Genomic DNA, 72089 nt, shown 5'->3' on the forward strand with positions numbered 1-72089 from the left:
CTTGTCTCCCCAATTTGCATAATATCACCTACCTACGGTGTGAGTCAACTTGTTACTCACCTCAAATTAGTATAACATCACCTATTATGTCACTCTCCCCAATTTGCATAATATCACCTACCTACGATGTGAGTCAACTTGTCTCCACAATTTGCATAATATCACCTACCTACGGTGTGAGTCAACTTGTTACTCACCTCAAATTAGTATAACATCACCTATGATGTCACTCCCCAATTCGCATAATATCACCTACCTACGATGTGAGTGAACTTGTCTCCACAATTTGCATAATATCACCTACCTACAGTGTGAGTCAACTTGTTACTCACCTCAAATTAGTATAACATCACCTATGATGTCACTCTCCCCAATTTGCATAATATCACCTACCTACGATGTGAGTCAACTTGTCTCCCCAATTTGCATAATATCACCTACCTACGGTGTGAGTCAACTTGTTACTCACCTCAAATTAGTATAACATCACCTATTATGTCACTCTCCCCAATTTGCATAATATCACCTACCTACGATGTGAGTCAACTTGTCTCCACAATTTGCATAATATCACCTACCTACAGTGTGAGTCAACTTGTTACTCACCTCAAATTAGTATAACATCACCTATGATGTCACTCTCCCCAATTTGCATAATATCACCTACCTCCGATGTGAGTCAACTTGTCTCCCCAATTTGCATAATATCACCTACCTACTGTGTAAGTCAACTTGTTACTCACCTCAAATTAGTATAATGTGTGAGTCAACTTGTTACTCACCTCAAATTAGTATAACATCACCTAGATGTCACTCGGCAATTTGCCTAATATCACATATGATGTGAGTTTCCCCACATCAGCTTGGTATTAACGAGTGCTCCATGCCTTTGGGTATCAATGCCTTTGATATATAATTGGCATTATAGCAATTTCATTACATATCAATCGTTCAATAGAGATATGGCATTGAGCATGGAGTATGTAGCAGCAACTCTAACACTCGCTCTCTTAGTAATTATGTTTTTCAAAATGAACCGCAGGGATGGATTATGTCCACCTCTACCTGCAACGATGGTTGGTATGATGATCAATTTTGAACGCCTACCTGACTTTATTCTTCATCATCACAGACGCCACAAAACATACAGAATAGCTTTCCCTACCTTCAGCAACGTGGAGCACATCCTCACTTCTAATTTTGCAAACTACGTCAAGGTCGGCTTTCTGCTTTACGTATTGTTGTTCTCACATTCTTTATCGGTGTACGTATTGTTGTTCTCACATTCTTTATCTTATCTTTGTTTTGAAATTTTTTACAGGGAAAGGCGATGCATGACCATTTCAAAGACTTTCTCGGCGATGGTATTTTCAACGTTGATGGGGAGCTGTGGAGACAACAGAGGAAATTAGCTAGTCACGGATTCTCCACCAAAGTGTTGAAAGATTTCAGCAGTGTTGTTTTTCGGGCGACTGCAATGAAACTTTCCAGAACTCTACTGGAAGCTTGTAGAACAAACCAAACAGTAGAGATGCAGGCATATTGCATCCTTCACATAGTTCATACGCTGCAAAAGTTTTATAATTCCAAGTGCATTTGCTGTTCTCTCTTAGGTAAATACCGGCAATTGACAGTAACCATACTTTGTTATTTATAAATGTGAATAGGGTCTCTTTCTGAGAGCAACAATGGATGGCATCTGCAAACTGAGCTTTGGGGTGGATATCAACAGCTCATCAAATACCAATTACATCGGAGAAGAGCCATCTCTTGCAATTGCTTTTGATAACACAATTACTGCTCTTCCGGTTCGTTTCTTTGGTGTTACTTGGAAGCTAAAAAGATACTTCAATATTCTGTCAGAGGCCACCCTGAAGACTAGCATTAAAACGCTGGACGACTTTATATTGAAGGTCATTCAACGAAGAAAACAAGAAATTTCTCTACAGAATAACTATGTAAGGGAAGATACACAACAACCTTGTTCTTCATTTGGAACTTGTCTTTTAACATTTTTACTGTAATTTTAACATTATAACTCAAAACCTCGTTTCTCTGTAATTGCCCTTCAAATATATTTGCAGGTGAAACCAGATCTATTGTCTCGTTTTATCGCTTTAACTGAGGAACAACCAGAAAAATACTCTGACATGTATCTACGAGATATTTTGCTGAGTTTGATGGTAGCTGGCCGGGACTCGACTTCAGTTGCCCTTTGTTAGTTCTTTCATTTGCTTTGCAAGAATCCGGGCGTTGAAAAAAAACTGCTTCAAGAAATTCATGATGTGGTCAAGGAGAATGAATGCGTCACCACTGAAGAATCTATTACTATGTTTTCTCAAAGTCTGACACACACAGAATTGAACAAGATGCACTATCTTCATGCAGCTTTATCGGAGACCTTACGATTATATCCACCTCTTCCCATGGTAAGACACTTTTGTTTCTTTCTTCAGGCAACAATCTTTTGACTGAATATCGTCCATGTATCTGGTTAGCCTTGTTTCTCCTCTAGTTAGCACGTAGTGGAATTATGGTAAAATACTATATCATATTTCTTCACATTTGTAAGCTTCGCTAACCACTATTTCTCTATGACTTGTCTTGTGGAAAAGCTTGATTTGAATATGGATAATTATCCCGAGATTAGAGGTTGCAGAATTCAGTATACCTGTTTTCCATTTTGTGTTAATGTAGGATGCAAAGGAAGCAGCTTCGGACGATATCCTTCCCGATGGATTCAAAGTCAAGAAAGGTGATCGGATCGTCTATGTCCCTTACTCTATGGGAAGGATGACATACCTTTGGGAAGGATGACATACCTTTGGGTAGTGATGCTGAGGTGTTTAGGCCTGAGAGATGGCTTCACAACGGGATTTTCCAGCCTCAATCACCATTCAAATTTACTGCATTTCAGGTAAGTAAATCTAATTAATTATCTTGACATGTCAGAAAAGGGCGTCTCACAATGCATTGAAATCGTTAACCTGTATGCTTTGCTTGCAGGCTGGACCTCGTATTTGTCTCGGGAAGGATTTTGCATATATGCAGATGAAGATTGTTGCTGCTGTGCTTTTACGTTTCTTCAAATTTGAAGCTGTTGAAGGAATGGAAGTGAGATATCATCTCTCAACGACACTCCGTATCGCTGAGAGTGGTTTAAATCTGCATGTTAAGCCTAGATGAGATTGCCGAGAAGAGTTTCTCATCACAGTAAGGCACACTGCACACTGAAGGCTTTCATCAAGTGTACACATTTGTGATTTTCACAAGAAAAAACCCTTTCCTTTCATTAATTAAAATAAAGAGAGTACTCTAATCTCTGGTGACTGATATATATATATATATATATGTCTTATATGTCCCAAAGTTCAGATTTGTCAATTTACGTAGAAATATAACCTTACAAAAGAATTTCTCCCTATCTAGATGCAAGTGCTTTATAACCAAAAAAAAAAAAAAAAAAAAACATAGACTGATAGCAAAAGTATACAAAAACTGATTTTGTCCATATTATCATGTGGTCCCTTCCTTCCAGTGAATCCTTCTGAGTGGATGATTTATCCAATATCAATCTGAGTACCCTATTCATACGCAGCAAATTGTATCTTGCCGGGATTCTTTGCGATTCCCCTTTTTGAGAGGAGGTCCGTAATTTGATTGTATATGTGACCAAAAGCAATGTGTTGGAAGAAGCTTACGAGACTAATTCTTCTCACCCAGTTAGCAAGGATAGGAGGATAAAAAAAGTGTAGTCATTTACCGAGTCCATGATGCCCTTCGTGTCCCTATATATCATGATATAATTGAGTCTTAACCATTTTGTGCCTGTGAGAACTCCCCAAAGAGCAATGATTTCAGCCCTGTTGTTGGTCTCGTGTCCCCTCTCCCACCAGAAATAGAAATATTTTCCTAGCTCTGGGATGATGACAGCCCCACAACCACATTTCCAGTGTTGACAGGCTCCATCAAAATATCCCACAGGATAGGTCAATCCAGTGTCTTAGAGAGTGATCTTTCACAGTGACTTCTTTTTTACGGTCAACCATGTTTCCAAAAAGAGGGCCACTGAATTGATGACTACCTCCCATACCACTGCAATTTTATGGTCAAAGGTGAGATCGTTCCGACATCGCCAAATGAACCAAATGATATATAATGGTAAGGATCAATGTTGTATCCTAGAATTTGTTGGGTCTCAGGACACCACATATCTCCACAATGGTATGATATTGTCCAATTTGGGCCTAAGCCCTTATGGGTTTGTTTTTGGGCTTTACCCCAAAAGGCCTCATTCCAATGGAGATATTTGTTCATCCTTATATACCCATGATCCTTCCCACTTCTACCACTTCTAATAAATGTGGGACATTGTTCGTATACCCAACAATCCTCCCCTCGAACAAAGGACCATCGAGCCTCCCCTCAAACCATACGCAGGATTCTCCCCTCTCTACCAACCAAGATTCTCCGCTCCAATGCGTTGGAAGCACACGCCTTACATGGTAGCACCACCTGTCTCGAGAGCTTGCTCCATCCCAGGTCAACTCCTCTTCACCGTGTTGGTAGGCAAGACACGTCCATGAAGAATCCGGAGCACACCGCCTGTTTAACCGAGCTCATCCTCAGGGTTACGGGGGCTCACCATCTTTGTTTCGACATTCCGAGGATTCATCCACTTGGGTAACCTCGAACTTGGCTCCGATACCACTTGTTGGGTCTCAGGACACCACATATCTCCACAATGGTATGATATTGTCCAATTTGGGCCTAAGCCCTTATGGGTTTGTTTTTGGGCTTTACCCCAAAAGGCCTCATTCCAATGGAGATATTTGTTCATCCTTATATACCATTAAATCAATAAGTGGTATCAGAGCCTGTACAAAAACCCCTGCAGTACGAACCTGTGAGCATAGCAAAAATTGTGGACAGCGTGAGAGTCCTGTGAACGGTGGCTCGAGTGTCCGGTTTCCTGAGACGGCGTGGACGGTGGTCGGCAAGAAGGTTTCCTGAGACGGATTGACGGCAAGAATAGCTGTGCGTTCCTGCAACAAAACTCCCTGTGGACGGATTGTTTTGTGGACGGATCGAGAATAGCTGTGCGTTCCTGCAACAAAACTCCCTGTGGACGGATTGTTTTGTGGACGGATCGTTTTCCTGAGCTGTGCGTTGAATCCCTGCTCCTGAGGACGGCAAGGAAGTGCTCCTGAGGACGGCGTTGAGAGCTTGAAGAATCGTGGGTGAGCTGAATCCCTGAGGACGGCCTGTGGACGGCGTGGGTGGCAAGAATCCCGGGCGTTGAGGCTTGAAACGGTGTGGACGGCATTTGCAATCCGGGTATTTTTTTAAGAAGAATTTTTTTTTAAAGAAAAGGGGTTTGCAGAATTTTGGGTTTGCAGAATTTTTTAGCAGAATTTCTGTGGACGGGTATTTTTTTTTGGCAGAATTTTTAAAAAAAAAAAAAAAGGAGAAGGGTCTGCAGAAATTAAACAAAAATAGATAGCAGCCAGCAAAGTTTGTTCAGAAATTTATTTTTTTTTAGACAGCAGAGAAAGAAAAGGTGGTTGTTTTTTTTTCACATATTGTAGAACAGCAGAAGGGTTTGAATTTTTTTTTAAAAAACAACAGAGGTTGCAAAGGATTGTTGTTTTTTTTTAACTATTGGAAGAACAGCAGATTGAAAAGGTTGTTTGCACGAATGTTGTGAAACTAGAAAAACAAAAGGGTTTGCAAGAAATCAAAGTTGAAACCTGACTTTCTGTTTTTGAATTGGGAAAGTTATTTGTTTTTTTTAAAGACTGAAACCCTAGGAAGGAGGAAAAATGGCCAAGATGTCGAATGCAAGATTCGAGGTGGAGAAATTCACCGGAAAGAGTAATTTTGCTCTTTGGAAACTGAAGGTCAAGGATCTGCTTGTGCAACAAGGGTTGCACAAGGCATTGGATGGGGTTACTAAGAAACCCACAACCATGACTACTACAGAATGGGAGGACTTGGATGCCCGAGCTCTCAGTACCATCCGGCTATGTCTAGCGGATGAAGTTCTCTTCAACATCGTTGAAGAAACCACGGCGTCAGGTTTGTGGGGAAAACTTGAAACCCTTTATATGACAAAATCATTAACTAACAGAATTTATCTGAAACGACAATTATACAGTCTTCGAATGAAAGAAGGTTCAAGCGTTGCAGAACATTTGAATGTCTTTAATACACTAATTTGTCAATTAACAGATATGGAAGTAAAAATACAGGAAGAAGATAAGGCCATAACCTTGTTGTGTTCTCTGCCTGAATCATGGGATCACTTCGTAACTTCAATCAGTTTCAGCTCTGCTGATTCTTTGAAGTTTGAATCAGTCGTGGGAGCTCTTCTGTCTGAAGAGGTACGAAGGAAATCCAGCACTGATACAGCTGCATCAGAAGCCATGGTCGCTAGAGGACACTCAAAGGAAAGAGGAGACAAACCAAGGGGGTCTTCCAGGTCGAAATCGAAGGGCAAAAAGTGTAAGGCAAAATGTTGGAGCTGCGGTAAAGTTGGACACTTGAGGAAGGACTGTTGGAAGGAATCCGAAAACCTGAAGAACGAAGCGAATCAAGCTGATTCAGGTATTGTAGACGAAGTTTTATCTGCTGAAGATTTGTGTACGATAGATGAAACTTCACCTGAATGTAATGTCTCTCATAGTTTTGATAGTTGGCTGTTAGACTCTGGTGCTTCGCATCATATGTGCCCACATAGAAACTGGTTTACTTCGTATGAAAATGTAAACGGTAGTTCTGTATTTATGGGTAACAATATGTCATGTCAGACTGTTGGGATGGGAGATATCAGGATTAAGATGTATGATAACACAGTTAGGACATTAACTAGTGTTAGACATGTGCCTGATTTGAAGAAAAATTTAATCTCTTTGGGAGTGTTGGATTCAGATGGTTATAAGTTCACAGGTCAGAATGGCGTTTTGAAAGTCTTCAAAGGTGCCCTTGTGGTTATGAAGGCAGAGAAGGTCAGGAATCTTTACAGGTTAAAAGGAAGTACTCAGGTCGGTGAAGCAGCGGTTGCGTCGGAAAAGGAAGAAGCAGGTACTCGTCTGTGGCATCAGCGTTTGGGTCATATGAGCGAGAAAGGTCTTCATATACTGATGAAACGTAAATCTCTTCCCTGTCTGAAATCCTTGAATTTAGATTTCTGTAAACATTGTGTGTATGGGAAACAGTGTAAACAGAGATTTAAAGTTGGCAATCATAATAGTAAAGATGTTTTAGACTACATTCATTCTGATGTGTGGGGGCCTTCCCCTGTTATGTCATATGGAGGTGCTTTGTATTTTGTAACGTTCATTGATGATTATTCTTGTAAAGTTTGGGTCTATCTGCTAAAAAGGAAAGCTGATGTATTCAATGTGTTTAAACAATTTAAAGTAATGGTAGAGAAAAGAACAGGCAAATCTATTAAATGTCTAAGAACTGACAATGGTGGTGAGTTCACTTCTGTTGAATTTGAACAATACTGTAAGGATGAGGGCATTGTTAGACACAAAACTGCTGTTTATACTCCTCAGCAAAATGGTGTTGCTGAGCGTATGAATCGGACTCTTATGGAAAGAGCCAGAAGCATGATCAGCAATGCTAACTTGCAAAAGGAGTTGTGGGCGGAAGCAGTATCTACTGCTTGTTATTTAGTTAACAGATCACCCTCAGTAGCAATTGATTGTAAAATTCCTGAAGAAGTCTGGACAGGTCAGTCTTGTGACTATTCTCATTTGAGGATATTTGGTTTTGATGCTTATTCTCTGATTCCGAAAAATCAGCGTTCAAAGTTAGATCCAAAGTCGAAATGTTATGTCTTTGTTGGGTATGACTATGCAGTGAAAGGATATAGGTTGTGGGATCCTACATTGCGGAAGATAGTTATTAGTAGAGATGTAACATTTGATGAATCATCTTTGTTAAAATCAAATGTTGAAAGAATTGAACAGGAACAGGTATCATCGAGTCAACGAGTTCAGTTGGAGGCTAGATCTTTCGGTGACAGTCGAAAGGAAGGAGAGACTTCTGGAGACAAAGGTGTTGAAGACACAAAGGAAGCTGTTGAAGCTTCTGAACCAGAGCAAGTTTCTGAACCAGTTCAACAACCAGTCGCTCTGAGAAGGTCTACAAGGGCGAAGAAAACTCCCAAAAGGTATGAAGATTTTGTTGCTTCATCTTTTGCTTTGGTTACTGAAGATGGGGAACCGTCTTGTTATCAGGAAGCGATAGATGATACAGATAGCGAGAAATGGAAAAAGGCTATGGAAGAAGAAATGGAGATATTTGTTCATCCTTATATACCCATGATCCTTCCCACTTCTACCACTTCTAATAAATGTGGGACATTGTTCGTATACCCAACAGAATTGATCCAGAAAGCGAGGTAAGTTTTGAGAGAGTGAGAAGCCGAATAATGGATCATGCCCAATTTGTCCAAAACACCGGATCAATGTTGTATCCTAGAATTGATCCAGAAAGCGAGGTAAGTTTTGAGAGAGTGAGAAGCCGGATAATGGATCATGCCCAATTTGTCCAAAACACCGTCCCAAACTGCCGCAATGAATGGGCAATTTAGTAAGACGTGATCCCCGATTGCATATCATGCAGATTCCATCTCATGCAGATTCCAGGACAATTAAAGCCCCTTTTTAGAACGTTATTCCATGCAATCATGGATCACAACCATCCAAAGCATATGAGTTTTAGGGGAATCGTCCATTTCCAGGTTTCCTGATACCACGGAGTAATCAAAATCGTTCATGGTCCATGAAATGGTGTGATAAATCTCTTTTACTATCAGTTGTCCCTTCTTTTGTTTTCCTGCTCAAATCATTTCGCCGGGTTAATCATAGAGAAAGATGTCTGATGCACATAATTGGGAATCCCCATTCAATGACGGAATCCCCTTGTAGTCCTAGTTCCTCTGCCTTCTTCCAAGTCTGTCCCAGATTATGTAGAGAATTGATCAAGGGGGCAGACAGTGTGTGGCTCCCATTAAATCATGTCTGTTTTTGTTTTGTTTATTTTAATTATTTTATGATATTTTTTATTTTTTATTTTATTTTTTTTATATTTACAAGTTAAATTTATTTTATATTTTGCATTTTTATAATTTTTTTTTTGTCTTTTTTAGTTGTCTTTTTTGTTTTTTATGCTTTATTAATTGTTATTATTTAAAAAATGTTGTTTTGTTTTTTTTTTTTTTTTTAATATATTTGAATTTTTGGTGTCCCTTGTATTATTTTTTGTGTCTTTTTTATTGCTTTTAATTTTTTATAATATTTGAATTTTTTTTTTTTTTTGTATTATTTTTCAATATTTAAATTTTTGTTTTTTTGCATAACTTTTTGTGCTTGTTTTATTGTATTTTCAATATTTAAATTTTGTTTTATTATTATTATTATTATTATTTTAAAGGGTTCGTGTCAATGCTCGTCTAGCAATCCAATCCCATTATGGGCAATTTGATAGTTGATTTTAAAATTTTCGTTATAATGAATCAAGTTTGCCCCCACAATGTATCAATTTCATGGTTGGTCTTTAAGTTTTCATTACAACGGATCAAGTTCACCTACACCGCATGTCAATTTGATGGTGGATTTTTAAATTTTTGTTCCAATGTATCGAGTTGCCGTACACTAAGATTTTAAAATTGCTATATATTTAGCATTTAAAGAATAAATTACTCTTGTGCGTTCATTTTTAAAGTTTTTTGTCATAATTGTTTTCCATAATGTCATGCTTGAAATATTTTGAAAACTTGAGATTTTTTGTAGTCATAATCTTTGGTTTTAATTGCATTGTTGAAAAATTGTCAAGATTTTAATGTTTTTCTAAGTCAGTATATTTGATTTTTAATGTTTTGGTTGAAAACAACTATAATTTCAGGGTTTTTTAGAGTCAAGATATTTTATCTTTAACAACATGGATGGAAATTGTTGGGATTATCAGGATTTGAGATATGATATTTTATCTTTAACATCATGTCCGAGAATTGTTGGAATTTTACAATTTTTTCAATGTCTGAATATTTATCTTTAATTCGATTGTTAAAAAATGTCAAAATTGTAATTTGATATTTTTTTGTAATTATAGAATCAACACTTATTTTTTTAAAGGTGTTTTTTCATCCATTTTGCAAAAAAAAATGGTTTTTACTTCCATTTAAAAATAATATTGTAAATTTACCCTTAAAAAAACATCGTTCTAGGTTACACAATTTTCATTTTTGGATTGTTTTTTCATGTTTTTTTTGGGGTTTTTGGGCTAGATTACCCATTTTGAGATAATAGTTCTCATTTGATCGGTAACTATGTTGGAAGCAATTTTTTCAACTGATTGGCTATAATTTTTATTAGAATTTTATATGCCGCATTGCATAGAGAGATAGTTCGGAAGAAAGAGAAATTGGTTGGATTTGATTCCTTCGGAATGAGGGAAAGAAAGGAGGATTTTTTTCCTCCTCCCAATTTCTTTTTCACTCAGGAGTTATTCAACATCTAAAGCATGTCTCTTTTGATCATAACCCAAAAGGATCGAAAGATGCTGATGGTGAACCCATCGGGGCCTGGTGCCTTTATCTGGATCAAGGGTTTAGATTGCCTCAAAAACTTCTTCCTCATCAATATTCTTTACACGAGATCCAGATTAGAGGAGGGCAAGAAAACATTGGAAACAACTCAAAGGAACTCGTGCTTGTTCCAAAGAGATTTGATTAGCCCTGTACAAGGATTGAAAATGGATGAATGCCTCATGTTTTATTTCCTCAAAGGAGGTAACTATGTGCTTTCCTTCGAGATTTATTTCCTTGACTCTATTTCTTGATTCTCTAGCCTTTGCCTGCTTGTGGAAGAATGTGGTGTTCAAATTCCCTGCTTTTAGCCACCAACTTCTCGATTTAAGATGCCATAGCTCTTCCTCTTATCTACTTATTAAAAATATGTTTCGTTTCAACTCCTTCTCCTTTCTTCAATGCTAGTCTTCATTAGGTATCTCCTTAGTTAATCTGTGATGATCGTCTAGTTGTTTTTACTAGGTCTTTCCTCTTACGACAAGGAGGTTGATATGACTCCTTTAACCATTTCCTAAGAGCTTTCTTGATGTTTTGAACTTTGGTTTCCCAAACAAATGTCAACGATCCATGCACTAGAGAGTTCCAAGTTTGCACAATTAGATCCACAACCCTATCCTCTTGGATCCAAGCAGGATTATAGCGAAAGGGAATTAGGCCAAAGTTCTCAAACTTCTCCAATTGCAACATAATCGGGCGATGATCCGATTCACCATGGGTTTTTTATTGAGGAGAGGCAATCCAACCCTTTTAGAAGAAAATTAATGTGGATTAAATACTTGTCCAAATGAGAAACTATGTGATTGTCCCTCGATCTAAGGTTATTCCATGTATTCCAATTTTTGGAATTGCATCAAACATGTCCCATTTTGCAATCAAATCCTCCATTCGATCCTTGAAGGGGTCTTGATCCGAATTTAAACAGGAACACAACAAATTACAGATATAACCAGAAACATAGAGATGTAACAGAAATAAAACTTCATTTCCTTATCACCAAAGAACTGAAATATCCTTACATACAGAATGGAAATAAACTAGCTCGAGCGATGGTAGCTTATCTCTAAGAAGAGATATGGTGGTTACATGCCTCCAAAATGTCTTACAATGAGGCTTGGAGGTCTATTTATTATTGAGAAACAATGAAAAACCATAAACATCCAAAAACATAACCCTAGGAGATGAAGCGCCAAAACTATGGGCCCTGTTTGGGTGAATTGGTACATCAACTTCTCAGGGACATAACTTTGGCATATGATCTTCGTTTGACATGCACAATAACTCATTATAAATATCTATCCAGGGAATACAAATTTCGAGTGGCCAACATTGGTTGGCCTCAGTTTTCCCAAAAAAATGTCATTTAGGGCCTCAAAAATGGTTTCGGAAGTTCAAGGCCGAAGAACTGCAAAAAATAGTAAACTTTGCTACAATTAAGGAAACTGAAAAATTGAAAGAAATAATGTTGGGGGTCCAAGTGGAATAGGTGGGTGGCCACCAATACCCACCTGGATCATTCCTCCCCCCTTAGGAAGCAATGATCCCCATTGCTTTGAGTTCCTCCATGAGATGAGGAAACTTCTGTTGAACTTGGTCCCTGGTGAGCCACTTGCCCTGGTGAAGGAGTTGGCCTACTTTGACAACTCGATATAGTTGGATCCTTTGTTGTCAGGTATCCTTGATCCGTGTGTCCATGATCCGATCAGTTGTGGCTTGTTCGATACAATATAGATTTAACTCTGTACATGTGACCTGTTCTACAATGTCCGATGTGTCTAACAATGGTGGGAAGTATGGTCAAAGGCAGTCCACATTGAACACTAGGCACAGGCCAAGGAATGGGGGATTGTTGAGCTCAATTGCATTATCTCCCACAACCTTGATAATGGTGTAAGGACAATATCGTAGTGCTTCGAGTTTCTGATAGGCTCTGGTGAGGCCTTCCTTTTGCAAATGCAACCAGAGTTTGTTGCCCACCTGAAACTTGTGTGGCACCCGATGTTGATCATGTCGATACTTGTACTTGGAATTTTATTTCTCCAGAATGTCGTTGACTTACTGGTGCTAAATGTGATCAATGAAGTTGTTTTCTTTGTCGACTTTGGATTGGACAAGAGTCGGATCTTCCTGAGTAGCTACAAATGGTATGACTACATCAATGAGACATAGTGGCTAGAAACCCAAGCCCACCTGAAAAGGGTTGTGGCTAGTCGAGCTGTGGAAATTTTGGTTATCGCTGTGTTGAACATATGGGAGGCTCTCTTTCTATGTGCATGGATGCTTTGAGTTGTACATGCACAGAATGTGTACAATCATCCTGTTGACGACCTTTGTCCAACCATTAGTTTGGGGATGGAAAGTTGTGGACTTAGTGAGCCTGGTGTCCAACATCGATTAGAGACTGAACCAAAATTTACTGAGGAACCTGTTGTCTGGATCTGAGATGATAGACTATGGTATCCCAAAGTGTACCCACACTCGTTCAAAGAAGAGTTTAGCAGTGGCTTTTGTTGTGATATTATTTTTGTAGGCTGCCATAATTGCCATCTTTGAGAATCTGTCGACGACCAAAAAAACACAGTCGTTTCCCTGCTTAGTAGAAGGAAGCCCTGACATGTAATCCATGGAGATGAATTCCCAATGTCGACTAGGGGTAGGCAGCGAAGTATAAAGGCCTTGCTTATTAATGGTCAGATTGGCAATGGCGCAGGTAGTGTAGGATATGATGTACTTCCCAACATCCTGTCGAAGATTTGACCAATAGAAATAATTCTGCATTATTGCCACTGTATTCTCAACCCAGAAATGCCCAACAAATCGACTGTAGTGCACTTCCCAAATCATCTTGGCACGCTCGCTTGAAGGAACAAAAGGGTGTCCTAGGTGGCATAATAGTGCATCTTGGAGGTGAAAATATGGAATTTCCTGACACTCCAAGAGCATTTGTTATGTGTGGCCAAATTTTGGGTCGCTTTTGTAGAGAAATGGCCAATTAGAAGTCTTGCGCCCATAAGAGTTAAGCATGATGGTTAGTGCCATGATCGGTGGTTGGCTGAGGCAGTTTGCAATATTATCGGTGCTACCCTTTTTTTACTTGATATTCAAATGGAACTATTGTAGTTATGTGGACCACTTATGATGGCAATCATTTTTCAACTTCCCTTGCATTTGTATGAATTGAAAGGGTTGGTGGTTTGTGTGGATGTCCATTTCCTTCCCCAAAATGTAATGGTTCCATTGTCGGCAGGCCTGCACAATGCAATACATCTCTTTGTCATAAGTGGGATTCTTCCGGACTATGTTTGAAAGTGTCTTGCTGTGATATGCCACTCGATGACCCTATTGAGTAAGGACTGTCCCAATAGCATAGTCTAAGGCATATGTCTTGATCTCAAATATTTGTTGCAAGTATGGTAATGTGAGCACTGGTGTAGAGAAGAGGCAACATTTCAACTCTATGAACACCTTTTGTTGAGATTCAGACCAAAAGTTTTTTTTTTTTTAATTGTTTTTCGCTCCTTCCTTGGTGACTTGACTCAAGGGCTAAGTGATATGAGAGAACCCCAACACGAGCCTATAGTAGAAATTGGCAAGACCGAGAAAGCTGTGGAGCTCTGTCAGTGGTTGGGGCTGGCCAATTGCAAATGACTTGGATCTTAGCTGGATCCACATGAACCCCCTGTTCATCAATAATGTATCCCAAATACTAAACTTGGGTCATGCAAAAAGTGCATTTCTCCAAATTGGCACACAACTTGTGTTGCCGTAGTGTTTGGAGAACTTGTTGAATGTGGTGGAGTTGCTCTTCCCAACTCTGGCTGAAGATAAGGATGTCATCCAAGTATACCACTACAAATGAGTGGTGAATGGCCACAATATGTCATCCATCAGCCTCCTGAAGGTTGCAGGAGCATTCGCCAACCCGAAAGGTATAACCAACCATTCGAAAAGGCCCTCCTTGGCTTTGAAGGAAGTCTTCCACACATCAGAGGGTTCTATTGGTACCTGGTGATATCCAAACTTCAAGTTTATCTTACTGAAATATTCACCCCTTTGAGTTGGTCCAGAATATCATTATTTTGTTGGATCGGGTACCTATTTTAGATAATGATCTTGTTTAGCGCCCGATAATCATTATAGAGTCTCCAAGTCCCATCCTTCTTATGTACCAACATAATTGGGCTCCCACAGGGCAATTAAATTGGCCAAATATGACATTTTTGCAACAGATCCTGAATCTACCTCTTGATTTTGTCGTTCTCCAGAACAGAGCGCCGATAGATTGGTCCATTGGGAAATGACACACCCGGGGTCAAATCGATGGAGTGTTTGACCTGACAATGTAGAGGCACCCCCTGCAAGGGAGGTGAAGATGTTCTTGTACTCCTCCATGACCTTGTCCATTTGTTGTTGTCATGCGGAGGGGCCCTGTCTAAACGTCGCAACCACCGACTTCTTCTTTCCCTCAGGGCGTATCATCAGGAAAAAAATTTCCTGGTTTTGGAAATGAGCTTACTGCATTATTTTGCAGTAACAAAAGAGATGACAGTAGGTAGTGCTACCTCCGATATCCTGTACAACTTATTTCCAAAGGTAAATAATGCGACGCATTGAATCATACACAAAATGTCGCCTCCACAAATATGGTTGGCCTAATAATACATCACAAACATCAAGAGGAGCAATGTCACATAATACCTCATCTGTGAAGGGCTTGACGTTATATGGAAGATGACACTATTGGTTGACATGAATATCCCATCCTTGGTGAAGCCACCTGATGGTGTACAGTTGTGTGATTTTTCTAAATCTACCATAATTTATATCTTAAATCTCGCATGACTCAAAAGGTAGATTCTCTCCCTAAAATATTATCTATTTTTTGTTTTTTTGTTTTTATCTCAATCCAGAATTATTTTAAATATTAAAAGTATTTACAATGAGGAAATAAAATTCCTTTTCCATGTTGAAACCCTCTTTGCCTCAAAGAGCTTGATGACTTGGAAGCTCTAATGCTCTTGCATCAACAGTGAAGGGGGTTTCCCATATGTGTATGATTTCAATCCTATTATAGAGTTAACCCTATTATACGACAATAAACGAATTAGCTTAGGTGACCAGTTAATGCTTGCCCAAATGCAATTGAGACCTACTCGGTTTAAACATTGTAGTGATGTCGAGGACATCCAGGAAACATTCAAGAACCAAAAAGTAGTAACGCTAGTAAGTTTAATTGTTTTTTAGTACATATGCCTCTTAATGATGAAATAATGATTTATATGTTGTCCAATAGAAATGTATACTATGAACCTATTAATAAATCCACATTATCAGGTTACAACAGATCCTAACGCTCGTTGCAACAAGTATCTGTACTAGTATGTTATAATCCTTAACTCATATCATATCAACTTATTTATTATTTTGCATTAAGAATCTGTTAAATAATTTCACAATAACAATATGAATCACTACGTTGCATTGGATGTTAATTACACATTTCCTTGATTGTGATATGATTGTGTTTCTTTCTTTTACCTCTACACCAACATCTACATATGAAATCGTGCAGCCATAATGTTAAAGTGGATGAACATATTTTTGTTTCTTTGTCCTACAATATTAGAAAATTTTATGGAGGATATCGTTTCCTATGAACATCCAAGAGTAGATGCACACAAGATGGATTTGACATTGTTCAAGGTTGACAACCCTATCAACTTTCGACAGTCCATCCGTGTATCAAAATCACGGAAAAATTGAGTACCAGATATTTTTCAGATACTAATGAACTGGGACTGCCTCTCTCTACTTATCTTTTCAACATCAAGTATGAAAATCAAGAGTATCAAAAGGGTAAAAAAAATGGAGCATCAACTGAGAAGCGGAAAAAATTCAAGAAAATAGCAGATTATTATTATTATAATTATTAACCCTTTATAACAGGTACCTTGTAGGTTGGATGCAGTTGGATATTGTGGTATCATACCCATTTTTTTTTTTGGTTAAGAAAATGTGCATGTAAATGTAAAGAGATGCCGAGGAAATCCAGGAAACATTCAAGAACCAAAAATTAGTAACGCTAGTAAGTTAAATTGTTTTTTAGTCCATATCTCTCTTAATGACGAAATAATGATTTATATGTTGTCCAATTGAAATGTATACTATGAACTTGTTAATAAATCCACATTATCATGTTATGATAGATCCCGACGCTCATTGCAGGAAGTATCTGCACTAGTATGTTATAATCCTTAACTCATATCATATCAACTTCTTTATTATTTTGCATTAAGAATCTGTTAAATAATTTCACAATAACAATATGAATTGCTACGATGGGCTGAAGGTTAATTACACATTTCCTTGATTGTGAGAAAGGTGTGATATGGTTGTGTTTCTTTCTTTTACCTCTACATCAACATCTACAGATGAAATCATGCGACCGTAATGTTAAAGTTGATGAACATATTTCTGTTTCTTTGTCCTACAATATTAGAAAATTTTAGGGAGGAGATCATTTCCTATGAACATCCAAGAGTGGGTGCACACAAGATGGCTTTGACATTGTTTAAGGTTGACAACCCTATCAACTTCCGATGGTCCATCCATGTATCAAAATCGCTGGAAAAATTGAGTATAAGATATTTTGCAGATACTAATGAACTATGACTGCCTCTCTCTACTTATCTTTTCAACATCAAGTATGAAAATTAAGAGAATCAAAAGGGTAAAGAAAATGGAGCATCAAATGAGAAGTGGAAAAAATTCAAGAAAATAGTAGGTTATTATTATTATTATTAACCCTTTATAACAAGTGCCTTGTAGGTTGGATGCAGTTGGATATTATGGTATCATACCCATTTTTTTTGTTGGTTAAGAAAATGTGCATGTAAATGTAAAGAGATTCCGAGGACATCTAGGAAACATTCAAGAACTAAAAATTAGTAACGCTAGTAAGTTTAATTGTTTTTTAGTCCATATGTTTCTTAATGACGAAATAATGATTTATATGTTGTCCAATTGAAATGTATACTAGGAACCTGTTAATAAATCCACATTATCAGGTTATGAGAGATCCTGACGCTCGTTGCAGTAAGTATCTGCACTAGTATGTTATAATTCTTAACTCATCTCATATCAACTTCTTTATTATTTTGCATTAAGAATCTGTTAAATAATTTCACAATAACAATATGAATCACTATGATGCACTGGAGGTTAATTACACATTTCCTTGATTGTGAGAAAGGTGTGATATGGTTGTGTTTCTTTCGTTTACCTCTACATCAACATCTACAAATGAAATTGTGCAGCCGTAATGTTAAAGTGGATGAACATATTTTAGTTTCTTTGTCCTACAATATTAGAAAATTTTAGGGAGGAGATCGTTTCCTATGAACATCCAAGAGTGGGTGCACACAAGATGGCTTTGACATTGTTCAAGGTTGACAACCCTATCTACTTCCAATGGTCCATCCATGTCTCAAAACCGTGGGAAAAATTGAGTACCACATCTTTTGCAGATACTAATGAACTGGGACTGCCTCTCTCTACTTATCTTTTCAACATCAATTATGAAAATCAAGAGAATCAAAAGGGCAAATAAAATGGAGCATCAACTGAGAAGTGGAAAAAATTCAAGAAAATAGCATATTATTATTATTATTATTATTATTATTAACCCTTTATAATAGGTGTCTTGTAGGTTGGATGCAGTTGGCTATTGTGGTATCATACCCATTTTTTTTGTTGGTTAAATAAATGTGCATGTAAATATAATGTACATAAAACTTGTTGTAAATTTTGTCTAATCATGTATATAACAATAAGGATGGTGTTCCTAAGGGGGTGGGTTCTATCGCAACCCTTTTCAGTTGTCCCCTCATGTAAATGATTTCTAGTGTAAATGTAATTAATTATGAGGTCATAGATTTAGAGTTGGGATGAGGAGCCACTTGGGAATGGCCTGAGAAGTAGCCAAAATATTGAATGTTGTAATTAAAAATCTCACCCACTTCCTTGTTGTATTTTACAAATAATTATGTTGGCATATGAACACCTAGAAGAAAAGGATGTGTTGTTGGCATTGTTGTGTTGGCATTGATGTCAATAAGGTCATGGTCGGGTCATACTTTTCATATACATGTGTGATGCATGTTTACTTGCTGGTCCTATTCATTGGCATTGATGTATTGACAGTGAGATGGTTGTGTTGCCATTGATGTCAACTCTTGAGGTCATGCACTTATGTCAACCTCATGATGATGTAGATTGATGGACCATGGTGCGTGTCAGTATGTGTTGGCATTAATAGAGCTTCAGGGTAGCATGATGGTCTTGGAGGAGTTTGAATGTGTTTGCATGTGCATTGATCTACATATGATCATGATTATGGTGTGACTACAACTAGAGGATGTTGCTACAAATTTCTATATGTGATAGAGATTGTTCATGGCACACTAGTTGCATTGTCAATTAGGTCTTCATTAATTCTTCATGTCTATGCCTATAAGGATGACTTGTTGTAGAAATGTGATAGCTTGATGATGGTGCTATAGATATTTGCAAGTTTGTTTATATGTGTTCCATCTTATTCAAAAGTTTGATGGAGAGTGGAGGACTTGTTGGCACACTTGTAAACCTTGTTTGTTGGTGCTTATAGGTCAACTTGGTAGTGACACTTGAGAGGCATATTTGGTCTACTTGTAGAGGTGTCAGAGGTCATGTCAAAGGTCTGGAGGCTAGTACAAATGCTATAGAAGAGGATGGAACAGATGGTAGAGGCCTTGAGATGAAGTATTGATGGTTTCCCTTAGTTTTATCCATAGTTTCATGCACATATGCCTATGGGAGCGACATAAAACCCATAGTCGCATGGAGACAGGCTCAAGGGAGTGGTTGATGGGCCTCCAAATTGGACATAAATTAAGGCCCATATGACCATCCTTAAACAGATTAAACATCTCTTTTTTGCATTATATTACATATTTTTAACTTTAATAAATTCATTAGGAAGTTTTAGAGATAATTTCATATTTGTGCCTAATATTATTTAATTTTGTAGAATATTCGGCAGATTATGAATATTTTGAGGAGAATATAATCTAGGTACTTGCTCCCTACTATAGGAGGATCAAGATTAGATGATAAGTTAACAAAATATCATGAAATTATTGACAAATTCTCTAGCTCCAGTGATTAAGAAAATCTAGGAATGTGTTCCCCGTCATTTAATGCAAATTCCTAGTGTTAGGAACCAGATCCACTATTTGAGGTATTTTGGAGGCAAAATCTTCCTCCTTTAAATGAGAATACTTCCCCATAAATTTGTGTAAGTACCAATTCAAATTTTCCTCTGGAGGCATGTATTTCTTAGTCTTCTTGAGGAGAAAATATGTTCTTTAGCGGCTCTACTTTCATTTCTTGAAGGGATGTACTTGGATTGATTCAAATAATGAATTTTGGTGCCATTTTTTGCTTCTAAAGCATGGTTTCCCTCATAGGAATCTGAGTTTTGTTGGGCTTGACCATCCCAGGATCCTCAAATCCCTCTTGTATAATTTCTTTTTCCTTTGAATGTCTTTTTCACTTGCATCTCTTATTTTTTGCATTTACTATTTATGTTTCTTTTGTTGCAGATTACATTGGTTAAATAATTGAAGTGAGTTTTTTTGCATGTTATTTAAAGAGTCAAAATCATGATGAATCCTTAGAAAATCTTTGAAAATTCATCTTCATCATTGAGCTACTTGGATTAGTTTATTAGCTCACGAATCTAGAATTTCTTGAAGTCCCTTGTAGCAAAATAGTAGTATATTATGCTATTTTTTAGAACATGTTAATCAACTTCATTTGAGTGTATTTCACTTGTATTGGGTCATAAAAACATTCAATTTAATAAAAAAAATTACCCCATAGTATTTTCACTTGATTAGAGTAGGAATTTGGTAGGTTAACTAGCTCACTAGTTCTTGAATTTCCAGTTTTTAGTGTAGTAATTGTTTGCTATTTTTTAGCACGTTTTAACAGGAGTATTTTGGAGTGATTACACTTGGAATATAGTCCTAAGAAAACCTAATTATGAAAAAATTCCTATCCCATTTACATTTGATTAACATGGGCATTCAAAAAGTTTTCTCCTCCTGTAGCACCTCCTGTAGCATGTGTAAACTTAACCATATTTGCTCTGAAAGATTTATTTTTATCTCTTAGGCTTGAATAATGACCCCTTGGATCTGAATCCATGATTTAGTAAGACCAAAATACCTCTTAATCCTTGCCTCTTCTCCATTTCAATTCACCTCTGCAGTTTGGATTAATGGATAGATTCATGACTTGAAGAGCATAATGATCGTTTTCATGATTACTTTATGAAGTGCCTTGTAAACCCTATTGAAAAAATTGATCTTGAATGTAGTGATTGAAGAATGATTTCATTTTTTTCATACATATTAATATATGCTTTACATTTCCAACACTTATATTTCTATTGTATAGACTAGGCTTCCTTTTGATGTACCATTCACACTTTTCAAATAAGTTAATGTTTACATTTCTACAAATAGGATTAACATTTGCATTCATGTAAGGTAGAATAGCCTTTCCTTTTTGCAAAAGAAACTAGGATTTCCTCTCTACAAAAGTAATTAGTTTTCCTTTTTCAAATAGAGTAACATTTCCATTTCTGCAATTATTTTATGCTTGGATTTCATGGAATTCACTTCATTGCATCATATCAATGAAAGGAAGACACATTGCATGCTACACATAGAGTGTCAACACCTCTTAAGTTTGCACGAACCTCGGGTTGATAATTTTAGTTGGTAGCCTTGGGAGTTGTTGCATTCTTGTTGCAATACTGAGGCTCATCAGTGGTTAAAGCCCTAGTCAAGTTCACACCATGTTAAGGAAGTGACTGAGGGGTTTCACAACATTTTCTCCACATTCCCTGCATTTTTTAGAAGGAAATTAACTTGGAAATTTTGAGAGGCTTCAAGAATTAGTGAAAAAGGTCGCAAATGGCTTGGAAAAGTCCTATCATGATGTGAATGCATTTAGTGCACTAGTAGTGACCTTAGTGGATTGATTTGGTCCAATTTGTGCACCTTTGATCCTAGCCCCAAGCCCAATTTCATCGTACATATTTTATATACTTGATCTTCAAGCTGAGGAATGATTGATTATGGTAGTGTGTGAGTGAAAAGGTTGCAGAGAAGTAGTGTATATGTCATACCTAGTGGAGAGCATAGACATGTCATTATACAAGTGTTTTATTGCTACATAATGAGAAAATTTGAAGCATGATTCAATATAGTTCATATTTGGAGCTACTGGTGTAAATATTAGTTGGAGAAGCTTTTGTATGCTGCTGGAGTATATGTTGGTGATCCTCTCACACTTGTTTTGCAGAAGCTTGTGATGCATTTAGCACGCAGCCATGTGTCGTATGATTTTATTTGTATTATGCAACATTCTATTATTATGAGGATCTAATTGTATTCATATTTGTGTGCCCACAACATTTTCTATTTTTTAGAGCACACTTCTTCTGGTTTTCATGTTTTGTTTGAAGATGAGATCTTACTGATGTGGGCATGTATGCAGAGTTGAAATCAGGTTGAGCATAGTGCCTTGGAATCTAGTTTGAAAATAGATGAAAGGAGGTCTACGTGGTGATGAGGAGCAATGACTTCATGGAGGTGGAGCAGTGATATCAAAGCTTCAACAAAAGGAAGAAGCTTCTCTATCCAATGGTGGTTGGATAGTCTAATGGTAGTTGGGAAAGGATCAATTAATCATGGTGGATTTCAATGAATGGTGGTTCATATATTCGTAGAGAACAATGAATTTCAAGAAGATTAGTAGTATCAAGTTGCGTAACTGATTGAAGCTGGCATTTGTATATGAGGTCGAGTCTCCATGTTGATGGGAGTCAACGCACTATGTAAAATATCAATTGCTTGACATAATAGAAATTTAGAGAAGAGCATCAACAACAAGGGTGGTTTTTCTCCCAGAAGGGTTTCCACAAGAAATATTGTGTCTCATGGTGTATGATGTGATTGTGTGCATTGTTTATCATTTATGTTGCTTAGATGGTTTATGATTTAGTTGTCTATAGGTTTATATTCATGGATAATATAATAATTTGTTGGTGCATGTCTGTGTGATTTAGTAAGTGAAGTTAATAAAGGAAAAAATTGTATACAAGTCACACTATTGATTCAATACCCCCCAGTAGTGCTGGTTTCCAACACGTGCCATTTCTGTAGGGATGGGGGGAAATTGGTCAACATGCAATGGAAAGGGAATGGGAAAAAAGAGGGCACTCTTGTTAAGAAAGATTATTATTCAATCATGCATTTGAGAATTTGGGTAAAACAGACTTCTAGAGATGGGAAGAGCAAGGGAAGATACACTTAGAAGCACATGAAGAACACTCATGCTTAGGGATTTGTTGTAGATAGAAGAACCATGCAATAGAAATGCAATATAGCATTGGAAGAGACTCAATGTATTCTCAAGCTTAGGAGCCAACTGACGAGTATTGGAAAAGTACAAAGTGTGGTGATGATAAGGTGGGGTGGTTAGTGGACTCTGGATTCTTGCATAGCAGGTGGACACACTGGTCACCCTATTACTTCTCTTGGTTTTCATAAGTGGAGACTCTTGGGTGGACTCTGGATTCCCGTGAAAGCTATCAAGTGGATGTGTAGTGTGTTGCAGACTCCCGCTAGATTTCAAGTGGAGACATTATGTGCTCTAGATTCCTTTAGTCTAGCCGAGTGGACACATAAAGCTCTAGATAGATGTAAGTTATTGTTGGGTGGAGAAGTTTTGTACTCTAGGATCCTACTAGATTGTAGGTGGAGGCATAGTGTTCTCTAGATTCCCATGCGTTATGATTGACTGGCATGCACATCCCTTGAGTGGTTTATTCCAAAGGCTCTGAATCGAGTTAGGGGGTGGTCATCTACAAGAAAGGATTGTAGTGTAGGTGGCCTATAGTTGGGAGGGGAGTTGAAGTCCCTTTCTCAATTTTCAATCATATAGTGATTATGATAAGTTATTTACCTATGTAGTTATGCATATTTATGGAATATTAATGAGGAATGCTATGGTTCTATGGTAATGGATATATAAATATATCCAATGAGGATGTTTATTAATATGTGTGTATAAAATGGTTTGTGTAGAATTGTCATGTATGTAGGGGATTGTAGATCCCTTTAGGGCTAGCATAATTTTGAATAGAAAGCTATTTGTATGTTCGTGTTTGGATATAATATTGCCAACTGATTGTGGTTGCATGCGATGTCCATTAAATATTATGTGTGGATAATTTGAACAAGTGTAGCATAAAGTATGATGAAGTCTTGTAGATTATACTATGAGTGATGGTTTAATGACTTCCATGGTACTATTGTGGTGTGTGTATGTAGATCCACATATTTTATATCATGGTAGAGTTGTAGCCTCCATGACTTAAAGCTAGTGATTTTTGTTGTAAAAGGACATGTTGAGTTGTTCCCGACCATGTGAGGCCTTGATATATATGTTGGATATTTTCTAATATTGTAGCTTTGCATTATAAGTGTTGGGGATGTTCAGGTATGGTCATTGAAACCTCCAAGACTTCAGAAGTGGCTTGTAGAGAGTAAGCTTGCAATCAAGTCAAGTGAGTGCTAAAGAACTTCAAAGGAGAATCGTGATAAGCATAGGAGTCACATTAAAATATAAGGAAAGGAAAATTCCTGTCATCCGCAAGAGAATATTTATGTCACACCACACTAGGGATACAAGGAGGTTATTATGAGAAGAAGGCATTGTCACTGGAGGTTGCACAATGGGAAACTTTCCATAATATTCCACAATTTTACTATCGTGACGTGAAGGTGCGATGGTTAGGTATCATAATTTTCATAGAGGTCTAGATTATGGTGGGACTCAAGATCTATGCCGAAGTGTCACTTTCTAGGATTGCACTGTGACTAGGATGATGTCACTTTGAAAACACCACAGACCATGGGACCATAAGGTAGATTTTATGGTGTAATTTTGTAGCGGGTTGTTGTAGTGACTAAACCCACAAAATTAACAATAATTTCTAAATGAAGAATGCTTCAATTACACAGGAACTTTCAAAGTGCATTGTAGAGGTCAAAGTTGTATGCACCCAAGTAGAGAGGTCATGAACTAATAAAGAGTGCAAGACATCAAATTTCCCATTCTTTGAAATGAATATTAGTGTCACACCACAAGATTTTGGAATATAATACACCTAAGAAGCAAGGCATTGTATTGCGAGGGTGTTATGGCATGATGATGTGGTAGGAACAATTTTGGCCATGAAAAATGTGGTAGGACCATGTGGCAAACCTTGGTAATGTGATAGGGGTTAAGGAGCTCAGACTCCAAATGGGCATAAATTTCAATCTAGAATTCGGATTGGGATACAATTTATATCATTAGAAGGCACTTGACGAGATGAACATGATGGTGTAGGAAAAAGTTGATTCTGATGCGTTTGGAAAAGTAGAAATTTTGTAACCCAATTTCTATGAAGAGATAACGGAGGTTATTTTAATTAAAAGTAACACCTCCCATTCTCCCAGGATTATTCTAAGTGGGTGGGAGGGAGAATTATAGTCTAGGAGAAAAAGGATTTCCTAGGGTTGGTGCCCCTCTATCAGACTCCCAAAGTTGAAGTTTTTCATGAACTACTAGTCATGTGCCTTGATTCATTTGTCCTATAGGATCTCATACTTTATGGTTTGATATCCACATGGTTGTATAATTTTTTCTATTATTGTCTCCACTTTTCCAGGATCCCATGTTCTGCTTTGTTCTTTCCTTCTTGTTCTGCTGGTGCAATCCCTTTCAGCCAATCACATTATCTTGTTGGTTGTATACTCTTATCCATTGCTATACCATTTCCTATGTACGTAATTCATCAACTTCCTTAATTACTGAATCTTGATGTCTAGCTCATATCATTGTTGAACCAAATTAACTAATTAGAACAACATTTTCAAAAAATGTGCAGCTTCAACCATCACCTGTTCGCTTCCATAACCTTGTTTCTTTCACTCATTATCAACATTTTTTTTAAATACTTTGCCCCAAATTTTCTACAAAGAAGAAGGTTACTACAATAATCTCCATTCTTGTCCTTGGCACAATAAGAAAACCTATTCTTTGCAGGATGTTGTTTATTTTCCAAAACAAGCTTCTAATCCATATCCCTTTGCTAAAAATGAAATAATATTTTTTTTTTAGATAGACTTGTCTCATGTTTCTCCTTTTCTCCTCCTCTTTACAACATTTCCTATATTTCTTCCACAATATCAATAGTGTTTACACCATGAAATTGATTAGAAAAATGCTTAGCTGCTTTTAGCATCACACACTTCTCGTGCTCTTTGATTTCATTCGTTATGTAGTCCTCTTTTGTCTTGTTACAATCCAATTAGTGTTCATATTGTAATTCATTTCCATATTGTGACAACATGGTGTTCAAACATTGTTCCTTCTCCTTTATGGATTTATCCTTGGAATGTAATCCTTTATCCTTTCTTCCTTTTGTAACAATTTTTAGTTGTTCTTTTTCACTTTCTGCATGGTTGCTCTTATTTGTTGTCATGGTTTCCCTTGTCAATTGTTTGTAGGGCTTCCTTCGATTACTCACAAGGACTTGTTTACCCTTGTTTCAGATTTTGAGAAATAACTCTTATTCCTTATTCTTCCTTTATGCTACCTCTAGATGAGGTTTCTGCTAAATTCCTTTTCTTCTGGTGTTCTTGGAGAAAACCTATATTCTCTTCCGACTTTTGGAAAACCGGTCCATGCTTCTTCCCACTCAACACATCTTCACAGCCATTCAAGAAAATTCATCTTCTAAGGGTAAATCCATTACCTTAGCATCTACAATTTTCTTCCTCTCATGTTTATCGAGATACATATTCCATTTTTTATCATAAGTTTGTTGTCCTATCTTTTATTTGTTGAATTCTCCTCGATTTATATCTTAAATACAATTATACCTTATCTTCTTTATTTATGACAACTTTTAATGGATACCCTTCATCTTTAGTATGGATACAATCCAATTTGTTCACATTTATTGGGATAACAATACTTGTCACTTGTTTGCAGGACTAATTGCTCAAATTTATATCTACTTTCCTTTTCTTCTAAGAAGTAATTCCTACACCTTTTCCTTTCCTTTAGATAGTATGTTCAAGTTCTTGACCTACAAATATTGAATTCACATACATCTTATTAGTTTTAAAATCATGAGGTCATCTATCTTCTTATGTTGCCCTCATCACCAATTCCTCTCATCGTATATGGTCCTTCTTCTAGTTTCCTTTATGAGACAATGTTGCCTCATCTTCCAGTATGAAATATTATTTATTATAACCCCCTCTAATACTTTGGAAAATAATTCCTTCATTCCCCTTTATTCTCATGACATATCTAGATGATTGTCCTTCTTTTCCATTCTTGTGACTTGCAAGTATACACAAAGCATCAGTCTTCAAATCATAAAGCCTTCTTTCCCCATTTGCTTCCTCTACCATCATAACTTTTATCAACAACTTATTCTATTGGATTAGACTCTTCCTGTAGTCCATGAGACTCTCAGTCAATATTTCATCAACATTATCCTCCCCATTTTCTCCATGGAATACTCACCACTTTGGCTCACAATTGTGAACTTCCTGCTCTCCATATTGAGTTGTTGTGAGTTCTTCAATTTTTAATTGAGCGCTAAACATGTCCCCTAGATTTCTCATTATCTTCCTCCATATAGCTATCTAAAAGGCCATTGGATCTTACATTTTATATCCCATCCACACCTATGTTCTTCCTTCTTCCTCTCTTGTAAAAACATTTTTATCACATTGAGTCTCTCTTTTAACTCAATCATCTCTCTGTCAAACTCATCATTTATCAATTTCCTTCTCATGGTTCCATTCTCTTTGAAATATTTCTATATTATTTTGTGGCCTTCAACTAAAACCTTAACATGACTATCAGTAGCCATCTCCTTCTCCTTCCCTATTGGATCCTCCATGTTGGCTATGAAATGAAAACAAGCCTCCATAGACACATCACAAATATTTTCTCCTCTAGCTTGGAATTTCAGTATCACAAGTTCACCTACTCTAGAACCTCTTGAGCTTCCTCTACTCCTCTAGTTATTTCACCCTTCTCACCTCTTAAGAACTTCACTTGTTCTCTTCACCTTTCTTTGAGGACTTCCTCTATCCTCTTCACTTTCCAATCTCAACTGAAACAACTTCTCTCTCCATCTGTAGCCTCTTTATTGTAAGGATTCTTTGCCATGATCCTTAAGAACATAACCTTTTCTCTGTAATATATGTCCTAACTGTATTCAATGCCACCATATCTTCTTCCACTATTACTACCTCTGCAATTGTTAACTTGTTGCTAAAATTAAAATAAACCTCAAAGACTAGATTACCCGACATGCATCAATCAATATTGAGAGTTCAAAATCTCATGCATTCTTTGATACTTCCGTCTCTGCTTCTTAGCTAGTCTTCCATAAATGTGGCTCCAAATCCTCTATCTTTTTTCTTAATCTTTGCATCTCGATCTATCCCTACATTCCTACTTAGTTTCCCTTGCCTAAAATTCTTCTCATGATTCTCTTCCCCTAACTCTTTGTTATTCCTCTATCACTATATATTATTGGTCTTCTCTCTTTCTATCTCTTCTTCTTCACGATAAATCTTCTTAATCTCTACTAATTGGCTCTCTCTCTCTGACACAAGCAGCTAATTCAAATATCTTAACTTGCTACAGTTTCTCTCTAGTCACCTATTTTATCTCTTGATTCCTAAATACCATCGCTCTTCTCTGATACCACTTGATGTAACCAACTTCATTATTCTTCTGACTTGTTGAGGTTGTTCCTTGACCTCTAGTCTAACCTTGAAGGATGTCCTTGTATAGGACTCACAAACATCTAACTCTTGTTTTCTATAGTTGATCATAGGGCCTTAATCCACGTCACTGTGGACTCAGGACTAGGTACCATTATTCCATAAGCAATGGCCAGAAGTAGGTGAACAGATCCATGATCCAAACATGGTGTAAGTCTTTATTGATGTGGTCCCTCCATTCAATGGTTGTGATCCATAGGTAAAAATCTGTGATGGAGGTGAATTGCAGGAGATGAGGGGTCATTCACACTTGTATTTCTTGCTCAAGGTTCCCTTCTATAAATCAGAAAAATGGTGAGTTGGTGGAGGAAATCAATGATTGACATTGATTGTGTGGGGGCTCCCCTTGTGACATAACCAAAGAGGTGGGGGGTCCACACTCATAGTTTCTCTTCTCCTTCAGAACTTTTACCTAAAACAATAAACTTGTTGTAAACTAACAAAGGATTTCCTCCTCAAACTTTCCAACAGTATCCCTGTTATGCCATTCTTGGCTCTTCGATTGGGGTTTGATCAAAGTAGCTCCCCATTTTGTGTTTGAACTTCGAATGTTGGTTTCTCCCTACACACTTACATTTATGTCAATTCATTCAACCTCCCATAGGTTCAACTCAATGATAGGCTAGTTAAAAAAAATGCCACCAAACATGCACATATGACTCAATAATTCATGGTCAATATTGATTTAGGCACACTGAGTTTAATATTTAAATCCACCCCCCCCCCCCACCCTTGGGTTTGTTATTCCAGATGCTGAACCTGAGAATTTTATCCATGCAGATTATGGTATTATTCTAGTTTTCTACACACAGACACTCACACACCTTACACAATGCATCAAAACATGCTTGAGAAGAGAAAATGAATAGAAGGAATAATTGGACAAAAAATCAAATTCAATTATAATTCATAAATATATATTTACAAAGGATTTACACTAGTTTTCTACTAGCTCTAATGCCCCTTTCTCAGGCTACCTCCCTCTAAGCTCCTTGAGTTTATTCTCTAGCTATTCTTACTCTAATCTTCAAGGCCTATGCTAATATGCTATGCACAAACATATATATAACCACTAGACATAATATATTTTATCGAAATGAATATTATTGTGCACATATTTCTATACTCCTAAAACCTTCCTAACACCTCACCTTGACATTTGTCATTTTTACAAAGGCCCAATTGGGAAAAATACCAGATCATTAAAATAACCTAAAAATCTAATAGTCCAATTTTTTTCTATAATTAGGACACATGTAATTACATCAAATTCCCAATATTTATAGTTTATACAAATTACACTAAAGGGAAATTGCTTTCCCTCTGGAAATTTCATGACCCCCTTTTGGGTCTAGGAAAAAATGGATTTCTTAGGGTTGATGTTCTAGCATCAATAAGTAGAAAAAAGGGATTTATATAGGAACCCTATAACGTTTCCAATTTTTCATAGAACAATTTATGAGCGAAACATAATTGGAAGGGTAGGAAGAAAAATCCAAACTAAACCTCCTCGAATTTATTCAAATGAGCATTAAATTGTACCTTGCCATTTTTATATAAAGTTCCTTTGAACCACAACGCGAATAAGATCAAAGAGGCTTTTTAGTGTCATCACTAGAAGTAATATCCTCACATTCCATTCCCTAGCTAGAATCATGCAACAAAAAGAGTAATATAAAATGCTAATGAAGACCTTGTTCATGCATTTCCTTATGAATTCCATAGTCATGCATTTGTTGGTGAATCAAAGAACTAGAGTAGAATCCTCCATAATTTGGATGTGAGGGATTTCCTCTTGAATATTATAGTTAATACCATATCCTATTATATTGGATTAGGAAGTGACATGTAAAGTGTCCATATCAAGCTCAACATGAGATGATTCAAAAAAGGAATGACTTATGTCCTCTCGTAGTAATAAAAATATGGTGCCTCATAAAATGGGTTCAGGTTCAAGGAGAGATCTTGGATATTCCCCTAGACTAACCTCATATAATGATTCACTTTCAAAAGGTGGTGAGGATGGGGGGTCAATGGAGATTTTTTGCAACACTCAAATATGTATAAATGATGGGGTCCTGTAATTAATCCACAATCTCTTCTTCCATGGCCTAGGTTACCTTGCTAACGTAGTTGCCATGAAAAATGAAGTGGATAGTGAGGTGGAGTCACCTCAAAATTTTCCAACCACTAGATAGGTAAATAGGCCCCACAAGATGTAAAAACCTTATTTCTTCACCAAAAAATTACTAATAAATTATGTGAGAAGACGGACATTTTAATACAAATATAATATAAAGTAGTGCTACCATATAAATTAAATAGCTAGTAAATATCTATAGGTATCAATCCATAATAGACATCAAAACACTTAGTTCATGATACATTATTATTATTATTATTATTATTATTATTATTCATGATAAAAAGAATTAGTATATATGCTAAACATATATACATTAAAAGAAACAAAATTCTTAACAATAAAGATTCACCCCCACTTTATTATGAAGATTCTTAATTTGTAAGTAGGTTTTGTTACAGTGTCATTGGACAATAGCACGAATTATCAATACCACATGCCCAAAAACCCATAACTCATTTCATATGACACTTCTTCATATGCTATTTTTTTAATTAATCAATTTAATAAAAACGGTAAAATTGAACATGACTACTTTAGAGAAATATCTCAATATTTGATTTGTAAATAGTACTAAAATTATTCCAGAATATTTTGTGGCGGTAAATTGCTAATATCCACCTAATGATTACTAATAATAAAATTAAAATTCATGAATCTCTTTTTTGAAATAAACATGCCTATTGAAATAATAATTTTTATTTTTATTTTGTCTAATTATTAATTAGAAAATAATATATGTGTGATTAAATGTTTATTCAATATTTATATTAATCAATTCTTAAATTATAATGTTTATTGTCCTCTGAGATAATTCTAGGTTAATTGATCACACCAGAGCATCTAAAATGTTTTGTTGTTTAATTTTTTTTTGATGACCAATGTTATGAGCAGTTAAAGACAAGTGCTTAAACTTTAATAATGATGAATATAATGAAAGGGTTGTTTGGTTGTCTCTAAACAATTAATTGATTTTTAATTGAATGAATAGCAGGGTTTATAAAGATTATAACTCACTAAATATTCAAACTGAGTATTTTGCTAATTATAAAACTTAGTGCATCTAAACAATGTTTACAACCCAAACAAAATGTATTTAATTCAATGAAGATGTGTGCGACAATTTATAAATGTAGAGGAATTTATAATAACATATAGTTTTATAAACTAATCTCTAATATTGTTTATAACTTCACCGAGGATTTAAGATAAATTGATATTTAGTTTAATCTTACCCAATGTTCTCAATTAAACTTAAATACATGAAGAATAACATAACGAAATGAAAACATGAGAAATACTCACAAGGAGACAAACTATTTGAGAAAAATCCAGAGTCCTTTCATTAATTCAAAGCAAATCTCCAATTTGATTACAATTCTGCTTTGAAAATATCATCCAAGGGTTCAACCCCTAATAACTCGATGGAGAAGTTATTTATACAAAAATAATTGATTTTCTAGAACTTCTTTAACAAATTATAAAAATAGTATACAAATATAGGAATCCAAAAACTGTTGAGCTTCTAGCAGTGTCTTCAAGGAATTTGTTGATGATCTAGCCCCAAAATGTGTTGCCTCACTATCTGTCAGTTGGCGGTGAAAGTTGCTCAATGATTTCACACAAGTGATCCCATCTATCTTCACTTGGGATAGAAAGATTAATTAATTTCTATAGACTTCATCCACCTTGGTATACTTTTCAAAAGTAGGCTTATTGACAAAGATATGTTTAATTTCATGCTTGATCATTAAATCAAAGTTTAAGCTCTCTACGAAAGCCTTCCCTGTAATATGACCTTTGATACCTGCAAATTTAGCTTTATCAGTTGCAATTGTCTAAATATTTTGGCAATATTCCTCCAAACTGATCAATCTATCATTTGGTGCTACTAGTCCTAGAAATGCTCTTTGATTAAGCAAGTTGAACTTAAGATGAAATCTTTGGACAATAGTTCTCAAAGTCTAGCACTTTGTTTCCAACTGAGTCATAAGATTCTTCTTCTACAAAACTTTCTTAACCTCTAAAATGGTTTTTGTTCTGTTTGCAATCTGAATCTCTTCTAATTTAGCTTTGGTTTTTGAATTCAACACTTTAATCATATTTGTGGCCTCCTCTGGGTTTTGTTTAAGTGTTGCTCTGACCTCTTCAATAGCTGTCTGGCATCTAGTAATAATTTCTTCCTATTAAAAAATAATTTGTATGGAGGGACAAACTTCAGTTATAACTTGATTTATATCTGCCCAAATGTTTTCCTTGGCTTGGGCCAAGGTCTGTGCCATTAGAGACTCATTTTCAAACTCTTGAATCTTCTTGGTTATTTTGTGGGTCTTCTGCATCTCTTCTACATAAAGAGTGTCATTCTTTATTTTTTGTGCCTCGATATTTTTGAATTTCTACTAAAGTTTTTCATTTTCCTATCTCTGGAGAGACAATTCCTGTATGACTTTGTTTAGATCCATTGTTGTTGATATAGACTCTGTTGTTGCTGATATTGATTTCCCTTGCTATCCCTGCCACTGTTATGGGTGTAGGTGTGATTGGAGCTATGGCCACTTGTGCAGACTCTTCTTTTTCCTTAAGCAAGTTTTCTATGTGTTGCTCCATCATCTTTATTGAAAATTCTGCTCAATGATTAGTTTGAGCATTTCTTCTTTATGTTGCTCTCTTTCTTCTATCTCCTTGGTTTGAGGATCCCCTATAGAAGGTAATTTGATTTGCTTCCTTAGTGTTGTGATGTCTCCATTATTTTTCTTGATGATGTCCTCTGCAGCTTTAACATCAGTGGAATCATACCCAATCTTGATCACTAAATATTCTAATGATTTGACCCTATTATCCTTTACCAAGGAGGATATATTATTTATCTTCAATTGTGACTGCACATTTGAAAGAGTTGTTCTTAACTTTAACAGTGCCATGGCAGTGTTAGTCATGGTGGAGAAAAGCATCTCGCCAAACTGTCTATGCATATCCATTTGGTTAATATGATGTATTTGATTTGCATCAAAAGAAAATATGGTTTTCTTATAGTCTGAAGATGTCTTTGGAAAAGGCACTTGTGCCTGTAATAATTCCATTTTCATCCTTCCCTTTTCACTGTCAAATGTTTTCAACAATCTATGTTACGAAGAAGATGTTTGCTTCCAGAATTGAGCACAGACATTGGCCTTAAGAGATTCATTATTTTTCTTAATTTCGAGAAAATTAGTGAAAATATTTGCTTCCTCTTTTTCACTTACTCCTATTGATTGTGTAATATTCAATAGATTTTGTGAAGTTGAAGAGGAGGATGGAGTATTAAGGACATTTTCCTTTGATCCTGTAGAAAAATGTGAATCATCCAAATTAATAATGATTGGCTCTTTCTAACCCTGAATAGTGGTATCTTTAGGATCAATCTTCTGTTTCTTCTTATATATGATAAACTCTTTTGCACTCTTTTATAAAGACGATGATTATTCTCTTGGCCTCTTTTCCTGTTTGCTTTGAGAAATGAGAGTCTGGAGGGTAGAAGGAGGTAGAATTTTCTCTTCTGCTTCCTGAAGTGTGTTCTCCTCCCACTATTTTGATTCCTATATTTCTCAATCTCTGGTTCAAGAGTGTGATTATAAGGTGTGGTTTTGAGTTCCACCCTTAAAGTAGATATTATGTTGAATACGTCATATGACCAGGTAAAACTTGGTTGGAATCCCATCTTCTTGAGAATTGAATCTGCTTCAATTCCTACTGCTCTGGTATTACATATAAAAGGTCCCACTTGGGACTTGATATTAAACTGAGACTTCCTCTTACTTGAAACAAAATGAAGCTCATCCATGTTAATTATTCTCCTTATATATTCCAGAGAGAAAATTCTCATTGGAACATATTTAGGCAGCTTATAAGGAGCTAGCTCACAACCATATACCCTTATCTCCCTATAATTCTGGTAAATATACCAATCTCCAGTTTTTGCTTGGTCACTCAAGTGCAAGACCCTTTTTATCTCCAAATTGATTCTTGGTTCACTCTGGTTGTTAAGAAGTTGTGCAACTGGATGAATAAAAAAATCGATAAAATCTAAAAATTTAAACTCGGCTGAGTTTATTCTGACCAATGAGGTCCACTGTGTAACTTATTGATTGATTTGTTGATCATCTTGCGGTGTAAAGTTATTGGTAGCATGTCTCCTTGTTGAAAAATGAACATATGGACCAATAAAAAAGAGTATTTGAACACACAATCAATTGTGATCTTCATTATCTGTTCATGCATATTTTCATCCATAAATTGCCTGTAATTATACATGAATGTTGGTTTGTGCTCTTTTGAGAAGATGGATAGATAACCTATAATAGGTTCATCTACCCATTGGTCTGCCTGGTAACCTAACAGGCAAGAAACTAGGGAAATTATTTGTTTAGCTCTCTCTGGAAACATGTAGGCTAGATATGGAGGATTCTTTTTGGGAAGTTCAACATCTTCTGGAAGAAATATTTTGAAAATTTGAGCTCTTTGAGGCAATGTAAGTTTGTGGTAAAAATCCATGAGGACAACACCAGATAAATGGCTAAGGGAGTCATTCTCATGAATTAACAACATTTTTTTTATGGTTTCAGGTGTGATAGAGATCAAAATGTATCCATTATGAGCTACAAAAGTTCTTTGAAGGGGATTAAACCTAGCCTGACACCACATGGCCAAATCAAGGAATGAGTGAGTTTGAGGGAACATGGACATGGGCAATAGGGATTCCCACAAATTAATTTCATCCTATGAATCCTGGTAAGTTTGTTTTAACCAATGGTGTAATTCGAACATATTGAATTGACACTCTGTGTGAGTGATCTTAAAAAATTGGTCTATTAAGGGGATATGGTCATGGTCTAGGGTATCAGAGGTTTTGGGATTTTCTTGAGTCTGGGTTTTGCTACCAGAAAGTTGATCCTTTCATTTTGGTGCCATATTCTAATAAAATGGAGAAAAAGAGTAACATAACGCTAACAGTATGGATACCTGAACAGAGAACAGTCTTTGTAGACAATAGTGAGTCTAGTTATGCTCGAAGAAGCAAAGGCACTCTGTAATAGAAATTAACCAGAGCTGAGATTGAAATCCTATAATTCAAACAATTATGATGAAATCAGGGAAATCACACGAAAGGGATAAATGGTTTATTTAGAACAACGAAGTGGATTACCATTACCAAATGGGATTGGTGTGCATTAATGGACAACAGGAGGTGATTAACGGGTATGAGTGTAACAGACATGTAGGAATGAGTATCAACACGTGGGAGAAAATGATTAGCAGAAGAAAGGCACTGGAAGTGGAGATAACTATTGGTGGGATGACGTGTGATATGATCTGGAGGAGTGGATTTTGGAGGGGGGCTGGTAGTGGTAATTGGTATTGAGTAGGGGAGTGCAAAGTTACGAGGGGATGACATGTTGTAATGGACCCGCCGAAAATAATACCACTTTTCGGACACCTCCCACCCTTGTTGTTAACGTGAAAAGGTGGAAGGGGGTGCGAAATGACTTCCCCACCATTGATCTAAGCAGGGAGGAGAATCACCGTCTAAACAAAGCCACTCAATAGTGCTTAACAACAAAATCAATTTTATCGTTTATGACTTTAAAGTAAAATATTACATAGCATTATTACAAAATTAGTCACATTTAAAAGGTAACTAACTCCTAATTAAAGAAAAATTAATCTATGAAATGGCGCATTTGATCTAGTGACCATTTTATTTTTCCTAAACCTATTTTAAACCCTAGTCTAGTAAATATTTTTCATGTGGCCAAGTTTTGAGTGTATTTGGTCAATTTCTCTTCCTATTTTATCCTATCTAATCATGTTCCACCAAGATTAAATAATTTGGTGAACTTATTAACTAATCTAGAGACAAAAATTTAAATGATTCGATCATGATTAAACTATATGATTAAAACCAGAATATTAGGTTGTGGAATTTTGAACAATCTGCACACAAAACCCTAGTTTATTTCTAATGCAAATATTATCCTTTTCTAGTGGCATTTAAATTTTCTCATTACATAATTATTTTTTATTTTCATGGGGTTTCCTTTCATCATTTTTTAATTGTATTTTCTTCTTTTTATTCAATTTTTTTATACCCTCTATTATAAACAAAAACTAACTTATCAAAATCAAATATGTTACAACATCGGCTCCAACTCAGGACTGCTTCCTCTTGCAAGATGCAGAGAACTTGCAAATCCATGTGCCTTCTCCTCTGGCTAATGGGGTCTCTCTTGAAGACAATTACACATTGCATTTAAAATAAAACACTTTGGTGATGTACAAATGATGAATAAATGAAGAATTTTCAATATTGGATATAATGCTTCAAATATTTCCCATTGACGGGCAATGATGAATATTGTCTCTCCAAGTCCTACAAGATAAAAGTATTGTTTAATTTAACCTATGCAATGCTAAAGGTCTGAACCAGATATTATCAAACTTTCCATGTTTCCATTTATCTTCTCTCCTAGAATCCCATCTTAACACTAAATCTCCTTTTTTAAAATATCTTTCTCCAACCTTTCTATTAAACAAACTTTTCATTTTTTCCTAATATTTCCAAATCTTATAATGAACTTCATCTATGTTTTCATTAAGCTCTATAATCTGATTTATTCTTTTGGAAAAATCATCAGGTTCTTCATTTTCTTCTTGTAAAAACCTCATGATAGGAAAAGCTATATGTGTAGGAAAAATGGCTTCCTTACCATAGACAAGCTGAAAAGGAGATTTACCTATTGACCTCTTTGGAGAGATCCTGTTTTCCCAAACTGCATATATGAGATGGCTATCCCAACTCCTTTTGTGGTCCTCTAGTGTTTTCTTAATGACTTTAACTAGACCTTTGTTTAAGGAATCTGTTATTCCATTTCCTTGTGGATAGTAAGGAGTAGAATGATGCAACAAAATTTGATATTTCTGAAAAAAATCAATCATCTTGACATTGTTGAATGTTGTTGCATTGTGTGTAACTATCTGTTGGGGGCATCCAAACCTAGACATTATCTTCTCTTCAATAAATTTAATAACTACATTTTCAGTTTCATTTCTAACCATAATTTCCTCTACCCATTTGGTAAAGTAATCTGTGGAAGTCAATATCAATCAGTGTTGGCTACTTGATGGTGGATCAATTTCCCCAATGAAATCCAATCCCCACTGAAGGAAAGGTGCTTGAACTAGTACTGGAACTAGTGGAAGTGATGTTAATCTCTTCTTTCAAGCAAACATTTGGCATTGGGTACAACTTCTAACCTTTGCTTCTACTTGTTGAAACAATATGGGCCAATAAAATCCTTCTCTTAAAATATTATATGTTGTGGCCCTCCAAGCATATAGTGTCCTCCACAAATAGCGGCATGAAATTGATCAATGATTCCTTCTGTCTCATTTTCTGTCAGGAAAAGTAAAAGGATTTTGAGAGGGTCCTTCCAATACAAATTTTCATTGACAATACAATATTTTATGGCCTTCAACTTCATTTTTTTACATTGATACTTTGTAAATTCAGATGGACACTCAAAATCTCTAAGAAAATTCACAATATCAGTGTACCAATCAGATAACAAAAAATTCTCATCAATATGAATCAGAGTTGATTGGATTGAACATGAAGGTTCTTATGGATTCTTATCTGATAAAATATGAGAAGGTTCTTATGGATTCTTCTCTGATGAAATCTTAGAAGGTTCTTGTGGATTCTTCTTTGATGAAATCTGAGAAGGTTCTTGTGGATTATTCTTTGTTGGAATTTCAAAAACGTAATTAATTGCAAAGACTTTACAATTTGACTTAGCTAAGAGTTTAGCCAAGCCTTGACCTTTACTAGCTTTTGGTTTTGATAATAAGGTCAAATTCCAATATCTTTGTAATCCATCTCCGTCTCCTTCCATCAGTATCAGGTTGAGTTAACACAGTTTTAACAACACTACTAGCAACATAGGTAATAATGGAAGAGTGAAGGAAATAGACTCTAAAATCTTTCAGAGCTTGGACTAAGGAATAAGCATGTTTTTCAATGATATCATATTTAAGTTCAGCATCCCTCATGACCTTATTGAAAAATGCATCTCAGTCCCCATTCTTTTTCAAAAGAACAACAGCTAAGGTAGTTTCAGAGGCAAAGGAAAACATGCTAAATGGTTCAGAATAGTTTGAACTGGCTAGTATGGGGGCTTCTAAAATGGCCTTTTTAATCTAGTTAAAAACATATCTTGCTGGAATTGTCCATTTAGCTTCATGATTCTTCCTTAACATATCAGTGATATTGTTTACTATTTCAGCATAATTAGGTATAAATCTTCTTAAAAAAATAATTTTACCAAGAAAAGCTTGAATTTATTTCTTATTCCTTGTTAATGAAAGTGCTTGGATAGATGAAACCATTTTAGGATGAACTATTACTCCTTAATTAAAAATAATATGGCCAAGTAATTTTCCTTCTTATTCCTTCCTTGAGTGCAAACAAGGACTTTTTGGGATTAAGTGAAACCACAAACTTACTCCACCTGTAAAAAACTTTCCTCAAGCGTTTTAAATGTTTTTAATCAGAATTAGAAAAAAAGTCAAATCATCAAGATAAATGACAACAAATTTATTTGTCTTACCCACAAATACTAAATTCATAGCTCTTTGAAAGGTAGCTCTAATGTTGGTTAATCCAAAAGGCATCCTTCCATAGATAAATGTACCCCAAGGAGTTGTGAATGTTGTATTTTGTCTATCTTCTGGGCTCACCATGATCTAATTGTATCCATAAAAACCATCTAACATAGAAATTCTATTAGCACCTCAAAATTTTTGAAGCAATTCGTCCATTTTGGGTAATGGATAATTATCTTTTAAAGAAAATTTATTCAAGTTCCTGAAATCTACACAGTCTAATTTCACCATTTTTTTCTTACTGGAACTAAATTAGCTACCCAATCAGAATATCTCAATGGAACTATGATCTTGGAATCAAGTAGCTTTTTAAGTTCTTTTTCAATGATAGGAAGGAGGACAAGATTAATTCTCCTCAACTTTTGCTTAAAAGGTTTAGCTTTAGGTTTTAAAGGAATTTTATGTTCAATGAAAGATGTATCATATGTCTTCAACTCAATATAAGACCAAGCAAAAACATATTTATAAGCTTTAAGGAGAGATAAATATTTATCTTTCACTTGCATTGAAAAGGATGCAAATATTTTAATATTTCAAATTTCTTCTAAAGTTCCAATATTACATCTATATCTTCTTCTAGTGAATTTGATAATGGATTTTTAGCAACATCATTTTTGTCAAACAACTTTTCAAGAGGGACCAAGCCCTTAGGAATGAAATTGTTGGATAACTGAATGATACTATGATCACCAATTTTTGAGTCAAATTGGGAAGTTTGACTTTCCTTATTTGACTCATTGTTGTCGAGATGTTCTTCTTCAATTTGAAAAGATGAAAATTCATCAGTTACATTCAAAAAGGATTTTAACTTCTCATGATCATCATCAAATATTTGTCATTGTTTAAGATTGTTAGGAATTGATGGTCTATACTTAACTTGAATTTGATATTGGACAAGTATTTGACCAGGAATTTTAAAAGAAATAACTGAAACAACTAAAGAATCTACATGAATATTTTCATCCCTTGGAATAGAAGTGATATTAAATGCTTGAAATAAATTATCCACTGAATCCCACACCTCATTCCTATAAGATCTAATTCTAGGATTCTTTGTTTGAAAAAGATTTCCTACTTGTTTGAAAATGAGTTCTGAGACGTTGAATACACTTAGATTCTACACTTTAGGACTTTTGGCTAATTCCAATCCTAGCAGGAAGGCTCCATACTCTACTACATTATTTGTCACATCAAATCCAAGCTTATAGGATTGAGTTATATTCCCTTTGTCTGGTGAAACTAGTATAATACTAGCTCCAACTCCTTCCTTTGAGCAAGAACCATCAAAGTATAATCTCAAAATATCAGTCTTAATGGTATTTGGTTTCTCTACAATGTTTTCAATGCTAAGTTCAGTGTTTTGTAAACTATTTGATGATTTTTCAAAACATCCAAAGTCTTGATCTACTGCATAAATGGGATGATTTCTTTCTTGGTAAGATTTTCAAACATTATTCATGAATCTTACTTCTCTATATAATCTAAGAAGCTCACCCCCATATACAGGAATAGTAGCATAAGACATGTCCATTTGAAGACTTCCTCCTAATTTGGAATAACAGGATCTTGATAATAACATGCCAAATTTAGGAGGGATATAAATGACTACAATATCTAAAACCACACTCTTAACAGGGATTTGAACTAAAGTGGCATATCCTTTATAAGTCTAAGACAAGGAACTTTCTTGGAGTCAAAAGTGTAAAGATCATGATAAGTTCTGGTAACCTCTAATTGAAGTTGGTCCATGATAACCTTTGGCATCAGATTATGGGAGGCTCCAGAATCTAACATGCAGTTATATAATAAGAAATCATGAAACTTTAGAGTCACATAAAATGCTGGTACATTTTCATCAATCATATTTGAGTTGGACCAAAAACTATTGAATTTTTTTCATCTTGTAAACTTATTACATCTCCTTCAGTATCAACACTGGACGACTGAATTCATTTAGAAACTTGATTTTTATATCCTGGATTCATTAAAAGTTCAAATAAAGGAATGGGTATTTTGACTCTTTCTAATTCTTTTTCGACATTGAAAGTGGTTAAAACATTTTTATCAATTGAATTTGTTTCATTTGACTGGTTCAATGGTTTAATTGTTGTTGTTTGAGATTCAGTAGATTTGATTTGTGGTTCATTTACAATGGGATTTTTGGGAGGTCTACCAAGCCCTGGCCTAGGTCTTAAGTCATATATCCTATTTAGTTCTGCAATAAAAAAAATTATAAAAAGGTCTGATACTTTGAAACTTGTGAGTCTTCTTGATCTTGTTGAGAAGACTGATTTAAAGGAACATAGTTAATATCATTTTTTGTCGATGAATAATCAATATTATTTATATCCTTAGTAATAAAAGGGTTAGTGTCTTCAGGTTGCTGATCATCAATCATCAATGGAGGTTGAATTTGTTGATTAGTATTTTACCTTTGTACGATTTGGGTTTGGGGAGCTCTCCTTAATTGAGTTTGAGGTCTAGCAATAGTTTGTTGAGTTTTTTTAGGCCAAGTTTCTATTTTTGAAATTCTATTTGAAATGTTTCTAAGTAACGAAGTTATTTCATCTATCGTTTGCTCTTCATTTTTAGCTTTTGAGGAAGACCCTTCTTCCTTAGCTTTCATTTTCCTCTCAACTTTTTCTACCTTAGCTTTAAGTTTAGTTGATGCTGACCTATTGGCTTCAACTTCTATAGCATTTGTTTGCACGTCTTCTAGGGTATGAGATGTCCTTTCCCTAAGCATAACTACAAAATCATCTTCAAATGCTCTAGAGAATCTAACTTTGGTTGCTGCTACTGGTGGTTTACAGTTAGGTGGCATCTTATGATAAAGTCTATTGAATCTTTTTATGAAACCTGGCACTAGCTCACCATGGTTTATTTTCAGTCCTTCAAATTCTGTGAGAAAGTAAACGGGATCCTTCTTAAGCCCCCTACTAATTCTTAAATATTGTAGTTAATCCATTCCAAGAACGAATTGAATCATCTCTCATTTGTCTAAACCAAATCCTAACATTCCCTTCTAGTGATTTAACAAACAATATCATGTATACATCTTCATGTTCTAAGTTCATGTTCTCAGCGAAATCCAAGAAGGCAGCTAAATGATCTTCAACATACAACCCAATTTCTCCATTAAACCTTGGTAGGTGTTTTAAATACCCATCAAGAAAATTATTGAGTATATTAAAAAGATGTAAAGCAGCATACCTAGATTTAATGATAGATCGAAAAGAATCCATATTTGAAGATGAATATGAATCAGAAGAATATGTGGTAGATGATGAGGTAGAGGATAATGAAGTTGTAGTTGAAGATGGAGGTGTAAAAGTAGGAGGAGGAGGAAAAATGGGTGGAGGATCTCTAATAGTTTTAAAAGGTGTTTTGATAACTAAATTCTAAACTTATGTTTCAACTTCTTCTTTATTTTCAAACAAAGGATTCGAATATACAGAAAAAAATTTCCTCACGTTGAGCAAAAGTGGATGGAAATGTATAATGAGTGGGGAAGATAAAATCAGTAGGTTTTAACTTAGGTAAATGTACATCCAATTCTTCTTCTGACGTGGGTGAATCTGAAAGTATTTAAGGTATTTTATATGATTCCAATGAATGGACTAAAAGAGATGACTGTAGATCAACTCTTTTGGATAGTAATTCTAAAACCCTAAGTGTTAAGTCAGTCAAATTTAATGGACATGGTACAAACCTAAAGGGATGAGAAGCTGAAATATCTTTAGGTTGTAAGGGCAAGGAAGAAGAGGTAGAAGCCTCAAGTCTCCTTCTTAAGGAGGCTTTTCTTACCAGTCTCTCTAGATCAGATAATGGAGAGACAATTTCAAAGTCAGAATGAGACCTGGTATGTCTTGAAGGAACCAGTTTGGGTTTGTGAAGTCGCCAGGTGAAATATTTTAACCTACTATTCCCTTATTCACCTTAAAGGAAAAGTTTTATCGTTGTCCCAGGGAAGAATACTTCAATTTTCAATCCCCGACAATGTTTCTAATATGATGTTGTCCTCTGAGATAATTATAGGTAAATTAATCATGCGAGAGCATCTAAAATGTTTTGTTCTTTTAAGTTTTTTTTGGATAATCAATGTTATGAAAAGTTAAAGACAAGTGCTTAAACTTTAAAAATCTTGAATATAATGAAAGGGGTTGTTTGTTTGTCTCTAAACAATTAATTAATTTTTAATTGAATGAATAACAGATTTGAGAAAGATTATAACTGACTAAATATTCAAACTGAGTATTTAGCTAATTATAAGACTGATTGCATGTAAACAATGTTTACATCCAAAACAAAATGTATTTAATTCTATGAAGATGGGTGTGACAATTTATAAATGTAGAGGAGTTTATAATAAGAAACAGTTTTATATGCTAATCTCTGATATTGATTGCAACTTGACTGGGGATTTAAGATAGATTGATATTCAGTTTAATCCTACCCAAGGTTCTCCATTAAACTTAAACACATAAAGAATAACATAATTAAATGAAAACATGAGAAAGACTCACAAGTAGACAAACTATTTGAGGCAAATCCAGAATCCTTTCATTAATTCGAAGGAAATCTCCAGTTTGATAACAATTCTTCTTTGGAAGGCTCACCCAAGAGTTCAACCCCTAATAACTCGAATGAGGAGTTATTTATACAAAAGCACTTGATTTTCTAGAACTTCTTTAAGAAATCAAAAAAATAGTGTACACAAATATAGGCATCCAAAAACTGTTGAGCTGTTGGCACTGTCTTCAAGCAAGTTGTTGATGATCTAGCCCCAAAATGTGTTGCCTTGCTGTCTGTCAGTTGGTGGTGAAATTTACTCAATGATTTCACACAAGTGATCCCATCTATCTTCACTTGGGATAGAAAGATTAATTAACTTTCTATAGACCTCACCCACCTCGGTATACTTTTAAAAAGTAGGCTTATTGACAAAGATATGTTGAATTTCATGCTTGATCATTAAATCAAAATTTAAAGCCTCTCAGAAATCCTTCCCTGTAAGATGACCTTTGATACCTGCAAATTTAGCTCTATCAGTTGCAATGGTATAAAGATTTTGGCAATATTCCTCCAAACTAATCAATCTATCATTTGATGCTACGAGTACCAGCAATCCTCTTTGATTAAGAAATTTGAACTTAAAATGAAATCTTTGGACCACAGTTCTCAAAGTCTGGCACTTTTTTTCCAACTGAGTCATATGATTCTTCTTCTGCAAAAGTTTCTTAATCTACAAAATGCTTTTTGTTCTCTCTGCAATTTGAATCTCTTCTAATTCAGCTTTGGGTTTTGAATTCATCACTTTAATCATATTTGTGGCCTCCTCTGTTTTTTGTTTAAGTGTTTCTCTGACCTCTTCAATAGTTGTCTGGCATCTAGTAATAAGCTCTTCCTATTCAAAAATAATTTGTATGGAGGGCCAAACTTTAGTTATAGCTTGACCTATATCTGCCAATCGTTTTTATTAGCTTGGACCAAGGTCTGATCCATTAGTGACTCATTTTCCAACTCTTGAATCTTCCTGGTTAGTCTGTGGGTCTTCTGCATCTCTTCTACCTAAAGGGTCTCAATCTTTATTTTTTGTGCCACCAAATTTTTGAATTTTTGCTGAAGGTTTTCATTTTCCTATCTCTAGAGAGACAATTCTTGTATGGCTTTATTTAGATCACCTGTTGTTGATGTAGACTCTGTTGTTGTTGATATTAATTCCCTTTTTTTCCCTGCCACTATGATTGGTATCGCTGTGATTGAAGCTATGGCCACTTGTGTAGAATCTTCCTTTTCTTTGAGAAAGATTTCTATCTGCTCCTCCATATTCTTTATTTGTATATTCTCCTCAATGATTAGTTTGAGCATTTCTTCTTTATGTTGCTCACTTTATTCTATCTCCTTTGTTTGAGACTCCTCTATAGAAAGAAATTTGAGCTGATTCCTTAGAGCTGTGATGTTTGCAATCTTTTCTTGATGATGTCCTTTAGTATTACATATAAATAGACCAGGTAAAACTTGGTTGGAATCCCATCTGCTTGAGAATTGAATCTGCTTCAATTCCTGCTACTCTGGTATTACATATAAAATATCCCAGTTGGGACTTGATCTTAAACTGAGATTTCCTCTTACATGAAACAAAATGAAGCTCATCCATGTTATTCATTTTCCTTATATATTCCAGAGAGAAAATTCTCATTGGAACATATTTAGGCATGTTATAAGGAGCTAGCTCACAACCATATACCCTTATCTCTATATAATTCTGGTGAAGATAACAGTCTCCAGTTTTGGTTTGGTCACTCAAGTGCAAGACCCTTTTTATCTCAAAACTAATTCTTGGTTCACTCTGGCTGTTAAGAGTTTGTGTAACTGGATGAATAAAACAGTCGATAAAATATGAAAATTTAAACTCAATTGAGTTTCTTCTGACCAATGAGGTCCACTGTGTAACTGATTGATTGATTTTTTTATCATCCCGCTTGTGTAAAGTTATTGGTAGCATGTATCCTTGTTGAAAAAGGAACATATGGACCAATACAGAAGAGTATTTGAACATACCTTCAGTTGTGATCTTCATTATTTGTTCATGCATATTTTCAACTAGAAATTGACTGTAATTATACATGAATGATGGCTTGTGGTCTTCAAAGAAGATGGACAGATAACCTAGAATAGGTTCATCTACCCATTAGTCTATGTGGTCACCTAACAGGTAAGAAAATAGGGAAATGATATGTTTAGCTCTCTCTAGAAACATAGATGTTGTATATGGAGGACTCTTTTTGGGAAGTTCAACATCTTCTGGAAGAAAGATTTTAAAAATTTGAGCTCTTTGGGGGAATGTAAGTTTATGGTATAAATCCATGAGGACAACAATAGAGAAATGGCTAAGGGAGTCATTCTCAGGAATTAGCAACATTTTGTTTATGGTTTCAGGTGTGATAGAGATCAGAATGTCTCCATTGTGAGCTACAATAGTTCTTTGAAGGGGATTATACCTAGCCTGACACCACATAACTAAATCAGGGAATGAGTGAGTTTGAGGGAACATGAACATGGGCAATAGGGATTCCCATAGATTAATTTCATCCTCTGAATCCTGGTAAGTTTGTTTTAACCAATGGTGTAATTCGAACATATCGAATTCACACTCTATGTCAGTGATCTTAAAAAACTGGTCTGCTAAGGGGATATGGTCAAGGTCTAGGGTATCAAGGGTTCTGGGATTTTCCTGAGTCGGGGTTTTGCTACCAGAGGGCTAGTCCTTTCTTTTTGGTGCCATATTCTAATAAAATGGAGAAAAAGAGTAACAAAATGATGACAGTATGGATACCTGAACAAAGAGTAGTCTCTATAGACAATGGTCAGTTCGGTTATGCTCGAAGAAGCAAACACAGTCTGTAACAGAAATTAACCAAAGCTGAGCTTGAAAACTTGTAATTCAAACAATGGTGATGAAATCAAGAAAATCGCGTGAAAGGGATAGAGGGTTTATTTATAGCAAAGAAGTGGATTATCCTTAAGATCAAACTGTTACCAAAAAAGATTGGTGTGCATTAATGGACAACGAGAGGTGGGTAATGGGTAGGAGGAATGAGTATGAGTGTAACGGACATGTAGGAATGGGTATGGACACGTGGGAGAAAATTATTAGCGGAAGGAAGGCATGGGAAGTGGTGATAACCATTGGCGGGATGACGTATGATATGATCGAGATCAACAAATTTTGGAGGGGGGTAGTGGGTAGTGGTATTGAGCATGGGGGGGTGCGAAGTTACGAGGGGATGACACGTTGCAATGGGCCCGCCGAAATGAATACCACTTTTTGGACACCCCCCCCCCTTCCGTTAACATGAAACGGTGGAAGGGGGTGCGAAATGACTTCCCTGCTATTGATCTAGGTGGGGAGGAGATCACCGTCGAAACAAAGCCACTTGAATTCAAGCTAAAACATTACATAACTTTATTATAAAATTTATCGGCTTTAAAAGGTAATTAACTCCTAATTAAAGAAAACTTAATCTATGAATTAGCGCATTTGATCTAGCGACCATTTTATTTTTCCTAATTGTATTTTAAATCCTACTCTAGTACATATTTTGCATTTGACCAAGTTTTGAGTGTATTTGGTCAATTTTTCTTCCTATTCTATCCTATCTAATCATGTTCCACCAAGATTAAATAATTTGGTGAACTTATTCACTAATCTAGAGACAAAAATTTAAATGATTTGATCATGGCTAAACTATATTATTCAAACCAAGATATCAAGTTGTGACATTTTAAACACGCTACACACAAAAACCTAGTTTATTTCTAATGCAAATATTATCTTTTCTATTGACATTTAAATTTTCTCACCATACAATTATTTTTTCTTTTCATAGGGTTCCTTTATCATTTTTTTTATTGCATTTTCTTATTTTTATTCGATTGTTTTTTATACATTCTTTTAAAAACAAAAATTAACTTATCAAAACCAAATATGTTACAACAACATCGAGAATAAATATCACTTAAGTTTTCATTAAAAAAAATATACTTTCCATTTTACTTTAATAAAAAAATAAAAATAAAAGAAATTAAGTTAAGGAAATATTGTATTTTATCAAAAGTGAACATTTCATTAATGAAGAAATTCTATCTCTCTCATTGTGTTTTGTTGTGAAGTCGAAACCAAAGCTTTGTTTTTTTAAATGTGGACAAACTTATTTTTAAATAAAAATAAGAAAAAATGTTACATGTTAATGAAAAAGTTAAAGAATGAATTAATGTTTTTTTTTTTTTTTTAAATATATATATTAATTTAATTATATAAATTAAATGGTTAGTAGAATGTTTATAAATATTAATCTATGATCAAAATGTTTCGTTTTTATTTTAGAGATTTTGCATTTCTAAATATATTTTATTACAATATCATAGTTTATTAATAATACATGCTAAACTTACTTTAAATGACTCTTATACGAGGATCCAAATGCTTCCATTTTACTCTAGAGATTGTTTATTTGTAAATATGGTTTATTATAATGCCATGGTTTATCAATATGACTTTCCTAACTCACTTTAAATGACACTTGTTTATATAAGATTTTTATTTAATTAATTAACTTAATTAGAATGAAAATAACATAATTACTTTAGAGATATATTTTAATTTTTTATATGTGTATGCTACAATTAATGTTTGAGACATTATATAGAGTTTAAATCTTACTATCCACCTAATAATTATTGATGATTAAATTAAAATTCTAAAATTAATATTTTAAAATAAATACACTTTTCACAATAATAATAAATTTTAAAGCATATCTTTTACCAAAATAAATGACACCTCATTTATTTGTTCTTTATTACTCTAATTTATAATTGTATTTTTATAGTTAAAAATGACTTATTTGATATGTGTTTAATATTATGTATATTTCTTCATTTTTGTTTATAAAGTTGTCTAACTTTTGGCTTGGGAAATTCCAACCCATGAATATCTAAATTATCAAAATCTCCCCTGGCCACACTAACCCTTAACATGAATAGACTTTTATTCAAAAAATTACCCTTCACATCATAAAATGACTTAATAATATACTCTATCAACTTTTATATTTATATTTTCATTATTTTAATTTTAATTTTTAATTATATTAATGAAAATTACATTGTTACTCTACTGGCCTAATATATTATGTCCATTCGTGGTGTGTTTTATGTATTCATAGTTACGTGCGTTGACATTAACAAACGATATCTATAATGGAATTAAATGTATTTTTAATATTAATAAATAAGTGGAGTTAAATGTGTATTTTTAATATTAATAAACAGGCTACCAAGTGATTACCTTAACAAGTGATATACTTATAATGGAGTTAAAGGTGTATTTTTAATATTAATAGATTAAATTTAAAATAATAATATTTGTATTAAAAATTTGTATATTTCAATCTTAATGTTTTCATAAGATTTTATTTATTCAAAATTAAAATATATTTATACTAATTATATTAGGAGTAGTCTATGGAAGTGGAGGAATTGTTCAGACAGCTAAAAGTGGTTGGGATCCGGGTAAAAAAATTGTTTTTGATGGTAGAAATGGATTTAGCACCATCAAAAACGTCTAAGACACCTAAAATTTTGAAGTTTAACAACTCTAACAACTCTAACTTGGATTTACAAAAATCCTTATCAGATTTTCTTTAAATATGACCAGAATTTCCATAACTTTCTAAACAATTCTTCCAGCTCATTAAACTGCAACACGCATATCTAGTATAACATCACCTATAATGTCACTCTCCCCAATTTGCGTAATACGACCTACCTACGTTGTCAGTCTCCCCGCATCAACTTGTTATTAACGAGGGTTCCATGCCTCAAATTAGTATATCACCACCTATGATGTCACTCTCCCCAATTTTCATAATATCACCTATGATGTGAGTCTCCCCATATCAACTTGGTATTAACGAGTGCTCCATGCCTTTGGTTATCAATGTTCAATAGAGCAATGGCATTGAGCATGGAGTATGTAGCAGCAACACTAACACTCGGCTCTCTTAGTAATTATATTTTCTAAAATGAAGCACAGGGATGGATTAGGATTATGTCCTTGCATGTTTAAGTGGCACTATATATATATATATATATATATATATATATATATATATATATATATCAATTTCGTTTCATATGAATCGTTCAATAGAGCAATGGCATTGAGCATGGAGTATGTAAGAGCAACTCTAACACTCGCTTTCTTAGTAATTATGTTTTCCAAAATGAGACTGACATGATGTTATACTGATTTGAGATAATTTGAATTTTGAATTTACTAACGAGGGAGCACAATTTTATTAAAACTTTAAAATTAGATGCCATATGAAGTCATTCGTTCAACTCCCCAAGTAATATATACAAATATATACAAATTTATTAATTGGTTAATAACACTGTATATTAGTGGTAGGTACTAGGTACTCGGCTGATACCAGAGTTTGATGCCTTTGGATGTTTAAGTGGCACCGTATATATATATGGCAATTTCGTTTCATATGAATCGTTCAATAGAGCAATGGCATTGAGCATGGAGTATGTAGGAGCAACTCTAACACTCGCTCTCTTAGTAATTATGTTTTCCAAAATGAAGCGCAGCATGGATTATGTCCACCTCTATCTGCAACGATGGTTGTTTTGATGATCAATTTTGAACACCTCTCTGACTTTCTTCTTCATCATCACAAACGCCACAAAACATACAAAATAGCTTTCCCTACCTTCTGTTGGAATATTAATTCCAACTGCAGGCACCGTGGACGCAACATGGACAGCGATGGCAGCCGACTCAGCAAGCACGTACAACCCCGAAATCGCTTTGCAAAACCACCTATCAATTTTGGACCGCTTTCGATCAGAAAGCAGTTTCCGTATAATCGAGCCCGATCCAATTCTCCTCAGCCACGTGGTCCTCTGTATACATCAGTAGAACTGACATTTCGGAGCCTAAAGTTCAGCATAAAAATGCCTCCCGAAATCTCCGTCCACCGTCCGATTGTCATCATCAATCTCTGCCGTCCATCAGAGAAACCTACATTCGAGCCAGCATTAATGACATTGCATGGAGTAAAGTTAAAGTTTGGTTGACCGCCGGTTCCGTCTGCAAAAGAATTAAATGGAATTTAAACCTGGTTTGTAAATGGTTGGTAGAACATTAAATTTTTTTTATACCGGAGGTATGGGCATAATAAATATGCATTTTACGAGTTATATTTGTATTGTATTGCATATACATTATAGAGGTTATGCTTTTTGTCGTGCGTTGACCATTCTGAAATGAAGCCACTCAGCACAAGCACGGGTGAATAAAAAAAAGAGAACGAAGATTGAAATGAAGCTTTTACTGCAGCAAAGAACCTGTGTTGATTTTTGTAAAGTGACTTGAGGTGTGCACAGCAGTGCAAGAGTGAAGGTGTTAATGAAAAAGAATGAAGACCAGTGTATGATGCAAAGAGTGAAATGAACGCACAGCAGTGCGAGTAAAGAGAACAGGGGAGCAGCTTGCAAATGCAAAATATAGGTTTTCACACAGCAGTGTGAATGTGAATGCACATCAGTGCAACATAAAATAACCAGGTTGAAATGTAATTTTTTTTTATATATTGTCCAAACGAGGTAGAGCACATAATATTTTTGAGAAAGCATATGTAAAATTATTTTTACAGCAGTATGTGTAAAAATAGTTTTACACCCGTAAAAGTAAAAGGGGTTTTACAGCAATAAAAGAAAAAGAGAATTTTACCCAGCAGTGTAAATTCTCAGGAGGAGACAGAGTAAATATTTGTTGGCTGAATGTATTTTTAGTGAATCCCTCTCAGTAAAAGAGGATGAATATGTATCAGGCATTTATGTTTAATGAATAGAAATCTTTTTCTGGGTATGTAATACTCTGTTCTCAATCATTTTTTTTTTAAAAAGCTTCCCTGTGCAAAAGATCCTGTGGAGAGAAAAACATAGCATTGCCTCTGTGTGTGTTCAGTTTATTTGTTTTTGGGATTTTACCAGAAAAATCCCCAATAGTGGTATCAGAGCAGGCTTAGTCTCTTTGAAGGTGTTCAAGAAGCTGAAGAAAGGAGTTCTGTTGCAGCAGTAAATCTTCTCCAGCAAAGTGAAGTCTCAAGCAAAGGATTCAGATATTCCTCAAAGTTTCTTTTGAGTTATTGTTGAAGAAACAGTGAGTCATTTTAAAAACACAGTCAGGTATTTTAAACATAGTTAAGAATGGCAAGGTCAAGGAAGAAAGTGTCCAAACCCCCTAAGGTTGTGTCTCCCGCTTCTATTAAAATAGAAAACAATCTATTTGAAAGCATTCTATTTTAGGCTCCAAGGTTCGATGGGAACTTTGATATATGAGAAATAAAAATGAGGGATTTCTTACAGTCTGAAGGGATTGAAATCTGGGAATCAATGATTGATGATAGCAATATGGATAGAGAATCCAAGGAGTGTAATGCACAAGCAGCAAAAATAATCTTGGATGGACTGCCTGGTTCTGTAAAGAAGAATCTAGGAAAATATTCATCAGCAAAGGAGATATGGGACAGACTTCATGACCTTCATGCAAAGGGAGCACTGACCATGACCATCAGTGAAGAAGAAAATTCTGAACCCATCATAGAAGCTGAATGTGAGAAGGTTGACCTCATTAAACTTCAAGTACAATAAAGGGATAAAGAGCTCGCCAAGCTTAAGAAGGAACTTGAAGAAAGCAAGATGAAGCATCATGAAGAAGTCATATCCATGACAAATCAATTGAATAAAGCAAAGAAGCAGGAAGATGTCTTGACAAGTCAACTTGAACAAAGGCACAAGAGAGTGAATAAGCTTGTAGAAGAGATTGGACGGTACAAGGCAGAGGTCTCCTCCCTTAAGTCTGAAATACAAGAAGCCAGGAAGCAGGCACAAGAAGCTGAAAAGAAAATGGAGAGCAGTCAAGCAGAAATCTCCAAAATGAAGTCAGATATCATCTCCCTTAAAATAGTAGCAGCTGAAGCTACTCGTAGCAAAGAAGAAACTGAGGAACAACTTGCAAAGAAAAATAATGAATGTGAAAGATTGGAAGAAGAAATAGTCCTCCTCAAGAAAAAGGTTGAAGGGATGAACAAAATCATAAAGGGCTCTCAAGCCTTGGATGAAATGCTCAGCTATCACAGATCTCCATCTAATAAATCAGGACTTGGGTATGTAGGTGAACCCTTAAACAAGAATGAAAATGATTTAAGCAAAGGAGATGTGAAGAAGCCAGAAAGAAATTGTGATGCTCCTAGTTCCAGCAAAGGCAAGGAGAAAGATCAAGGCTACAATAGAAGAAATCCTACTCCAAGTAGAAAACCAACTCCAAGAAGAAATGTAGCTGATGTCAAAGAGGTAAGAGGCAATGGTTATCATCAAAGGATCTCAAGGCAGCAAGGCTTCAGAAGTACATCAAGGAAACCTCCATCTCCCAGGTACCAAAGTTCATTTTTTGGTTATTGTTATTCTTGCTCAAACTTTGGTCATAAGGCAAAAGACTGTAGAGCATTTCATAGAGATAGATGTTGTAGTCTCCGACAATCTCCAAGAAACAATTTTACAAGAAGAAATCATGAAATCTTATTCATGAACAATGTAGAATGTTTCAAGTGTCATAACATTGGGCATATGGCACGTGATTGTAACTTAACATGGGCTCCTACGCAAGCTAGACCCATGCAAAAGAAGAAAGTTACACAAGTATGGAGAAGGAAGGAAATACAGCCTGAAAGTCCCTTGAGCTCTCTAGCTGATCTAAGTTTCTTTTAAGAAAACTTTGCTGAAAGAAAACAATGCATACATTAAGGGGGAGCCTGTAATTATTGATCATTATTGCTGAACTGTATTAACAATCATTCTATTATGAAGATCTTCTTATAGGGGAGAGATATGGAATTAAATCTGCCATAAAAGCAGAGAAGAAAAGTCTGCAGGGCATGGAGATTGCGCGAAGGATGTATTGCAGCGCAACAGAGCGCAAATGAAATCTTTTTGTTAATCCCTCTGAAATGTAATACGCAGCGGTGTTGAAAAATGTAATATTTTTGCTTTGTTTTTTATCACATATGCAATGCAATATGCACAGAAGTGCGGAAAAGAAAAAGGGGCAGCGTTGAAATGTAAGTGCAGTGAAGTTTTTTGGTTATTGTCCTTTCTGAAAACAAAAGGAAGAAAAACATGCAGCAGCGTGCAGAGTGAAATTTTTTTTGTGGTAATGAGAAGAGGGCAAAACGCAGCAAAGTGTAAATGCCCAGTGTTTGAGAATGCAATGAAATTTTTCACACAGCAATGAAGAGGGGAACGAAGATGAAGATTGAGTGATGCAAGGAGACTATAACGCACAACAGTGTGAAACATAACGGAGAGAGGTTAAAATGTAATCGCTGTTGGTTGCGAAGCAAGCTGCGAGCGAATGAGGTATTGGGTCTGAGGAAATAAAAAAAAACACACGGCAGTGTGAGGAAATGAAAAACGCACACCAGTGCGTAGAAGAACATAGAACAGGGGCAGCATGAGAAAGGAGGCATGCACAGCAATGCATAAGGAAATGATGCAGCAGCAAATGTTTTTTTTATTGCAATGTAAATGTGTAACTCACCGCAGTGAGAATGAAGAAATGTGTTTTTACACAGCAGTGAAAAGGTGAATGAAGCAAGAGGATTTTTATTTACAGCAGTGAATGTAAGAAATATTTACACACAACAGTGTAAATTTGTAAGTTGGGACAGAGTAATATTTTGCTGTTGAAATGTTTTCTTGGTGAATCCCTTTGTTAAAGAGGAAGGTGCTTTTCAGCACAGCCACTTGGTGAAACCCTCTGTTAAAGAGAAAGGTGCTTTTCAGCACAGTGTCATGGTGAATCCCTCTGTCAAGAGGAAGGTGCTCTTCAGCACAGTCTCAGGTGAATCCCTCTGTTAAGAGGAAGAATCTTTTGATTGGTTGTGGAACTGCATGTGAAGCAGTTGGTGAATTCCTCTATGTAAGGAGGAATATTTTAGTGAATCCCTCTATGTGAGGATGATGTTTTTGTAACAGCAGTTGGTGAATCCCTCTATGTGAGGAAGATGTCTTTGTAACAGCAGTGTTGGTGAATCCCTCTATGTGAGGAAGTGTTTGGGTATGATTGAATGCCCAGCAGTTGAAATTAAAGGGGAGTGTTGGAATATTATTTCCAACTGCAGGCACCGTGGACGCAACATGGACAGCGATGGCAGCCGACTCAGCAAGCACGTACAACCCCGAAACCGCTCAGCAAAACCACCTATCAATTTCGGACCGCTTTCGATCAGAAAGCAATTTCTGTATAATCGAGCCCGATCCAATTATCCTCAGCCACATGGTCCTCTGTATACGTCAGCAGAACTGACATTTCGGAGCCTAAAGTTCAGCATAAAAATGCCTCCCGAAATCTCCGTCCACCGTCCGATTGTCATCATCAATCTCCGTCGTCCATCAGAGAAACCTGCATTCGAGCCAGCATTAATGACATTGCGTGGAGTAAAGTTAAAGTCTGGTTGACCGCGGGTTCCATCTGCAAAAGAATTAAATGGAATTTAAACCTGGTTCGTAAATGGTTGGTAAAACATTAAATTTTTTTTATACCAAAGGTATGGGCATAGTAAATATGCATTTTACGAGTTATATTTGTATTGTATTGCATATACATTATAGAGGTTAAGCTTTTTGTCGTGCGTTCACCATTCTGAAATGAAGCCACTCAGCACACGCACGGGTGAATAAAAAAAAGAGAACGAAGATTGAAATGAAGCTTTTACTGCATCAAAGAACCTGTGTTGATTTTTGTAAAGTGACTTGAGGTGTGCACAACAGTGCAAGAGTGAAGGTGTTAATGAAAAAGAATGAATACCAGTGTATAATGCAAAGAGTGAAATGAACGCACAGCAGGGCGAGTAAACAGGGGAGCATCTTGAGAACAGGGGAGCATCTTGCAAATGCAAAATATAGGTTTTCACACATCAGTGTGAATGTGAATGCACAGCAGTGCAACATAAAAATAATCAGGTTGAAATGTAAGTTTTTTTTATATATTGTCCAAACGAAGTGGAGCACATAATATTTTTGAGAAAGCATATGTAAAATTATTTTTACAGCAATATGTGTAAAAATAGTTTTACACCCGTAAAAGTAAAAGGGGTTTTACAACAGTAAAAGAAAAAGAGAATTTTACCCAGCAGTGTAAATTCTCAGGAGGAGACAATATTTGTTGGCCGAATATATTTTTGGTGGATCCCTCTCAGTAAAAGAGGATGAATATGTATCAGGCATTTATATTTAATGAATAGAAATTGTTTTCTGGGTATGTAATAGTATGTTCTCAGTCATTTTTTTTTTAAGCTTCCCTATTCAAAAGATCCTGTGGAGAGAAAAACAGAGCATTGCCTCTATGTGTGTTCAGTTTATTTGTTTTTGGGATTTTACCAGAAAAATCCCCAACACCTTCACCAGGGTTTTTACCACCGATCGTGCAAACGTGGAGCACATCCTGAGTTCTAATTTTGCAAATTACGTCAAGGTTGGCTTTCTGCTCTACGATTGGCTCAGGTATTCTAAGTATTGTTGTTGTGATATTCTTTGTTTTGAATTTTTTTTACAGGGAAAGGCGATGCATGAACTTTTCAAAGACTTTCTCGGCGATAGTATGTTCAACGTTGATGGGGAGCTGTGGAGACAACAGAGGAAATTAGCTAGTCACGGATTCTCCACCAAAGTGTTGAAAGCTTTCAGCACTGTTGTTTTTCGGGAGACTACAATGAAACTTTCCAGAACTCTACTGGAAGCTTGTAGAACAAACCAAACAGTAGAGATGCAGGCATATTGCGTCCACAAACCAAACAGTAGAGATGCAGGCATATTGCGTCCTTCACATAGTTCATACGCTGGGATTAAGTTTTATAATTCCAATTGCATTTGCTGTTCTCTCTTAGGTTAATACCGGCAATTGACAGTTGTTATTTATAAATGTGAATAGGGTCTCTTGCTGAGAGCAACAATGGATGGCATCTGCAAACTGGGCTTTGGGGTGGATATCAACAGCTCATCAAATACCAATTACATCGGAGAAGAGGCATCTTTTGCAATTTCTTTTGATACCACAATTACTGCTCTTCTGCCTCGTTTCTTTGGTGCTACTTGGAAGCTAAAAAGATACTTCAATATTCTGTCAGAGGCCACCCTGAAGACTAGCATTAAAACGCTGGACGACTTTATCTCGAAGGTCATTCAACGAAGAAAACAAGAAATTTCTCTACAGAATAACTATGTAAGGGAAGATACACAACAACCTTGGTCTTAATTTGGAACTTGTCTATTCACATTTTTACTGTCTGCTAGCGTTGGTATAACTCAAAACCATGTTTCTCTGTACTTGTCCTTCAAATATATTTGCAGGTGAAACCAGATCTACTGTCTCGTTTTATCGTTTTAACTGAGGAACCACCAGAGAAATATTCTGACAAGTATCTACGAGATATTTTGCTGAGTTTAGTGTTAGCTGGCCGGGATACGACTTCAGTTGCCCTTTGTTGGTTCTTTCATTTGCTTTGCAAGAATCCGGGCGTTGAAACAAAACTGCTTCAAGAAATTCTTGATGTGGTCAAGGAGAATGAATGTGTCACCACTGAAGAATCGATTACTATGTTTTCTCAAAGTCTGACACACACAGAATTGAACAAGATGCACTATCTTCATGCAGCTTTATCGTAGACCTTACGATTATATCCACCTGTTCCCATGGTAAGACACTTTTGTTTCTTTCTGCAGGCAACAATCTTTTGACTGAATATGAATATTTTGTGTTAATGTAGGATGGAAAGGAAGTAGCTTCGGACGATATCCTTCCCGATGGATTCAAAGTCATGAAAGGTGATCGGGTCTACTATGTCCCTTACTCTATGGGAAGGATGACATTCCTTTGGGGTAGTGATGCTGAGGTGTTCAGGCCTGAGAGATGGCTTCACAACGGGATCTTCCAGCCCCAATCACCATTCAAATTTACTGCATTTCAGGTAAGTAAATCTAATTAATTATCTTGACATGTCAGAAAAGGGCCTCTCACAATGCATTGAAATCGTTAACCTGTATGCTTTGCTTGCAGGCTGGCTGGACCTCGTATTTGTCTCGGTAAGGATTTTGCATATATGCAAATGAAGATTGTCGCTGCTGTGCTTTTACGTTTCTTCAAATTTGAAGCTGTTGAAGGAATGCCAGTGAGATATCATCTCTCGCTGACACTCGGTATGGCTGAGAGTGGGTTAAATCTGCATGTCAAGCTTAGATGAGATTGCCTAGCAAAGTTTCTCATCACAGTAACTCACGGTGCACACTGAAGGCTTTCATCTGGTGTACACTTCTGCTTGGTGTTTTAACAGGTTCATATATTATTGAATTGAATTGAAGGAATCTATTATACTGAGTCGTAACAAAATGTCAATGATCATCTTGAATGAATGAGCCATGAGGCTACGAATATGAACACATACTAAGCACCCAACAACACTTCAATAAATTCACTACTCGTCAAATAAGAACATTAATTTGTTTCTTTTAAGATATCTGGGCAGGTTTCCACACATTATTTTGTAGGTGTATAGGTCACTCTTCCCTCAAGATGGATCTATAGAAAATAATGACCCACAGAATTTGACATAGGGTAAGAATTCTACAAATGGCTAGTTTGAAGACAAATATGGTACTAAATACAATATTCTCATAATCTGGTCCAATGATAATTACCAATTTTTAATTTTATTTGATATGATGGCCCTTTGCTAATGCCAATTTCCACACATTATTTCCTAGGTGTATAGGTCACTCTTCCCTGAAGATGGATCTATGGTAAAATAATGACTCAAGGAATCTCCTATGCCATGAAAAACTGAAAAGTGGCAAAGATGGACGGGCATATTTGGAAGTCAACCCCAACTTGGTCATTTCATAATGATTGTTGTAGAGAGGTCGAAATTACCCCATAACCAAGCCCACCAATTAGGGCCTTCTCGTAATCTTCTGGTTCCAACAACACCATAAAAAATCTTTAGAGCACAAGATGACCTTATACTCCTCAGTCCAAGTTGTACAAATCCAATAATATAGATCCTTTGAACATGGCCATAAGCCATTGAAATGACAAATGAGGCTTGATTCATTGTAGAGTTGAAGGTAGTCCTCCTAATCTAGATGATAAATTTCAATAGAGGGCATCTCCTCAGTTTTATCCACCTGGAATGCCCTAGGAGTTGCTCAGGGTTACTGAGAACACGTCTTGTTTTGAGGGTCTCTTTGAAGGACAGAGGCTTTGAAGTCGAAAAAGCCCTACCCCACAGTCACTTTCAAATAAAGATGTCACTATAGAGAGAGTCGAATCCCTCTTAATTCCATAGTCTCTAAGGCATTTTTCCATCTTCAATTACATCCCTTTGCAAAAGAAGCTCATCCCACCCACAAGGATACCGATTCATAAATGCTCTCCCACTCCATCTAATTTTGTGGCCATAAAACAAAGAAACTTGATAAATCAAACAAAGATTGGAATTTTTTTATGATCCAGGTCCCCACCTTCCATTCCATTGCCCGATCCAACTCTTGCGAGACACTTTGGATATTTCCATATTCCTAGATTTCACCAAACACTTTGTTAACAACCTTAACACTAACACTATTGCAAATGTTAAATTCAAGAACCCTCTCGAACTCTGAATTCTGTGCAGCCTGCAGAATACCTCCACTAGCCGCACCTAGATAAGCTAGTTCGCCTAATCCGCACAGGTCCAAAAAGTCCACTACCGTGTTGGAACTACTACACACCTACATGCAGACTCTTAGTTAGAGCATGTGACTGCATGCAAGATTCCTTTTGCATGTTGGAACTACTACACATCTACATGCGGACTTTTAGTTAGAGTATGGGATTGCATGCAAAATTCCTTTTGCATGATTTACTCCTTGATTTGCTCCTTCTTTAACTCCGCAACTGACTAGTTATCTCCGGAACTTGTTGTAGGTGTTGAGTCTTCTCATTGATCACCACTATAGTCATTACCTTGGGATCTTCACCCAGTAATGCTATATCATGAACATTGTAACATAATTTTCTATTGAATCATTCTTTTCTTCTTTCGATTTTCTTTTAATGTTTTTGCTCTGCAAAGCTGTGTGTTTAACCTTTACTAGCTAGATTCATCTGTGCAGGTTTTCTAACACATTTACATGGTATCAGAGCCCACAGGTTGCTAGATAAAAGGCGCACCAGTACTTTATTTTGCAAGTATTACAGCTTGGAGATCGAAGATTGACAGAAAAATGGAGTTTCCCAAAGCATCGATCCTAACACCGTACAACTATCATGAATGGAAGGACCAAATGGCTCGATACCTTCGTCATAAAGGGTTGTACAGGATTACCATGGCTACAGAAGTGGAACCCACTTCAGCCATAGAGAAATCCAAGTACCTCAACCGTATGGATGAGGCCCACGGATCCATATGCATGTGCATCTCTCCAGAGTTGCAGTGTCATCTATCTGCCTGCAATACTCCCAATGAGATTTGGAAAAAGGTTGAAGAGCTCTACGGGAAACAGGATGAGATGAAAGGACATCTGCTCGAAGTGGAGCTGCTATCATTGGATCCACGGAACTATGACAGAATTCAAGATTTCTTCACCAAATATAATGATCTATTGTTGCAACTCAAGGGTTGTGGAATTGACAAATCCAAGGAGGAGAGTCGCCAAGTTCTCTCTATTATGTCAAAGCTTGGACCGGAATACTCCGTCTTTGTGTCTACATTTCATTCAGTAAAGCTCGCAACAGGTAAATCCTACACTATGCCTTCTCTCAAAGAATTTATGGAGTCCCTTATTTTTGAGCAAGATAAACTCATTGGCATGGGGAAAATCAAACCTCCAAAAGCACATGCACTTGCTGTGCATGATGGCAGCCACAATAAAAATCATAGATCTGATTCAAATAAGAAAAATCAGCAGCAAAAAGACAAAGGAAAAGCACATTCCCATCCAAAGAAGGAAGGGTACACCAAGCCCTTCAATGACTCCTCCGGCTCGAGAAATGAGAAAGGGAAGAAAGGAAAACAGATGCACCTACTGTCAAAGAGGATTCCATCCAGAATCCTCTTGCATGAAGAAACAAATTGACCAAATGGCAGAAATCCTTCAGAAGCACAACCTTGGGGACCACATCCCTCAGGGAGCCAAGAAGAAAACTGAGGATCCGCCACACGGGAAAGGTAACAATTTTCATGCTTTAGTTGCAATTAATTCTTCTCCTGATGCATGGATTATAGATTATGGTGCATCACATCATATGGCTGTTGCAAAGGAAGTCTATTCCTCTTTGGATGCATGCAAAGGACCTCCCATCCTCATGGGAGATGACTCACCTATTGAGATCACCGGAAAAGGTAGAGTGGAACTTTTACACGGAAGCTTTGAAGATATGCTTCATGTTCCAAAACTTTCGGTAAACCTGCTTTCAGTTTATCAGATCACTCATTCCGACACCGGAAAGAGAGTGGAATTCACTCCAGATGCAGTGAACATATATGATCTACATAGCAATGCCAAAATTGCAACTGGTGAGGTAAACAATGGAGCCATACTGTATACATTTTCTGAATTTATTGAATCTGAATCCTCCTTATTGCTTACACATGCTGATGATAGTAGTAGGCTTTGGCACGAGAGGTTTGGTCACTTAAATTACAGGTATATGCAGCAGCTAAGCAAGAATGAGATGGTGGAAGGCTTGCCAAATATCAGTTTCTCCAAAGGAGTTTGTGAAGGGTGTGTTCTTGGCAAACATCCCAGAGAAAAGTTTGACACCGGCGAGACTCACAGAGCATCCTCTCTTCTAGATCTAATCCATAGTGATCTCATGGGGCCTTTTCCTCATCCTTCCATCAACAAAGCAAGGTATGTGCTTACATTTATTGATGATTTCTCACAGTATACTTGGGTGTATCTTCTCAGGAACAAATCTGAAGTTTTTTAGCACTTTGAAGATTTCAAAGCACTAGTTGAGACACAGTCAGAGAGAAAGATCAAAGCCCTTCGTACAGACAATGGGGGGGAATATGTTAACACAGCACTTCAGAACCTTTGCCTTCAGTCCGGCATACAGTTGCAGTATACAGTTCCATACACTCCGCAACAGAACGGAGTTGCTGAGAGAAAGAATCGATCTCTCAAAGAGATGGCTTCCTGCATGTTGCATGCCAAGTCACTGCCTCATAAGCTTTGGGCCGAAGCACTTAATTGTGCTAACTACATCCAGAACAGATCTCCTCATAGGTCTGTCAAGGACCAGACCCCCTTTGAGGCTTGGAGCGGCACTAAACCAGAGGTCACTCACCTCCGTGTTTTCGACTCTCGAGCATGGGCCCGGATCCCCTCTGAAAAGAGGAAAGCTCTTGATCCACAGAGCATTGAGTGCATATTTGTTGGATACCCGGATGGTGTGAAGGGATATCGACTCCTGATTCCCTCTACGGACAAGCTCATCATTGAGCGAAGTGTCAAATTTGAGGAAAGTCTCTCGCATGCACCTCAAGCGCCATATGCAGACACTTTTTATCTACCTCATGTCCGAGATGATGACTCAGTGCATTCAAATGCCGATACAGATCATGCAGATGCCGAGGAAGAGCATGCAGATGCAAAGACAGAGTCTTCAGATACAAATCTAGTGCATGCAAATGATGATCCACATCCAAGCCCAGATCGGGCTTCCAACAGTGAATCATATTCCCCTGTCATAAATCAGAGAACAAGGAGCTTACGTGAGATATATGCACAAGACCAACCAGCTTCTAGAAATGGTCTTGTGGGGGATAATTCTGATCTACAAAGGACTAGCTCAAAGTTTATTTAGCCTCCTCTTGTCCTCACTGCCACTGAACCATCGCCTTCCTGGCATTGTCATTTGGTTCAGTCTTCTGATCCACAGTCTTACGCTGAGGCTGCTGGGCATCCATCTTGGAAGTTGGGAGTCCGCCATGGAGGAGGAATATAACTCCCTCCTCGAGAACTAGACTTCGGATCTGGTCCCCCTTCCTTCAGGAAGGAAACTTGTCCGATGCAAATGGGTCTACAAGACCAAGAGTGCTGCAGATGGGCAAATCACCAGACGGAAAGCAAGGCTAGTAGCCAAAGGCTTCCAACAAGTGCATGGCATTGATTATGACGAGACCTTTGCTCCAGTAGCAAAGATGGATTCCATACGCCTTACACTTGCCATTGCGGCTGCCCAGCGGTGGGAAGTACATCAGATGGATGTGAAGAATGCCTTTCTTCACGGAGACCTATCTGAGGAGATCTACATGGAGCAGCCACATGGTTTCATTCAGGATTCATCTTTGGTCTGCAGACTGAAGAAATCTCTCTACGGCCTTAAGCAAGCCCCGAGAACTTGGTACGCGAAGATGGATTCTTTTCTCTTATCACAAAACTTTGAAAGATGTAATTCTGATCCGAATGTTTACATGCTTAGGACACATGATTCTCTTCTTATCTTAGTTTTGTATGTAGATGATCTCCTAATCACTAGCAGCTCGGCTTCAGCCATTGCTACAGTCAAGAGGGCCTTGCATGATAGGTTCTTGATGACGGACATGGGTCCATTACACTTCTTTCTTGGTCTTGAGATCAGCCAGAATGCCACAGGCATCAAACTCTCTCAGGCTAAGTATGCATGGGATCTCCTCGAGAGATTTCGCATGACTGACTGCAAGCCAGCACCGACTCCTTTTCTGTCTGGGGTCTGCCTTGAGGATGGAGGTGACACTCCATTAGTTGACAGCACTCTCTACCGACAGCTAGTGGGGAGCTTATTGTACCTCACCCACTCCAGACCAGATCTCTCATACACAGTAGGGGCAGTTTCCAGATACATGCAGGAGCCGCATGAGCTACACTGGAATGCTGCCAAGCGCATCCTCCGATATGTGCAGGGCACCATCACCTTCGGGATTCACTATGCAGCAGGCACTGCATTGAATCTCCTTGGCTTCACAGATTATGATTGAGCGGGAGACAGCATTGATCGCAAGTCCACCTCCGGATATTCACTCAGTATAGGATCTGGCCCTATCTCTTGGTCGAGCAAGAAGCAGGCTGCTATTGCTCTCTCTTCAGCTGAGGCTGAGTACTGAGGAGTAGTCAACATCACTATTCAGGCTCTGTGGCTACAACACTTCCTCACTGAGTTGGGCGTCCAGTTCCACCAGCCCATTGTCATCTGGTGTGACAACCAGAGCACTCTAAAATTTTGCAGGGATCCACTACAGCGGCAGCGGACAAAGCACATAGAGATCCATATGCACTACATCAGAGACTTAGTACATGATCGGGTCATTGATTTGCAGTTCTATCCTTCAGCAGAACAGACTGCAGACATCTTCACCAAGACATTCACTGAGCAGAAGTTTCGCTCTTTGCGTGATCGTCTTGGAGTGAAGGACATGCTTGCTTAGCAACTGTATTTTCTTCCTCTTCTCTTTTGATTACATTGTATTTTGAGGGGGGGGTTTTCCCACGAGGTTTTCCCTCTTTCCTCAATTTTAGTACAACTTGCACTGTATTTTGGGTGACCTTTGGCCTTAGTTGCCAGGGCCCATTTTCTATTTTTCCCCATAGTGGTGTTCAGGGGGGGTGTTGGAACTACTACACACCTACATGCAGAGTCTTAGTTAGAGCATGTGACTGCATGCAAGATTCCTTTTGCATGTTGGAACTACTACACATCTACATGCAGACTTTTAGTTAGAGCATGGGATTGCATGCAAAATTCCTTTTGCATGATTTACTCCTTGATTTACTCCTTGATTTGCTCCTTCTTTAACTCCGCAACTGACTAGTTATCTCCGGAACTTGTTGTAGGTGTTGAGTCTTCTCATTGATCACCACTATAGTCATTACCTTGGGATCTTCACCCAGTAATGCTATATCATGCGCATTGTAACATAATTTTCTATTGAATCATTCTTTTCTTCTTTCGATTTTCTTTTAGTGTTTTTGCTCTGCAAAGCTGTGTGTTTAACCTTTACTAGCTAGATTCATCTGTGCAGATTTTCTAACACATTTACATACCGCTAAGCAACACCACTCTGTAGGGCAAATTAATGGCCAGGGATGATAAAACCATAGATTTCTTCATCGCAGGCCAATCTCTGGTTCATGGAATCACCATGAGGGTCAACATGACCCGTGTCCGCCATTGTCAAATTCCTTTGAAACCTGAACAAGTCCCAGCCGCACTGGATGACCAGTGCTGGAGTTGCAAATCCGTCCTTCGTGTAAATATTGCGGTAAACAGGCCCCATCAAAGGTCTGCCATCTCAGAATTATGTGGCTTCCCCGGCTCTTAGAACGTAACTTTCCACTTTGGCCATTGTTTTCTCAAGTTTTCAGAGCTGCGGGGATCGTTGGACATCATGGTTCACCATAGCAATAGCAATTTAAGTCCATTTTTAAAATTGACTTTCTCGGAGTAATTTATCTTTCTTAATTGGACTTTGATCCGAATGGTGCCTCTTTTTCTTTTAACTTCAAACATTATTTTCCGTAATTTCGATTTACCGCACCGAATATAATTCTGCAATTATGATCTTCAAGTACACTGCACAACTTCAACAAGCCAAGTCTAAAAGTAATTGGACAGTAGTATTCTCTCACTAACTAAGATTTGAAAAGAAGGATATAGAGTAGGTGTTTATAAAGACATAGGTGCTAGAACTATTTGATATAATCTTTTTGAATATAACTATAAGCTTTATCAATTATCATTTTCAAATTGCTCCATGATTTCACTTTAGCTTTCTATTATAGATTTTAATTTATTTTATTTTAGATTAAATTAATAAATTGATATTTTTTAATATATAAAAAATAAATAAAAATATTTTATTAAAATTATTAATAACTCATATCTTTAAAATGAAATCTAATGGATCATATTTCATTGAAAAACTTGTTTAAACTCTTTTTTACTATACCTATGATATTAAAAAAAATATTATTTTTCTAAATGTTGTTTTAGATGAGTTAAAATTTTATTTTTGATCTTGTAATGTGAATTGACAAACTTTTTAATAATATTTTAAATCATGTATAAAATATTTTTTTGGAAGAAGTCACATTGGAGATTTACGTGGAGGCACCAACACAGGTGTTTTTATTTATTTTTCAAACCAACAAGTGTTTTTATTTATTTTTATTATAAATTGTAATCTTTCTCAAATTTATTGAGATAAAATCTTTAATATAAGATTTCTAATTTTTTTAAGAACTAAATCTTTGATATAAGATTTGCAATTGTTTCAAGAACTTTAAGAATCAATATTTTTATATGGTATTATTTTGGAAAGAAGTTGAGCATATGGCTTCAAAGTAAAGGTAAGCGAGCTAAAGGCTAAGCGGGTTTTAGAAGGCATCACTCAACAATGGACCACCTCGTTGCACTTAGGATCATTGTGGAGGAATGCCACAATGATAAATCCAATCTCTTTTGTTGCTTTGTGGACTTTAGAAAGACTTTCGATACGGTTCCTAGAAACAACCTAGGAAATAGATTAGAAGAGCTAAAGGTTCCTTTCGAGTTGAGAGTTGTCGCTATAAGGTTATACGAGAATGTAATTGCCAAGTTAAAGAGAAATGAGGGGTGGTCGAAAGATATTAAGTGTAATATCGGAGTTAAACAAGGCTGCCCCCTCTCCCCTACCCTATTTGGCATTTACATCGACAAGCTAGAAGGTTGTTTAGAGGAAGCAAGTTGTGCTGGCATGATCTTAGCTGGGATAGTCATCATCCTTCTTCTCTATGCTGACGATGTTTTTCTTCTCGCAAGGTTCCCATCTGATCTTGATAAGAAGCTTAGACTCCTTAAGGATTTCTGCTCTACCATGGGTATGACTATTAACACCGACAAAACAAAAGTTATGATTATCAAATCCAAGAATGACACTTATGCTAATTTTATGTATGACAATAGTAACTTAGAAGAAGTGTCTTCTTACAAGTACCTAGGAATTGATATTCATCACAAGCTCAACTGGAACTATAGCATTGAGAAAAGGATTAATGTGGGGTGGAAAGCTTATTTTGGTCTTGAAAATAATTGTAAAACGACAAACGTTGTAATGTGGGATAGAAAGAAGTTCCTCTTTGAAACTTTAGTTACTCCTGTTATCTTATATGGATGTGAGGTTTGGGGTTGCAGCATCTCTAGAGAATCCTAGAGAAATATTGAGCAAATCCAAAATCGTTTTATAACGTATAACCTCAAAATTAAAAGCAATACACCCTATCCTATTCTCCTTATAGAAGTAGGTATTTCCCCTATCGAGAGCCTAGCTATGACTAGGCTTCTGTTGTACAAGCACAAACTCAATAACATAGGAGACCATAGAATTCCTAAGCTAGCTTTAAATTCCAGCCAGAACCACCTAAGGCTCAAACGAGGTTGGTATAAAGACACCAGGGCCTGGTTAAACCATTGGGATATCGACGAGAATGTTGCATTGCAAAACATTAATAACATTAAAAATATTGTTACTTCTAATTTCAAAGAAAAAATGTGGTGTGAGAAAGATTTAGCAGCAAAAATAAAATTAAGATATTATAAGGAGGTCATCAACCCCACCCTAGAAGATCAAAAGTATCTCTCTGTTTTAACTAGCTCAAAGAAGAAAATTAATATAGCCAAGATTAGAACGAACTCTCATCATCTCCATAGTGAAACGGGTCATTGGGCAGTTCTTAAAACACCATGGATGGAAAGAATTTTCCATCTCTATGAGAATATGAATGTCGAGGATGAAAATCACTTCCTCTTAGAGTGCCCGACGTACAACCACATCAGATCTCAGTTTCATAATCTTTGTTGCAATACTGACCTTCCTAGCCTTTTACGATGTCAAAATTATTGTGAGCTCAGGAGCCTTCTCTCCAAGCTTTTTGAGCATAGGAATAAAATCTTAAATCAAACTAAATAATTAGTTTCCTTAAGTCCGATAGACGAAAGTTTGGTCTTAGCGGACGTTAACCATCATCATCATCATCATCATTATTCTCTCATAAATAACTAACATTTTTGATAGATAGATAAAAGATGTGTAATTTTTTCTTTTTTCAAAACCGAGTTAATGTGTGTCATTTCATATATATAATTAATATAGATCTATAGAGCATCATGATGGATCAAATCTTTAAAATCTCTAATCTATTTTTGAGAGCAGATCTTGAAATAATGTTACCTAGAAAAAAATGTTACCTAGAGAGATTTTATTTCTCTTACAGTATAATAAATGGCTAGTTAAGTCGAATCTATAACTTTTCTTAATAAAATTTATATTAAATTTCATATTTCTATGTATTGAAACATTCTTATTTTTAATTTTATAAAAAAAAAAAGAGAGAAAGAGAGAGAGAGTTGGCATTTTTATTAATTGAATTTAATATGAAGTCCTAATTTATATAATGGGTATGAATATTTTAATTTATAAGGTAAAATAGATCTCAGTTTATAGCTAATCTTTATATATTTTATATATTCGACATCTCTCTATATAAAAATATTTGTATTGTCAATTACATATTTATTAAGTTTTTGTATGTTTATTGAGTGGATAGGTTATCTACAACTTAATATGGGAGATATGTTGTTTCATAACAGTACATTAATATGTCCCCAACTCTGGGTGCCCACATGAATGAGGCCATGCACTTAGAGCAGATTTGCAACGCCCTCCACTTGACGACAACCATACACCTCACTTCATAGGGGGTTTCAATGATCATTAGATACTTCAGCTATTGATGACTATCCTCGTATGCTCGTCCCCCCGCTTCACTCGTCCCCTCTTAGCGTATAGTTCTCTACACTATTATCTCTTTGTGCTACATTCCTCTGGTTGTCTTATTGAGAGCATGGTCCCTCAAGCTAGCCAATTCTTCCTCTGTGACTTCAGGTTCCTCTAAGCCTCACTGCATGTCCACAACTGATAGCCTTGTGATGAATCGAGAGAGAGGTCAGAGACACTTCCACCCTAACCACCTTTGATGACAACGATGTTGTTTCCCTGTTTGATTATGAAATCCCTCCATATACCATACATCAAGTGTTTAAGTTTGAGGAGGTTGAGACGTGTTGTGGTAGGCCCACGCTTTGGGCCCTCCATAATCTCATTTCTCGTCATCTCAAGGAGCATGAGAAGGAGAAGTTTAGGGCTACTAGTTGGATAACATAGCTTTCGACTTATCATAACCATGCCTCATCCTCCCTCAAAAGACTAACCCATGACCTGAGCATCGATTTCCCTCCCAATGTTCCATCCCCTTCCTCACCTTCTAATTCCCCTCTTGTGCACTCGTCCTCTCGTCAATTATCTTGTCCCCTGCTTTTTGTCTCTCTCATATCTACAAAGATGTTGACCAAGCTCCTCCTTCGCCCTCAAAGAACGTCTTGGTTCCCTCATCCTCACCTCCTCATTATAGTCCCAATAGAACTGCTACATTTTTTAGGATATTCCAAGTGATGTGGGCAAAACTCTAGTCCAGTGTGGCTCTAGTGCAGCTCCGATCCAACTTCCAAAGGTTTACTCCTCCATAGGATTTCATTAACTTCTCATGTTTCATGGCCCATTCTAGGTCAGTTTATCTTGGCCTCTCAGCTACTTCAGTTTGGCTTGCTGGAAGGTGGCTTAGTGTCACTGTGTTTATAGATTGGAATTTGTGTTTTTATGACTTTTATCAATTTTTCAATCATTATTTCCACCTTTGGCTTCCCTTCATTGTAGCAGACGATTTTTTGTGGCTCCTTATCTAGTTTCCTCACTCAGGGATAGAGTTCTTTTATGGGTGAGAGGTTCAGTCCCCCCATTTTATCCAGACTGTAAAATGTGTATTTTTCAATGTTAATATAATGTAGATACATGTGCTTACAAAAAATAAAAAGAAAAAAAACACTACATTGATAGAAATAAAATAATATATACACTAAAAGGATTAAACATATTAATAACAAAAAAATATTTCAACATCAAACATAAATATTAATACAAAAAAATCATACAATGGTGGACATATATAAAATAGTATAATATACACTACAAATAACATAAATTTATATCAACCTTATTTCAATTCAAATGTTAAAGAAAAAATTTTAATGTCAACTATGTATATATTATATAAAGCAATTAAAAATAAACAATTTTTATGGTTAAAATAATTTATTAGTGAGTTGCTCCAAATCAAGGAGATGTTTTAATTCTTTTTATGTTAATCAAGGAATTTATATATGACACACGCCTCGAAGTGTGCACACACACACACACACACAACATCAAAATAGATTCATCTTAACTCTGGATCTTCCAAGCCTCAAGACACATCAAAGCACTCAAGATTCAAACCTTTTTTTGAGTGCAAAACTAGAAGAAAGGTCAAGACCTCTACATATTTGATCCCTCTTGAAAGTTAAGATGAGTCGATGTTGGTAAATTATACCTTCTAAAATATCATGGTTATCAATATGAATTATTATTTCTATTTATGAATTATTATTATTTAAATTTATTAAATATGGGTGTAGATTATGATTTTTTAATACGATAAACTATTAGTAATTTTATTAATAAAAAGTAAGTTACAATAAAAAAAAAATTGAATCAACTCAATTTATGATTGTTATTTTTTATTACTTTTTAAATTGAATATTTCATATTTCAATATAAACTTCTTTTTTTCGTAGGTTAATCAAGAGGATTTGAACCCATTACTTATCCCAAAGAGTGTCATAGTAGCACATCCATTAATCATTTTAATGTCAACTATATGTTTTTTTTTCCCCTAGGAAAAAGTCGTAATTTTATTCATGTTGATAAAATTACATTTTGTAGATGCCTGAGGCATATGCATATGGCTGTTCCTGTAAAGACAGGCAGCATAACAGAAATAAGAAACACATAAATAGTATAAGACTAGAAAGGAATGCAGCAAAATTTAAGATCTATCTCCCTATATTTTCCTTCCTTTTTTCTTCTCCACTTTTCGCCAACCTCCAGTGTTGGTAGTGGGGTTAATTATGGCCAGCTGGTTTTCCTCGATGTGCCCAGGTTGTTCTTTGTCTGTGTCCGATCCTTCGGTACTGTATGCTCGCTTGGTGCCGCTTATTTCCAGCTGTTGTTCCTGCTGCCGCACCATGCTGTTTGGTTCAAGTTTGGTCCCTACGGTGTTCTCTTCCTTCCTTTGGTTCTGTTCCCTGTATATATCAGTGGGTTCCGTGTTTAAAGCCTCCTCTTCCAGTGGTTCAGTGTGCTGCCAGCCTTTTGGCTTTTTCTTATTCCCCTTAGGCTCCTTACAAGTTAGTGGACATGCATACTGTAGGTGTCCTGTCTGCAAGCAGCTGCGACATCTGAAGGCCGTGTTTTCGTAGTCCAGTTGCTGCGTCCACATTGAATTATTGAAATTCAATGTAATGTGATCTGGGAGTCCTTGACTTAGGTCCACTTCTACACATATTCTAGCATATGTGAAAATTCCCCGGTTTGCTCTGTCCTCATCTATTTTGAGATGTTTTCCTAAGGAGTTTCCAATGGCTGTTAATGCTTTCCGATGCCAGAAATGGAGTGGTAGGTTGTGCAGCCTTACCCAAACTGGTATTGTCGATACTACCATGGTATTGGCGTCGAAATCCGGGAACCAGGGGGTGATAAAGAGCCCAGCATTGCCCCAGAACCAGGGCCCCTGGTTGATGGTATTGTCTCGTTCCAGCTCTGTGTTAAATCTGACTATGAAGAATCCCTTTGGGCATAGATATATTTCGCAGTTGGGTGTCCATGATGTGTAGATCCATTGGTGTAGTGCATCGGCTTTGGGCCAATAGCCGTTAAATCTGCATATGACAGCATTATGAGTTAGATCTGAGTGTAGATCTATTACCTCGGGCAGTGAAATAGTTAGCATAGGTGCTTCTGACGCCTGTTCCACAATGTAGGGTCCTGGAAGCTCTGGAGTGGATGCTGTTCTGTGTTGCATTGGTTCTTTCCCTTTGGCTGCATCA

The 72089-nt window shown here is 36.3% G+C and overlaps 3 protein-coding genes across 3 annotated transcripts; all 3 read left to right on the forward strand.

Moving 5' to 3' along the window:
• The first annotated feature begins 1170 nt into the window (after window positions 1–1170).
• Window positions 1171–2424, forward strand: LOC149264040 (cytochrome P450 704C1-like). The gene is made up of 3 exons (XM_089388824.1): window positions 1171–1217; window positions 1322–1958; window positions 2085–2424. Exons 2-3 carry the CDS (start codon window positions 1689–1691, stop codon window positions 2220–2222), a joined length of 408 nt encoding a protein of 135 aa, XP_089244950.1. The 5' UTR covers window positions 1171–1217; window positions 1322–1688; the 3' UTR covers window positions 2223–2424.
• On the forward strand, window positions 2370–3186 carry LOC149264041 (cytochrome P450 704C1-like). Its single transcript, XM_089394213.1, has 4 exons — window positions 2370–2429; window positions 2698–2766; window positions 2885–2917; window positions 3007–3186. Exons 1-4 carry the CDS (start codon window positions 2370–2372, stop codon window positions 3184–3186), a joined length of 342 nt encoding a protein of 113 aa, XP_089250339.1.
• Window positions 3187–8365: 5179 nt separating this feature from the next.
• Window positions 8366–58293, forward strand: LOC149264042 (cytochrome P450 704C1-like). The gene is made up of 6 exons (XM_089394223.1): window positions 8366–8512; window positions 56610–56825; window positions 56985–57230; window positions 57404–57607; window positions 57820–58020; window positions 58165–58293. Exons 1-6 carry the CDS (start codon window positions 8366–8368, stop codon window positions 58291–58293), a joined length of 1143 nt encoding a protein of 380 aa, XP_089250349.1.
• The last annotated feature ends 13796 nt before the right edge of the window (window positions 58294–72089 follow it).

Source organism: Pinus tabuliformis, chromosome 6, assembly GCF_031772625.1.
Source record: "Pinus tabuliformis cultivar Carrire ecotype Pingquan chromosome 6, CPIR1, whole genome shotgun sequence".
Taxonomy (NCBI): domain Eukaryota; kingdom Viridiplantae; phylum Streptophyta; class Pinopsida; order Pinales; family Pinaceae; genus Pinus; species Pinus tabuliformis.

What these genes read in the sequence shown, in the direction of transcription:
- LOC149264040 (XM_089388824.1), top strand. Translation starts at nt 1,689, where the DNA reads ATGGATGGCATCTGCAAACTGAGCTTTGGGGTGGATATCAACAGCTCA. An exon ending in TTTCTCTACAGAATAACTAT is followed by an intron (nt 1,959 to 2,084) that starts GTAAGGGAAGAT and finishes ATATATTTGCAG; the next exon opens with GTGAAACCAGATCTATTGTC.
- LOC149264042 (XM_089394223.1), top strand. Translation starts at nt 8,366, where the DNA reads ATGTGGGACATTGTTCGTATACCCAACAGAATTGATCCAGAAAGCGAG. An exon ending in TGGACGACTTTATCTCGAAG is followed by an intron (nt 57,231 to 57,403) that starts GTCATTCAACGA and finishes ATATATTTGCAG; the next exon opens with GTGAAACCAGATCTACTGTC. An exon ending in TTCAAGAAATTCTTGATGTG is followed by an intron (nt 57,608 to 57,819) that starts GTCAAGGAGAAT and finishes GTGTTAATGTAG; the next exon opens with GATGGAAAGGAAGTAGCTTC.
- LOC149264041 (XM_089394213.1), top strand. Translation starts at nt 2,370, where the DNA reads ATGCACTATCTTCATGCAGCTTTATCGGAGACCTTACGATTATATCCA. An exon ending in TCAAGAAAGGTGATCGGATC is followed by an intron (nt 2,767 to 2,884) that starts GTCTATGTCCCT and finishes GGGATTTTCCAG; the next exon opens with CCTCAATCACCATTCAAATT. An exon ending in TCAAATTTACTGCATTTCAG is followed by an intron (nt 2,918 to 3,006) that starts GTAAGTAAATCT and finishes CTTTGCTTGCAG; the next exon opens with GCTGGACCTCGTATTTGTCT.